The 71,356-nt window shown below is 43.5% G+C and overlaps 2 protein-coding genes and 2 pseudogenes across 2 annotated transcripts; 3 read left to right on the top strand and 1 right to left on the bottom strand.

Moving 5' to 3' along the window:
- Positions 1-20,409: 20,409 nt before the first annotated feature.
- NANOGNB (NANOG neighbor homeobox) lies at positions 20,410-25,522 on the top strand. The gene is made up of 3 exons (XM_015061506.1): positions 20,410-20,470; positions 25,012-25,328; positions 25,439-25,522. Exons 1-3 carry the CDS (start codon positions 20,410-20,412, stop codon positions 25,520-25,522), a joined length of 462 nt encoding a protein of 153 aa, XP_014916992.1.
- A 192-nt stretch (positions 25,523-25,714) lies between these two features.
- LOC106965430 (60S ribosomal protein L10-like) lies at positions 25,715-27,941 on the top strand (annotated as a pseudogene).
- An 8,049-nt stretch (positions 27,942-35,990) lies between these two features.
- On the bottom strand, positions 35,991-58,184 carry LOC113603551 (UMP-CMP kinase-like; annotated as a pseudogene).
- A 3,881-nt stretch (positions 58,185-62,065) lies between these two features.
- NANOG (Nanog homeobox) lies at positions 62,066-67,474 on the top strand. The gene is made up of 4 exons (XM_015061556.3): positions 62,066-62,385; positions 64,647-64,912; positions 66,151-66,237; positions 66,488-67,474. The coding sequence occupies exons 1-4, from the start codon at positions 62,235-62,237 to the stop codon at positions 66,917-66,919; spliced, it is 936 nt and encodes a 311-aa protein (XP_014917042.2). The 5' UTR covers positions 62,066-62,234; the 3' UTR covers positions 66,920-67,474.
- The last annotated feature ends 3,882 nt before the right edge of the window (positions 67,475-71,356 follow it).

Here is a 71,356-nt window from a genome sequence, read left to right as displayed (position 1 = left end):
GTTCGAGCCCGCGTCAGGCTCCCGGCTGTCGGCTCAGAGTCGGCTTCCAGATCCTCAGTCCCCGGCTCGCTCTGCCCTTCCCCCACCCCGCTCTCTCTCAAAAAATAAATTAAAAAAAAAAAAAAAAACATTAAAAAAAAAAAGAAAAATAATATTGTCCCTCTTAAAAAATATTTTAAGGGGCGCCTGGGTGGCTCAGTCGGTTAAGCGTCCGACTTCAGCTCAGGTCACGATCTCGCGGTCCGTGAGTTCGAGCCCCGCGTCAGGCTCTGGGCTGATGGCTCAGAGCCTGGAACCTGTTCCCGATTCTGTGTCTCCCTCTCTCTCTGCCCCTCCCCCGTTCATGCTCTGTCTCTCTCTGTCCCAAAAATAAATAAACGTTGAAAAAAAAAATATTTTAAAAGCCTTGGCTATAAAGACACTGTGAGTGCCTCTCCATCAATGGATCGCTGGGAATGTATAATTCATGTTTAAAACTTGTCAGCACCTTCCAATTTGCCACTTTTTCCAACTTTTTCCGACTTTCCACTTTTCCAGGTGAAAATAGGTTACCATTGTTATTTGAATTTTTTTTTTTTTACACAACAGTAATACTTTTGCCAGAGTTGGAGTTAATGACAGAACGTGCTCAAAGCAAATTTCCATCAGAAGCATCAGAGGCAGACCACTGCAGTGTTTTCTTCTGATTATCTTACTGTTTAAAGTGCTGAGATGTCCGTGCGCCTGGGGGGCTCAATCGGTTAACCGGCCGACTTCCGCTCAGGTCATGATCTCGCGGTCCGTGAGTTCGAGCCCTGTGTCGGGCTCTGTGCTGACAGCTCAGAGCCTAGAGCCTGTTTCAGATTCTGTGCCTCTCTCTCTCTCTGACCCTCCCTTGTTTATGCTCTGTCTCAAAAATAAATAAACATTAAAAAGTAAATAAATAAATAAAGCTCTGAGGTGTCCAGAAAATTATTTTGTAGAAAATACCTAAACAGCAGCTCTTTATGATTCTTAAGGACATCAGTGTTTAAAAAAAAAAAAAAAAAAATTTAACATTTATTCATTTTTAAGAGACAGAGAGAGACAGAGCACAAGTGGGGGAGGGCAGAGAGAGAGAGGGAGACACAGAATCGGAAGCAGGCTCCAGGCTCTGAGCCGTCAGCACGCAGCCCTACGCAGGACCTGAGTCGAAGTCCTATGCTTAACCAACTGAGCCACCCAGGCGCCCCAGGACATTAGTGTTATGATGCAAGAGAATACTGTCGTAAAAACCTGATGCTTTCAGTTAGTTAAAATTTAAATGAGCTCAGTTCTCAGCTATGCATGTAATCCCATTACGTTTCAGCTGCTAGGATTCCAGAGTTTATCATTTTTCGCCCTCTGTTCTCGGAAGCAAACTGTAGGCAGTCCCCTGTGGCCAGCAGAGTCAACTGTCACTCAGGCATTAGCGTGTGGACTGGGACTTCCAGTCTGACCCAAGAATCTACCCTTTGCAATATTTCAGCTAAGCATGTGATGTGAAACAAGCCAGAGTAGTGATTCTCCAAGTGTGTTCCCGGAGGAGCCGCTTGGCCTCACCAGTGAGTTTGTCAAACGGGCAAATTTTTGAGCCTCTCCTCTGAGCTACTGAATCAGAAGCTCTGGGGATGGCCCCCAGGGGCCTCGGTTTGAAGGACTCCTGGGGATTATTATGCATGCAAAAGTTTGAGAACCACCGGTGGGGTAGAGGTGGAGGGGTAGGCTGGGTGGGGAGGTGACGGAAGTAGGGGGTGGTAGGGAATTTTGCCAAAGGGGTTTTGCTAATTTCATTTCGTTTGTCTGTTCCTCTCCAATAGAGGAGCGTTTGCAAGAAGGAAAAAGTACTAGAACTTCTACACGAAACCTCTGCCTCCCCCCTTTAACCAGGTTGTTGCTAAGCGGACTTGTCCTTTCGATAAATGGGTCCTACAGAGATTTTCGAAGGTTTGCTTATCTGCATTTTGTCTGGAACTGTCCCGGCACATCTCCTTGTGTCACTTACCGGTCCTGTTCTTTTTCACTCTGGAAATGCAAGGCTTCTGTTAATGTATTAAGCACAGATGGTTATTATTCTCAAGCAGCGAGGTAGACCAGAGTAGAAACACCACACATCATGGTTCTCAGATCCCCCTCCCCCCCCCCCCCCCCCCCCTGGGATGATCCCTTTAGCTTTCCTGGATAACATTATCACTTCTGCAATTTGGAGTCAGATAGCCCTTCTTCCTCTCCAGGCTTTGCCACTTCCTGAACCGTGACCTAAGACAAGCGACTGATGTGCTCTAAGCTGAAGCTTCCTCATTCACAAAATGAGGATTTTCGTAGTTTCTATCTCACAGGGTTATTTGAAGTGTTAAATAAAACTATGTAATATTTTAATAGAATATTATTTAAATTTTTTTTAATGTTTCCTTATTCTTTTTTTTTTTAATATGAAATTGATCGTCAAGTTGGTTTCCATACAACACCCAGCGCTCATCCCAACAGGTGCCCTCCTCAACATCCATCACCCACCCTCCCCTCCCTCCCACCCCTCCATTGTTTCCTTATTCTTGAGAGAGAGAAAGAGAGAGAGAGAGAGAGAGAGAGCATGAGAGGGAGAGGGGCAGAGCCAGAGAGGGATACAGGATCCTAAGCAGGCTCCAGGCTCTGAGCTGTCAGCACAGAGCCCGACGTGGGGCTCCAACTCATGATCCGTGAGATCATGACCTGAACTGAAGTCAGCCGCTTAACCGACGGAGCCACCCAGGCGCCCCTAATAGCATATTATTAAATAGCCAACATTCAGGGGTTTCTGGGTGGTTCAGTTGGTTAAGCCTCCAACTTTGGCTCACGTCATGATCTCGCAGTTCATGAGTTCGAGTCCCACGTCAGGCTCTGTGCTGACAGCTCAGAGCCTGGAACCTGCTTCAGATTCTGTGTCTCCCTCTCTCTCTGCACCTCCCTGCTCACGCTCTCTGTCTCTGTCTCAAAAATAAACATTAAAAAATTAATAAATAGCAAACATTCAATAAACAGTTAATATTGTTATTCATTAATCCTCATGTCACCCATGGAACCCTGCCCCACTTTCTGTAAACAGATATCCTCTCTCCTTGCTCATTGACAAAAAATAAGGCCACTAAGGATGACTTTCCTCAACCCCCCCACCCCCAACAAAGTTACCTGTTATCTGTCACTTCTGGGGTCTAATATAAAGGCTGAAGGACTCCTCCTTTACTTCCTTCTGTTCAAGGCCAACCACTCACCTGAGCCCTTAACTTTTATTTTTCCTTGTCCAGAGATGATTTCTGCCTTTTTCTATTTCCTTTAAACTTGCTCTATCTTGCTCTAACAACAGCTTCATCTGTCTGTCTCCTTTTTCCGTCCAAACTTCCGACAAGGGTTACCCATATTTCCTTGTCCCTTTTCCCCCAATGCCACAGAAGATGTTTACGTTAAGATTGTCAGGTGGATACCGGCTGGCCCGGTTGGAAGAACGTGAGACTCTTTGTCTCAGGGCTGTGAGTTCAAGCCCCATGTTGGGTGCAGGTATTACTTAAATTTAAAAAAAGAAAAATGAAAGAAAAGACAGCGATTATCATCATCATACAGCTGATTGATTTCTTCCCCTTTAATTCTATTGTTCCCCCAAATATCCATCTTCTCAAAAATCAGGTTTTCATGGGGGGTTGGGGGGACAAGTTTTGACCTTGAAAATATAACTGGAAAAAAAAAACCCAAATTCATAGATGGGGGGGGAAAAAAAGAAAAGAAGGGAGACATTCGCTAGTTGAGATGTAGATGGTGATGGATGGTTACTTTTTTTCACCCTGAAGGAACTCCAGAAAATCCATTTGCTGTTTTAAGCAGTTCCTGGATGTGTCTCATCCAAACAAGTCATCTCAGTGCCGTGATGATCCAGGCTCCGGCGTTCTCTAGCTCCAACCTTTCCTAAGGTCTTTAAGGTCGAATCTTCAAGTGGCAGTGATAGGTCCTCATTTGTATCTGCAAACTAACTAATTCACACACCTACCTATTCCTCTCCAAAATTTTCTGTTTCCGCTGGCGGAACCATCCTTCATCAAGCTAGAAACCAAAGAACTCCAACGTTAGCTCCGCCGCTGCAGGATGATAGGCAAAGCATCAACAGACGTGTCCCTTCTGTGTGTCCCCTCAGTGCCAATTCATTTACTTAGACTGGCGTGGCAAAATCAGACTACAAAAATGTCCAAGCTCTTGGCTTCTAAGTCCACAATGTGCAGCCTGGTTTCAGCTACCAAGGATTATAGACAAAATGCAATTCAACGGAACTAGCTTTCTTCCCCTCTCCGTTACTGCATGTGGATCAAAGCTGCCTTCAAGTACAGGAAGGAGTTTGCAGTCTGATTTAGAGAGTGTCGGGGAGGAAAAAGTTTTCCTTAACTCCCTGGGGTCCCTGACTGGGTCTGAAGATCAACCTAACAGAGACGGATTAATAGGGAACAAACGCATCCGCATTTAAGTTTTACATGACACCGGCGAGTCCATAAGAAAATGAAGACCCTAAAGAAATAGTTAAACCTGAGTATTTTTATGCCTGGTGTGATGAAAAGTAGACGGTTGAGAAGAAATATGACCTGTCAAAGATTATGAGGTAATTGTAGTAAACTGGGAGAAACTCAGCCAGGCCTGTTTGTTAGGATTCTTTTTGGTGCCTCTTTGTCTCCAGAGATAAGGATGGTTTTTTTTTCTTCCCCCTTTGGGTATAGGGAGGGCACCTTTCCCATGAAGGTTGGTTTTTTGTTTTTGTTTTTTTTTTTTTTGGCCTATTTCAGGAGAGAAGGAAAGTGGGGGAGGTCAGAGTGACCTTACTGCTTCTGTAGTTTTCTCAAACCAGTTCAGCTTAGAATATTCAATATACCAACATGCCATATTTTGGAGTATAATGTAAGTGAAGGAAACCTTGCATCTATACTCTGCCTTCAGCAAAATCTAAGACCTGGGACTATGAGAGAATACCCCTTTTTAAGAGATATGGAGAAGAGAGACAACCCCATGTCCCACTGTCTAAGTAAGTTCTCCCAAATAACAAACCATTAAGTAGAACTGGGTTTATTCAGTGTCTATACCCGAGAGGGCTAAGATAGTCCCCACAGTTTCCCTAGAAGACAACAATAGATATTTTAACTTAAACGCATAAAAAATAATACTGCTCATGATACTGCTCCAGACTGCCTGATGCTCCCCCTCGACACAGGTCAGGAAAAAATAAGCATTAGTTCATTGCAAACCTCAGTTCTGTAATTTAACTATGGCTCTAGGACACCTAGGAGTTCCAAGGGTCTCTAGCCAACTTTCATACTTCAATCACAACAGTTTAGTTTTTATCAGGTTTTCGTGGGGGGTTGGAGGGACAAGTGTTTTGGTTTTTTGTTTTTGTTTTGTTTTGTTTTTAAGTTGGCTTCGTGCCCAGTGTGGGGCTTGAACTCACCACCCTGAGATTGAAAGTCACATGTTTTACCTATGGAGCCAGACACGTGCCCTGGAAGGACAAGTTTGGGCTTGAAAATACAATTTGAGGGGCACCTGGGTGGCTTAGTGGGTTGAGCGTCTCTCTCTCTTTGTTTTTGTTTTTTATGTTTATTTACTTATTTTTTTAACGTTTATTTATTTTTGAGACAGAGAGAGACAGAGCATGAATGGGGGAGGGTCAGAGAGAGAGGGAGACACAGAATCTGAAACAGGCTCCAAGCTCTGAGCAGTCAGCACAGAGCCCGACGCGGGGCTCGAACTCACGGACCGTGAGATCATGACCTGAGCCGAAGTCGGCCACTTAACCGACTGAGCCACCCAGGCGCCCCTATGTTTATTTATTTTTGAGAGAGAGAGAGAGACAGAGTGTGAGCAGGGGAGGGACGGAGAGAGAGGGAGATACAGAATCTAAAGTAGGTTCCAGGCTCTGAGCTGGACCATGGCTCAGAGCCCGACATGGGGCTTGAACCATCAAACTGTGAGATCATGACATGAGCTTAACCAACTGAGCTACCCAGGCACCCCGAGTGTCTAACTCTTGATTTCAGCTCAGGCCATATCTCACTGTTCGTGGCTTCGATCCCCGTGTCAACTTCGAACTGATAGCAAGGAGCCTGCTTGGGAGTCTCTCTCTCCCTTTCTCTCTGCCCCTCCCCTACTGTCTCTTTCTCTCTCTCAAAACAGATAAATAAACTTAAAAAAAAAAGAAAGAAAATATAATTTGAAAAAAGCAACTGCCTAGATAGGAAAAAAAAAAAAAAAGGAAGCCATTGGCTAGTTGAGGTAGAGATGATGATGATTCATTACTTTTTTCACCCAGAAGTAACTCCTGAAAGTCCAGAATTTCTATTGGCTTTTACAAGTTTGTCACTATACAAGTTTCAGCGTAACTAACAAAGCATCAAATTTGTGAAGTTAGTTGATTCCTTAATCTTACCAGCAGCATAGATGACTGTTGGAAGATCGCAAGCATAGGCACAGGACCAGAAAAGGAAACTATGTCCAAATATGTTATCTAGTTGTATCCTCAAAGATTTTGGACCTCAAAATTTGTACTTTCATGTAATTTTTTTTTAGTTTATTTATTTATTTATTTTTAGAGAGACTGAGACAGTGTGAGCAGGGGAGAGGCAGAGAGAGAGAATCCCAAGCGAGCTCTGCACTGTCGGCACAGAGCCCAACGCGGAACTAGAACCCACGAAACTATGAGACCGTGACCTGAGCTGAAACTAAGAGTCGGACACTTAACTGACTGAGACACCTAAGTGGTCCCAGGAACTGCCATTTAAATTAGTGACTTAAGGGGCGCCTGGGTGGCTTGGTCGGTTGAGCGTCCGACTTCGGCTCAGGTCATGATCTCGCGGTTCGTGAGTTCGAGCCCCACGTCGGGCTCTGTGCTGACGGCTCGGAGCCTGGAGCCTGTTTTGGATTCTGTGTCTCCCTCTCTCTCTGACCCTCCCGCATTCATGCTCTGTCTCTCTCTGTCTCAAAAATAAATAAATGTTAAAAAAAATTTTTTTTAATTAGTGACTTAAGATTGTCAGAAGAGTTATTTGTCTAGGATTTGACATGTTCTTCAAATAACAGATTGCTCAGCCATGGAGTGAAGCTCCTTCTCTAATCAAAAACAACTTCAGATATATCACTGAAATGGTTAAAAACCTCATGAGAGTGCTTGCACATCCCCAGCCTGACAGGGTCTGACTCAGCGAGATGACAGGCAGTTTAGAGAAAAAGGACAAAGTCCTCCATTACTGGTATGATTGCAACAATGCCAAATGTGCCTTCCAGGCAAGGCAGAGATCATACTTCTGGATTGTTTTCCCAAGACATTTTCTGTTGTTGTTTTTTTTTTTAATGTTTATTTGTTTTTGAGAGCGAGAGAGTACAAGCAATGGAGCAGCAGAGAGAGAGGGGGAAGCAGGCTCTGCACTGGCAGCAGAAAGCCCGATGCAGGGCTCGAATTCATGAACCATGAGATCATGAGCTGAGCCACCCAAGCGCCCCTCTGTTGGTTTTTACAATCTCTCTCCCTGAGTGCCTTTTCCATGATTTTTCTTAAGGAGGGCTACACTTCTTACACCTGTCCCGTGGGACTCCCTCCTCCGCGCCAGTCTTCTGGTAGTCAGTGTCCCTTTCAAGATTGCTAGGATAGGTGACCTGAGAAGCCACAAGAAGTAACCCTGCATGATAGACCAAATCCAGACTCTGTCAGATGTTATTTTTATGGCTTACATACTCCTGATCTGCTTGTTAGTGAAGGCTCTACCCGTGAAACCTTCTGACCACCATGGACAGCTCCCAATTGTGCCTCTCACATTTAGACATTCCCAAGCTGGAGTCAGGTGCCAGTCCCTGTGTATTGACAAAAGTCAAGCTCTGTGAATGACTCTGAGAAATTCTCTTCACTTGACTGAGACTGACAAAGTGGCAACCATTTCTTCCACCAGAATGTGAGGCTGGAGTGTGGGACAGAGAAGGCTAGCACGGCCAATCACCAACTCTCTTTAGAGAAATTTGATTATCTCTCTTGATCGTTTTCCTTGCCTCAGAAGCACTTCAGGTGGGTGATAAGCCACTAATAGCAAAATCTGTTTCATAATCTCTTAGCATGTTTTATACAGAGCACCCTGTTCATAACTTTGGGGACCTCTAATAAAACTCAAAAAGAGAGAGAGAGTGTGTGCAAATGAGTACACAGAATTAACATTAAACACTAAAAATGCATACATAGTACAATTCTGACACCAGTTCTGATGGGTGAGGTTTCTTCCCCCACACCAAGCAAGTCTCTGAACATCAGCTAGTTATCTTATAATTCAACTCAGTTCTTTTTTTTTTAATGTTTTTTTTTTATTTTTGAGAGAGAGAGAAACACAGTGGGAGTGGAAGGAGGGCAGAGAGAGAGCAAGACCCAGAACTCGAAGCAGTCTCCAAGCTCTGTACCGTCAACTCAGAGCCCAACGTGGGGCTCGAACTCACAAACTGTGAGATCATGACCTGAGCGAAAGTTGGATGCTTCACCGACTGAGCCACCCAGGCGCCCCTCAACTCAGTTCTGATACCAGCTACCCAGACATAGCATCTGATTCTACAGGTTCAGGACTCGGTCCCATAAGACTGCTCCTCTTTCGAGTACCAATCACAAATCCAGGTTACTTGTGCTTCTGACCAGCTGGCTACAAATAGGAGGCTCCGATGACCCCCTTTTTGGCTTCGATTAATTTGCTAGAGTTGCTTACAAAACTTAGGAAACCGGTTTATTTATTAGATTACCGACTTATTACAAAGGATATTAAAGGATACAAATGAGCAGCCGGATGAGGAGATACAGATGGCGAGACCCCAGACAAAGGGGGCCATTACTTGCATCATACTGCAAATAATATTCTTCATATATATATATATATATATATATATATATATATGTATGTATATGTCTCATTATTTAAGATTTTGTTTCTTTGCATCTTGATCAAATCGAACATTTTTCATATACCTATTGGCAATGCATCCTTTCTTTAACTTGTTTATATATTTTGCCCACTCTGTCCCAGTGGGTTTGGAGCCCAAGACGGTGGCACATGTTGGGCCCCTGGTTCTGGTTCACCAACCCCGAAGCTCTCCAAACCCCGTCCTCTAAGGTTTTGATGGAGGCTTCATCCCATAGGCATGATTTATCAAATCATTGGCTATTGATAACCGAACTGATTCGCCAGTCCCTCTCCCTTCCCTGGAGGTCAGTCAGGGGTTGGGACTGGAAGTTTCAACCCTCTAAATCACGTGGCTGGCTCCCCTGGCGACTGGCCCCATCCTCCGGTTACTTAGAGACATTCCAAGTCACCTCTTTACCACAACAGAAGACACCTTTGAGTCTCTCACCAGGAAATTACAAGGTTTTTTGGGGAGCTCTGGGCCTGGAACAGGATGAAGACCAAATACACATTTTTTATTATAAATCACAACATCACAAGTAGTTTTCTGTGAGTCCAGAGCATCAGGTCGCAAAAGTGTCTGGCTCTTTCCAGCAAACACCAGCGAAAGCCCGCATTCACCACATTGTCCAGTAGAGCGTGAGGCAGTCATGCCAGAAGGGCGTTCTGGGAAGACTGCCTACAGACAGACTCAGATGTTTTGCTTTAGCTCATAGTCCGTGCCTCTTCAATGCCTGTAGGAGTAACAGAAAGAAATGCATTTGGGAAATCTCCCAGCCTGTTCCCCCAGCCTCCTCTTTCAGCAATTGCCCATGGAACTGGGTAGCATTTTCTAAATTATTTTTCTACAGAAATGTGCCGCTTCCCTTCTGTCTTCCAAACGGTGGCACAGGTGAAACAGGACGCAAAGAAATGTTTCGTAGCTTCCGTGGTGCACGTGGCCTTGTTATGAGCAAGCAGTTTTTGCTTACTGGAACATCCCTTCAAAGACCCACCCGAACTGGCTGTACTCTTGTCTGACTTGAAAACTCATGGTTATTACCAATTCAAAGTTTAAGCCAGAAATTTTCAGACTCGCTTTGGAAAGATTGGCACCGGGTGACATATTGCCACCGTTGTAGGTAAAATTGATCAATGTGCGGTATTTTGGTTTTTTTTAATTTATTTTTAATTTTTTTTAATGTTTTATTTATTTCTGAGACAGAGAGAGACAGAACATGAACAGGGGGAGGAGGGTCAGAGAGAGAGGGAGACACAGAATCCGAAGCGGGCTCCAGGCTCTGAGCTGTCGGCACAGAGCCTGACGCGGGGCTCGAACTCACGGACCTTGAGATCGTGACCTGAGCCGAAGTCGGCCGCTTAACCGACCGAGCCACCCAGGTGCCCCAATGTGCAGTATTTTGGTTGACATTGCCTTATTATAGTTTCCAAATTTTCTCTTTTTTTTTCTTTTTAATGTTTATTTATTTTGAGAGAGGGAGTGTGTGAGTGCTTGCACGGGAGCTGGGGAGGGGCACAGAGGGAGAGAGAGAGAGAGTCCCAAGCAGTCTCTGCCCTGTGAGCGCAGAGCCCAACATGGGGGTCCATGAGATCATGACCTGAGCTGAAATCAAGAGTCGGTCGCTTTACCGACTAAGCCAGAGATCGAATCAGAGACCATTTCCATACCACTCAAAACAACTTAATTATACCCTTTGTTTGCTGGGAAACTAACTACGTAGCTAAAAGGAAAAAAATCTAATTCGTTCCTTCCCTTGAAATTCTCCAAGATTGGACAAGCGGGTACACTGAATGCATAGTCAACTTTTTTCTATTTATTTTTATTATACCAGTGGTCTTGCACATTGCAGAAATTTTATTTATTTTTAAGTTTATCTATTTATTTTGAGAGAGAGAGAGAGAGCAGGGGAGGGGCAGAGGGAAAGAGACGGAGAGAATCCCAAGTAGGCACCACACTGTCAGTGCAGAGCCTGATATAGGACTCCAACTCACGAACTGTGAGATCATGACCTAAAACCAAATCAAGAGTCACAACCCTAACTGAGTGAGCCACCCAGGCGCCCCACAGAAATTTTAATAAATAGAAACAAGCAAAACAATAAAAATATTAAAAGAATCATTTCCATTCTCATCTTCCAGAAAAAAACAAAACAAAACTGCTTTAATATTTTGGCACATATTCTAGATTGCTCATACACATATTTGCCATCTACGGGGCTAGTGCTGAATAAATATTTATATTCACAAAATTTCAACAAAACTTGCATCATACTGCAAATAATGTTTTTCACATCTATATGCATAAATCTCATGGTTTAAGATTTAGTTTCTTTGCATCTTGATTAAATCGAACATTTTTCATATACCTATTGGAAATGCATGCTTTCTTCTCTTTTTTTAAATGTTTATTTATTTCTGAGAGAGAAAGACAGAGACAGTGTGAGCAGGGGAGAGAGAAAGGGAGACACAGAATCGGAAGCAGGCTCTGTCAGCACAGAGACCAGCGCTGGGCTTGAACCCAAGAACTGTGAGATCGTGACTTGAACTGAAGTTGGATGCTTAACCGACTGAGCCACCCAGGTGCCCCTTCATTCTTTCTTTAACTTGTTTATATACTTTGCCTACTTTATCACTGGCTGTTCCTTCTAATGGCCTATTGACGTCCAAGATACAGATGACATCTACCTTAGTTCTGGTCACCATTATCACTGTAATCTCTACTACTAGGGAATAGTTAGTCTCTAATAGTCCTTATTCCAAACTTATTCTTTACTCTGTAGTTTCTTTCATCATTTACAACCCTTCAATGGCGTTCGGTAATCTTAAGTATTTAGCACAAAATCCTTAGCCTGATTTGGAAAAGCCTTCTGACAGGTCTCCAGTTTGGGACATCTGTAATCAATTTCCCAATTTAAATTTTACTTGATCACAACTCAGATTAAAACTCCCCAGGAGTTTCCATTTATCAAATACTGACTCAAATCTCATTTCTGGTCACCGCCTGCCCAGTAAATGCACTTGGAGGGTAAACTGAAGGGAGGAGAACAAGCTGTGCTTTTTTCTGGAGAAGTACCTTTCTAGGCAGAGGAAATAGCACATTCGGAGGCTAAAGTGGGACTGTGCTCGGCTTGTTTACTAAAAAGCATGGCAACCAAAGGGAATGGAGCAAAGAGCGTGAAGGGAAGGGTTACTAGAAATCTAAAAGGTAGCAAGAGATCAAATCTGATAGGATTTTATAAGCCGTTATAAAGTCTTCGGCTTTTACTCTGAAAGAAATAGAAAGGCATTGCCAAGTCTTGAGTAATGAAATGGTATTGTCTAATTTAGATTTTACTTTTTAAAAAATGTATGTGTTACTTGTATTTGGAGACTGAGAGAGAACACGAGCACAAGCATGCTCGAGGGAGGGGCTCCGGGAGGGAGAGAGAATCCCAGGCAGGATCTACACTGCCAGTACAGAGCCTGACCTGGGCCTCGAACTCACGAATTGTGAGATCATAATCTGAGCAGAAACCAAGAGTCGGACGCTTAACCGACTGAGCCACCCAGGCACCCCGAGTCTGGGAATTTTAAGTTTGACTTAAGTTACCTAGAAGACATCCGGGCAGAAATACTGAATTGAGAGTTGGATATATGAGCCTAGAGATAATCTGGCAGTGATTAGCATTTGGGTGGATAATCCTTGAGATTGGATTACCGAGGCTAGGACGCTCGGTATATATATAGGAGAGAAGAGATTGAGGGATTTAATCTTGAGTGATTCGACAGGACCAAGGCTGGGGAGAGGTGGGAGGAAAGAGAAGGAACAAAGAAAACTTTGAAGGAGCAGCCGTGGATATAGAAGGAAACTCAGGAAACGATGGTGTCCTGGAAACTATGAGAAGAAAGCTTTTTCAAAGTAGGGAAGACTCCTGATGCTTCAAAAGCTCCTGATACTTCAAGTAAGATGGGGATTGGGAGTGGATGATTAGATTTTGGCAATGTTAGCATTATTAACTCATGACTTTGACAAGAGGAATATCTGTGGAGGTTGGATGGGAAAGCCTGATTGGAGCAAATTCAAGAGAGAAAGAGGAGGAAAAAAATCACCGGCATGCAAACAGCAACCATAGAGAACTTTTTAAAAGAGTTTTGCTATAGGGGCGCCTGGGTGGCTCAGTCAGTTAAGCTCAGGTCATGATCTCACGGTTCATGGGTTTGAGCCCCGTGTCGGGCTCTATGCTGACAGCTCAGAGCCTGGAGCCTGCTTTGGATTCTGTGTCTCCCTCTCTCTTTCCCCTCCCCCGCTCACACTCTGCCTCTCTCCCTCTCTCTCTCTCAAAAATAAACATTTGGGGCGCCTGGGTGGCTCAGTCGGTTAAGCGGCCGACTTCGGCTCAGGTCATGATCTCGCGGTCCGTGAGTTCGAGCCCCGCGTCGGGCTCTGTGCTGACTGCTCGGAGCCTGGAGCCTGCTTCAGATTCTGTGTCTCCCTCTCTCTGACCCTCCCCCGTTCGTGCTCTGTCTCTGTCTGTCTCAAAAATAAATAAACGTTAAAAAAAATTAAAAAAATATATTTAAAAAAATTAAAGAGAAAATACAGAAATGGGGCAGCAGCAATAGAGGGATGTGTGATTCAAGAGAGATGTGGTTTTTTTTTTGTTTGTTTTGTTTTGTTTTCAACGTTTATTTATTTTTGGGACAGAGAGAGACAGAGCATGAACGGGGGAGGGGCAGAGAGAGAGGGAGACAGAATCGGAAACAGGCTCCAGACTCTGAGCCATCAGCCCAGAGCCTGACGCAGGGCTCGAACTCATGGACCGCGAGATCGTGACCTGGCTGAAGTCGGACGCTTAACCGACTGCGCCACCCAGGCGCCCCAAGAGAGATGTGTTTTTGTTTTTCTAACCTGATAATAATTACAGCATGTTTATACTGTGGGTGGAAGTGATGGGGAAAATGATGTAACTACTGATGTGAATCCCACAAATTTGAAGTTGCAAGTTTTAAAAGAGTTAGTACATTGAATTTCAATTTCAGTTATTTTTTTAATGCATCTAAGCCATTTAACTATAGTATGGTCTAAAATCCTATGTGAGTGCTCTTAAAAATTGAGATATGACTTACAAACCATAGAATTCATTCTTTTAAAGTGTAAAATTCAGTGGTTTCTTAGTACATTCACGATGTTTTACAACCATCACCACTATTTAATCCCAGAACATTTTTATCACCTTAAAAAGAAGCCTGTTAGAGGCACCCGGGTGGCTCAGTCGGTTAAGCATCCGACTCTTGGTTTTGGCTCAGGTCATGATCTCACAGATCGGGAGTTTGAGCCCCATGTCGGGCTTTGCACTGACAGTGTGGAACCTGCTTGGGATTTTCTGCCTCCCTCTCTCTGCCCTTCCCCCACTCACGCTGTCTCTCTCAAAGTAAATAAACTAAATTTTTAGAAAAAGAAGGAGGGGAGGGTAGGTGATGGGCATTGAAGAGGGCATCTTTTGGGATGAGCACTGGGTGTTGTATGGAAACCAATTTGACAATAAATTTCGTATATTAAAAAAGATAAAAAATTTAAATTTAAATTAAAAAAAAATTTTTTTTTAAAGCCTATTATCGGGGCGCCTGGGTGGCTCAGTCGGTTAAGCGTCCGACTTTGGCTCAGGTCATGATCTCGCGGTCCATGAGTTTGAGCCCCGCGTCGGGCTCTGTGCTGACAGCTCAGAGCCTGGAGCCTGTTTCTGATTCTGTGTCTCCCTCTCTCTCTGACCCTCCCCCGTTCATGCTCTGTCTCTATCTCAAAAATAAATAAAACGTTAAAAAAAAATTATAAAAAAAATAAAAAATAAAAAAGCCTATTATCAGACATTCCCCCATTCTGCCCTACTTTAGTTCCTGACAACCACTAATCTATTTTCTGCCTCTGTAGATTTGCCTGTACTTGATATTTCATATACATAGAATCCTATAGTATATGACCTTTTTTGTCTGCCTTCTTTCAGCATATTTTCAAGATTCATTCACACTGAGCATGAATTAATAGTTTATCCTTCAATTGTGGCTAGATAATATTCCATTGTATGGATACACTATATTTCACTTATTCACCAGTTGGTGGACATTTCAATTGTTTCTACTTGTTGGCTATTATAAGCATTGTTGCTATGAACATTCACATAACAAATTTTTGTGTGGGCATATGTTTTCATATCTCTTGCATATAGTACCTAAGAGAAAAATTTTGGGGTCATCTGGTGACTGTACGTTTAACTTTTAGAGAAAGTTTTTCCTGCCTCTATTGAGATGTTCATATGGTTTTTTCCCTCTATTCTACTGAGGCATTACATTGATGGATTTTCGCAATATGGGACCAACCTCACATTTCTGCCATAAATCCCACTTGGTCACAGTGTATAATCCTTTTTATACATTGCTGGCTTTGAATCGCCAGCATTTTGTTGAAGATTTTTGCTTCTGCTATTCATAAAGTTTGTTAATCAATCGTTTTCTTTTCTTGATATCCCTGTCTGGTTTTGGCATAAGGGTGTGATGGTCAGTTTTATGTGCAACATGCCTAGGCTACAGACCCTGGTTACTCAATCAAACACTAATGTAGGGATTGCTGGTATTTTTAAGGTATCTGTTAGATGCGATTAAAATCTCTCATCAGTTGACAAAGTAGGGAAGATTATCCTACCATAACCTTAGGCCTGAGTACACCTAATTCAGCCTAATCCAATCAATTAAGGTGTGTGGTTTTTGTTTTTTTGGGGTTTTTTTGTTTTTGTTTTTGTTTTTTTAGTGTTTACCTAGAGAGGAAGGGGAGCAGAAAGAGAAGGAGAGAGAGAATCCTGACACAGGGCTCAATCTCACGAACTGAGAGATCACTACCCGAGCCCAAATCAAGAGTTGGTTGCTCAACCGACTGAACCACCCAGGGGCCCCCATCAGTTAAGGCTTTAAGAGTACAGCTGAAGCTTCCCTGAAGAGAACAAATTCTGCCTGTGGACAGCAGCTTCTGACGGCTGTTCTGACAACTGCCCAAAGGATTTCAGACTTACCTGGACAGTTCCCACCATCGTGTGAGTCAACTCCTTCTAATAAGTTTCTTGATATAGATCCCCTACTGGTTCTGTTTCTCTGATTAAACCCTGACTGATAACATAGGGTAATTAATACTGGCCTCATAGAATGAGTTGGGAAGTGTTCCTTTCTCTTTGGTTTTTTGGGGACGAGTTTGCAAGTATTCAATTATTATTTAAATGTTGGTATTTCCCTGGTGAAGCCTTTTGGTTATGTGCACATGTATAAGATCTGTTTTTCTCTCCAAGAAATCTGTTCTACTTTATGTGTTCATTTGAAGTGGTTCTTTTATTTCAAATATACCTGGAACATCTTTCCATGTTAGTCTTTATTGATCTACTTAATACTTTTTCATTGGTGCATGATATTCCATAGTATAATACATGAAGTGTTTTGGTTGTGTGGGTTTTTTTTGTTTTTGTTTTTTGGCAGATCAGTTTAAATCCTAACTACAACGTTTTTTGTTTTTTGTTTTTTTGTTTATTTTTGGGACAGAGAGAGACAGAGCATGAACGGGGGAGGGGCAGAGAGAGAGGGAGACACAGAACCGGAAACAGGCTCCAGGCTCCGAGCCATCAGCCCAGAGCCTGACGCGGGGCTCGAACTCACGGACCGCGAGATCGTGACCTGGCTGAAGTCGGACACTTAACCGACTGCGCCACCCAGGCGCCCCTAAATCCTAACTACAAATCTTACCAGTAGTGCAAGTTTGGACTGCTCCTATCTATCTATCATCGCTCTATCGCTCTATCGCTCTATCATCTATCGATCTATCAATTTATCGATCTATCTATAGATCTATTGATCTATCATCTATCTATCGATCTATCATCCATCTATCTATCATCTGTCGGGGACTAGGATAGAACTGTGGATAAAAGCTAGGATCTATGTGCTTGCATTCTTTCAGTGGCGCTCTCTGTTCTCCAACATCTGATCCGCGCCTCCTTGCATGTTCTCAAGTCCTCTGTTTTTGTTTTCTTTGTTCCATCCCCCCTTAGATAAATCTTGATTTTGGAATTTTGTGGAGGAAAATCAAGTGAAAACAAAACCAAACATAAATCTCCAAGATTCTACTAGCCTGACAGTGGTATTCCCTATTGCAGCCATTTGTAGCCAGAGATCCTCAGTGAAAAGTAAACATTTTCGAATAGTTGTGGATTTTAGGTGCTCTTGGCTGGCTCAGTCAGTAAAGCATGTGACTCTTGATCTCAGGATCATGAGTTCAAGCGCCACCTTAAGCATGGAGCCTACTTTAAACAATCAAAATAGTTATGGGTTTTAGTAATAACAGAGTGTAAGTTTGACCACAGCGGAGCTGAACAGTTAAATGGGAAGAGAGGTTTTATTATATAAAAATATATGATCTTCTGAGTCAGAAATGGAGAATGAGTGTGTGTGTGTGTGTGTGTGTGTGTGTTATTTTTTCTTTTTTTCTGCCTGCCAGTGGTTGGCAGGTGAAATTAAGCAGGTGGTATGGACTCCAGTTAATTAGAGAAAGCAGAATCCATCTAAAGAGGACAAGATACAGCCAATTGTTGATGACATGAGAATTTAGGACCACTGATTTCAGATTTTTTTTAATCTAAAAATTTAAATTTTGATGTTGAATCTCTTGTTGTTGTTGTTTAAAGATTTTATTTTTAAGTAATCACTATACCCAGCATGGGGCTCAATCTCACAACCTCAAGATCAAGAGTCACATACTCTACCCACTGAGCCAGCCGGGCACTCCAAATCTCTTGATTTTTTTAAATGGTGGCCATACAATCAAAATTTTGTTTAAAACGGACTTCACAGGGTATCTGGCTGGCTGAGTCAGTATAGCATACGACACTTGATCTTAGGGTCGTGAGTATGGGCCCCACTCTGGGGACAGAGTTTACTTAAAAAAAATAGGGGCGCCTGGGTGGCGCAGTCGGTTAAGCGTCCGACTTCAGCCAGGTCACGATCTCGCGGACCGTGAGTTCCAGCCCCGCGTCAGGCTCTGGGCTGATGGCTCGGAGCCTGGAGCCTGTTTCCGATTCTGTGTCTCCCTCTCTCTCTGCCCCTCCCCCGTTCATGCTCTGTCTCTCTCTGTCCCCCCCCCCCCCAAAAAAAAAGAGGGCATTAAAAAAAATGAGTGTTCATCTAGAGTGTTCATCTAGATAAGAGTTTATAAGATCACATGATCCAGTAGATCTGGGGTAGAGCCTAGGGAATCTGGATTCATTGCTTCCTTATATGTAAGAGTTATCTACAAATACTCAGTTGAAAAAAGTATGTGGACCAGTAAGACCATTGCATAAACGAGGGGCGCCTGGGTGGCTCAGTCGGTTAAGCATCTGACTGTGGCTCTGGTCATGATCTCACAGTCTATGAGTTTGAGCCCCACATTGGGCTCTGTGCTGAGGGCTCGGAGCCTGGAGCCTGCTTCAGATTCTGTGTCTCCCTCTCTCTCTGCCCTCCCCCCCGGCTCATGCTCTGTCTCTCTCAAAAATAAATAAACGTCAAAAAAATTGTTTTAAAAGGACTTGCATAAATGAAAAAATCTCACAATAAGAGAAATTTTTTTAAGTTTATTTTTTTTTAGTAATCTCTATATCCAATGTGAGGCTTAAACTCACAACCCAGAGATCAAGAGTCACATGCTCTTTGGGCTGAGCCAACCAGGCACCCTAAGAGAAATTTCAACATGTAAAATTTAATAAGAAGGAGAATTATTAAATGCGTCCCCAGAAAAATCTATTTTTTTGCAGCTTGGTAAGTAACATACGTCTTATCCCTAAACTTGAACCTTTTCTCTAGATGTAGTTTTTCTCATTAATGATTCTATTTTGCTAGCGTTATAACCCTATTCCTAAATTTTCTTTGCACATTTTTTTTAGAGATAGTGCCCTTTATTTTTTTATTTTTAAGTTTATTTACTTATTTTGAGAGACAGAGAGAGAGAGACCAAGGGGCAAAGATGGAGAGACAGAAAGAATCCCAGGCAGGCTCTGCACTGTGAGCACGGAGCCCAATGCAGGGCTCAAACCCACGATCCATGAAATCATGACCTGAGCCGAAACCAAGAGTCACACAGTCAACTGACTGAGCCACCCAGGCGCCCCTGCACATTTCTTTTTCTAACTAAAGTGGTTAAGTTTCTATATATGAAAGCCGGTGTTTGGGAAGCAAAAGGGCAAAACGTAGCCTACGGTACCAGAAACGGAAGAGGCCGAGAGCAGGAATGATCCAGGGCACTTGGCAATGGCAGGTACCACCAAGTTACACACACCGCATCAGTATCACCCAAGCACCAGAGACCTGTAAAGATCTATCGCTTTCAACAATAAAAGCAAGAGTTTATTGAATTCTGAGCATTGGTCCTGTTTTTAGCACTCTTGGACCTCACAACAATCGTATGGGGCCGATTTTCAGCCAAGGAGACTAAACACAGAGAGGGATAGTAAATTGCCCACAGTCACAAGATCATTAATTGCAAAAACTAAAGCAAAATAAGGTCTGGGTTTGAACAGTGCCCTCCAGGATGGATACAAGGTTGTCTGGAAACTGGGAGGCCTGGAGGAATGGGAAACGCAAATGTTGAAATAGGTGTCAGAGGCTGCTGGGAGAAAAATAATAAAAGTTTAGTTTGCCAAATTATAATGGCCCCCAAAGTCTTCAAGGAGATATTTACTGTCTCTTGTGAATTATCAGAAAATAACATTTTACATTTGCTTGAGAGATCACAACGTGGGAAAACAACGCTTTCAGATATATGGAAATTAGGAGTCATTGCAACCAATCCCATACTAGTGGTCACTCAAATTTTAGTCATTAAAAAAAATTCCCTGTATTTTATTTATTGGTTTCTTTTCTTTTCTTTTCTTTTTTTTTTTTTTTTGGTTTATTTTCGTAGCAAGCATGCTACTTGGACATATTTTTATTCTCTAATAATTCTTTTTTATTTTCTGTATTTTGAACAAAAACAGAGCAATGAGGTTCCAGTTGTGAACTCCGTAAGTTTAATGATTTTTTTTTTTCAAATTAAAAACATGCTGGGGGCACCTGGGTGGCTCAGCTGGCTAAGCATCCAACTTTGGCTCAGGTCAAGATCTTGCCGTTCGTGAGTTGGAGCCCCGCGTTGGGCTTGGTGCTGATGGCTCAGAGCCTGGAGTCTGCTTCCAATTCTGTGTCTCTCTCCCTCTCTGCCCCTCCCCACCTCATGCTCTATGTCTCTCTCTCAAGAATAAATAAACGTTAAAAAAAAATTTTTTTTAGAAACATTCTGAAAAATAGCAAATGCAGTCATTTATTTATAAGAGCTTTTGAGTGTGTTCCTACAACAATACACTTTTTTATCTCTTTCAGGACTTCTCTTAGATAAAATTGTCTGGGGCTGAGAATTGTTTTATCTCTAAACATCAAGCAGAGCATCTAGGAGACACATAAAACAATCATGAGCCTACATCAGCGAGGGCTGGAAGCTGGTGACAACTTCACAAAATCGACAAGTTGGAGTAAGTACAAATTAAGTAGAAATCAAATAATAAGCAAATCATTCCTTATCATTTATTCCATTCTTAATCATTCTTGTGCCTATAAGCAAATCATAGAAAGTCATTACTGGGGCGCCAGGATGGCTCAGTCGGTTAAGCATCAGACTCTTGATTTCAGTTCAGGTCGTGATCTCGCGGTTCGTGGGTTTGAGCCCTGTAGCGGGCTGTGCACTGACAGTGTGGAGCCTGCTTGGGATTCTCTCTTTCTCCCTCTCTCTCTGTCCCTCCTCTGTTTGTGCTCCCTCTCTCTTTCTTTCTCTCAAAATAAATAAATAAACAAACAAAAAAACCTTCAGCATTCTTCCACTGATGAACATTAGTTTAAAAAAAATTACATGGGGTGCCTGGGTGGCTCAGTCGGTTGAGCGTCCGACTTCGGCTCAGGTCACGATCTCGCGGTCCGTGAGTTCAAGCCCCGCGTCGGGCTCTGGGCTGATGGCTCGGAGCCTGGAGCCTGCTTCCGATTCTGTGTCTCCCTCTCTCTCTCTGCCCCTCCCCCATTCATGCTCTGTCTCTCTCTGTCTCAAAAATAAATAAATGTTAAAAAAGAAAAAATTAAAAAAAATAAAATAAAATAAATTACATTACTGGGGCACCCAGCTGGTTCAGTCAGTGGAGAATGCAACTCTCGATCTTGGGATTGTGAATGTGAGCCCTACTTTGGATGGAAAGATTACTCAAAAATTTTAAAATCATTAAAAAAAATAACATTACCTATAACAAACAATCCTTTTACCATAAGGATGTTACAATAAACATCTTTTTTACATACAATTTTATGCTAAGGAGCAAGTATTTCTTGAATTTGCTGGATCAAAGTCTGTACATTTTACGCCTTGTCAGGTACTTCCAAATTCCTTTCAAAAAGATTTTTACTGGTTTGGACTCTCACCAACAGGGTATAAGAGATGTCATTTGAATATATGTTTTTCTCACGTAGTTTTAGGAAGAACTTAAATCCAACCAAAGTAAAAGGGATGAGCCTATGACTAATGATTGATTTAGGTTTTTAACTATTACCGTATAAAAAAGGAGGCTAGGGGCACCTGTGGCTCAGTTAGTTGAGCGTCCAACTTTGGTTTAGGTCGTGATCTTGTGGTTTGTGAGTTCGAGCTCCACATCAGGCTCACTGCCGGGAGCCTGCTTTGGATCCTCTGTCTCCCTCTTTCCCTGTCCCTCCCCTACTTGTGCTCTCTCTTTCTCTCTCTCTCTCTCAAAAATAAATAAAACATTAAAAAACATGTAATGCTTGAAATATGCAAAAACATATTTGATATATACTTAATTTATAAGGAAATTAATGACATGAACACGAAAGGACCAACCAACAAAAAACAATATATTTTATAAAACTGTATATTAATATATACTATGTATTAAATAATATAGTAATATAACATTTACCGATATAAGTATAGCATTACCCCTACATTTCATCTACTCATATGTATGTCTCCTCTATCCTATGCTGTTTTTCCAACCATCTTCCTGAATTATATTATTGCCTTAGTTTTATAGTTTTTATCACATATTTATGCACCCTTCAATAATATTACGTGTTTTTTGAGCTTTAAAAAAATATTAATTACTATGTACTTTTGAGACTTGTTGTTTTACTCAAATTATGTTTCTAAAATTAACTGGTTGAATGTAGCTTTAATTCATTAACTTCATTCTGACAATGGACACTGGATTATTTCCACTTCTGTTTTTTAAGTCAATGCTATTACATTATTTTTTTTAATTTTTTTTTTTACATTTATTCATTTTTGAGAGACAGAGACAGAGCACAAGTGGGGGAGGGGCAGAGAGAGAGGGAGACACAGAATCTGAAGCAGACTCCAGGCTCTGAGCTGTCAGCACAGAGCCCTATGTGGGGCTTGAACGCCCCAACTGTGAGATCATGACCTGAACCGAAGTGAGACAATCAACTGACTGAGCCACTCAGGTGCCCTGAGAATGTATACTTTTCTAAAAATGTGTTAAATTGTTTCCTAAGCAACTCGGATTTATACACTTTCACCCAAAATATACAAATGTTCCTTTAAAAAAAAGTTTTCGGGAGCACCCGGTGGCTCAGTTGGTTAAGCACCGACTTTGGTTCAGGTCATGATCTTGCGGTTCGTGAGTTCAAGCCCTCCCTCGGGCTCCGTGCTGACAGCTCAGAGCCTGGAACCTGCTTCCGATTCTGTGTCTCCCTTTCTCTCTGCCCCTCCCCTGCTTGCTCTGTTTCTCTCTCTCTCAAAAATGAATAAACATTAAAAAATTTTTTTTTAAGTTTTGTCAATCCACCACTAACACTTGGTGTTATTAGATTTCTTCATTTCTGCCTCCCATGTGGGTACAAAATGACATTTCATTCTTATCTTCATCCTGATTATTATTGAGGTTAAAATTCTTTCTAAAATAGTGGCCATTTAGAGCTATTCTGGCTATTCTGACTCTTGCCCCCACTCTTTTTTTTTTTTCTGTTGGATTGCTTTTCTTTTACTTATTAATTAATGGGAATTCTTAGTATATTGTAGATACCAATAATTTGTCAGTTATCTGTTACAAAAAATTTCCCTAGATTTATGGCTTTTCATGTTATTTCTGAGATCTTTGGTGAATAGCAGTTTCTTATAAATTTTTTCTAATGTTTATTTATTTTGAGGGAGGGAAAGATAGAGGGCGAGCAGGGGAGGGGCAGAGAGAGGGCGATACAGAATCCGAAGAAAGCTGGAGGCTCTGAGCCGTCAGCACAGAGCCCCATATGGGGCTCGAACTCACGAACCGCGAGATCATGACCTGAGCCGAAGTTGGATGCTGAACTGACTGAGCCACCCAGGTGCCCCAGCAGTTACAATTTTTAATATAAATTTTATCAATCTTTTCTAGCAGTATTTATTAAATAGCTTATTACTGACCTATAGTTCTCCTCTATCGTATATCAACTTTTGATTATATCCATGGGTCTGTTTCTAGACTCCCTTTCAGTTCCAGGAGTTAATTGGTCCATCTGTACAATAATACTTTACTGTCTTAATTACTATTGCTTTCTATTATGTTTCTAATTATGTTCTTTTTCTTATGTGTCTTTGTTATTTTTTTTAAGTTTACCTATTTATCTGAGAGAGAGAGTGAGAAAGAGAATGCGTAAGGGAGGGAGGGGCAGAGAGAGAGTAGAGAGAGAGAACCCCAAGCAAGCTCCATCCTACCAGTGCAGAGCCCAATCCAGGGCTCGAACTCACGAACCATGAGATCATGACCTGAGTCAAAATCAATAGTCGAACACTTAACCTACTATGCCACCCAGGCACCCCCAGAAAATGCAATTCTTGATCACAGGGTTGGGAGTTCAAGCCCCACATTGAGTGTAGAGCTTACTTAAAATAATCATAATCATTATCATTATCAATAATAACAATCTTAGGGGGGCACCTGCGTGGCTCAGTCGGTTAAGCGTCCAGCTTCAGCTCAGGTCATGACCTCATGGTTCGTGAGTTTGAGCCCCGCACCTGGCTCTCTGCTGACAGCTCAGAGCCTGGAGCCTGCTTCAAATTCTGTGTCTCCTCCCCCTCTCTCTGCCCCTCCCCTGCTTGTGCTCTGTCTCACTCTCTCTGTCAAGAATAAATAAACATTAACATTTTTTTTAAATAATTATAACAATCTTAGGAAAACCAAAACATAATGAACAAATTTCTAAAGACTGTATATTTTACCAAAACTCTCATAAGAGGAAATAAAAAACCTGAATAGTCCTTTAAATAAGGTCATTCATAACTTATTTATATCAAGATAACTTATTTTTAACATAACAAAGGGATGGTTAATTTCAATACATAGCCGCTTTCCGTACTCAGTCTATATTTAAATCCAAAAGGAAATTATTAAAAAAATTTTTAATGTTTATTCATTTTTTGTTTGACGTTATTTATTTTTGAGACAGAGAGAGACAGAGCATGAACAGGGGAGGAGCAGAGAGAGAGGGAGACACAGAATCTGAAACAGGCTCTAGGCTCCAAGCTGTCAGCACAGAGCCCGATGCGGGGCTCGAACTCACGGACCGTGAGATCGTGACCTGAGCCGAAGTCGGACGCTCAACCGACCAAGCCACCCAGGCGCCCCCAATGTTTATTCATTTTTGAAAGAGAGAGCATGAGTGGGGGAGGGACAGAGAGAGAGACACACACAGAATCTGAAGCAGGCTCCAGGCTCTGAGCTGCCAGCACAGAGCCCGATACAGGGCTCAAACTCATGGACCCTGAGATCATGATATGAGCCAAAGTCGGACACTTAACCAACTGAGCCACCCAGGCACCGCCGAAAGTAAATCATTTTTAAAATGATATTTTTATGAAAATCTTCACTGATTTTCATAACTTGACTTTTGCTTTTCTCTCTTTTTTCCAACAATGTACAACACTCATATTTTATGAAAATCAAATATATAGTCTCACACTGAAGAATGTTGACTATGATCTAAAAGTCAAATTTAGCTGCAGTTTGATTTTATTTCACAGATTTTGCTATACAGAAAGAACCAGATGTGCTTTGTGATCAAAACCCGGAACAATCAAATAGGAAACATAGTGATGATGAACGAAAGGGAAAGAAAAAATGGAAAGAAAGAGAAGGGGAAGAAAAAAAGGAGGAACTAGAAGAGAAACTGGAAGAAGAACAAGAAATGGAAGAAGAAAATGAAGAACAACATCCCCAGGAAAGATTAGTCAGTAAGCCCCTCATGGATACTCTCTGGGCAACATTTAAGTTAAACAAATGCCCCACAATGGGAGATAGCCGATCACTTGCATTTGAATTTAATATGACAGTAAAACAGGTATGACAACATATTTCTTCGTTGACAGAGTCACCTGTGGAGTATTTTTACCCAGACAGGCCAATACCTTATTCCTTGATTCATCACCTCCCCACCTTATTTTTTTGCAGATAAAGCAGTGGTTTCATAAAAGGAGGAAGAAATACAATAAAGTGATGTACAAGAGGAAACATAAGAAGAGACCTAAGAGGTAAGAATGTGTTATATGTAGACTACTTGGTTGTAAGGAAGTAAAAAAAGGAATTTATTGACTTTTAGAGACAGATTGTGTTTCCATAGTTACTGGATTTCCCATAAACTTTTCATGTTCCACCGTTTCCACTTGGTTCCGACTACAGGGTTGAATCAATCATTGAATGTCGTGAGAGGTCAGATTGCCGTCAGATATGGCCCAAGGACATGATCATAGTAAACTGGAACTTCCAGATTATAAATAATGGAAGATAAAAGGGACACCATTAGAAACGGTCCAGAACAAGGGCTAAGGGATCCATTGGGCCTCAATGAAACTTGGAGATACATGGGTGGCTTTGCAAACAATGTTTCCTTTGCTGGCGCATTATTACGAGGATTCAAATAGGGATTTGCTGCATTTGTGGTAGCTGTAGGGGCTGAATATGACCTGGAGTTCCAGAATAAAGATAAGAAGCATTACTGAAGATAATACCTGGAAGCATCTTAAAGGCTTCTTATCCTTGTTATAAAAATAAGATTTCTTCAATGTAGCCTACTCATTTGTGTGTTTTCCATTAAAGAATACTAATAAGATTTAATAAAGTAAGAATACATGTAAAAAAAAAAGAAAAAGGCGGAGGAGGGGAGAGTGCCTGGGTGGCTTAGTTGGTTAAGCATCTAATTCTTGGTTTCAGCTCAGGTCATGATCTCAGGTTTCCTGAGATCCTGCCCTGAGTTGGGCTCCATGCTAACAACACGGAGCCTGCTTGGGATTTCTCTCCCCTCCTCTTCCCTCCTCCCCCCATCTCTGCCCCTCCCCTGCTCTTGCTCTCTAGTTCTCTCTCTCAACATAAATAAACTTAAAAAAAAAAACAAAAAACTTTTCACGTTCCAGCCAGTGACACAGAGAATCGTTGATTGTCCTTGTCCTATTTGTTATTCTGCTCAACACACAAAAATGCATATGCATACGCTGCATTTGCAATGGAGTCATGTTATCAAATATACAACTATGGCCATTAAACGTTTATTGATCGCACTATAGAATTAATAATTTTGTCTTTTTTTGTTCCTTAGATGCTGAATATTTAGGACGCTTGTCTTTTCTGTGTTACCTATTGGCAGAACGTCATGAGTGGAAAAACTTAAGAACAACATCAACATTTTTCAAAGTATTAGACTAGATTGTATATAGAATTTTTATGTATTATTTATGTAGATGTATGTAGACAATTTTTAATGTATTACCTCACTTGATCATCACCCTACACCATAAATGAGCAATCTGAATTGCTGGGAAATAATGTGATTTTATCGAGGCGCCTGGGTGGCTCAGTCGGTTGAATGTCTGACTTCCGGCTCAGGTCATCATGTCGCAGTTTGTGAGTTCAAGCCCTGCGTCGGGCTCTGTGCTGACAGCTCAGAGCCTGGATCCTGCTTCAGATTCTGTGCCTCCCTCTCTCTTCCTCTCCCCCACTCGCAGTCTGTCTCTCTCTCTCTCTCAAAAATAAACATTAAAAAAAAAATTAATGTGATTTTACCAACAAGTACCAGTTTCTCTCTTTTTCTTCAGCCCACCTCTGAAGTTGCTATGGGCCACTGCTCCGCCCAGTGTTACTGATATTGTAAGAACAAGTCGTGTTTAGGGGCACCTGGGTGGCTCAGTCGGTTAAGCGTCTGACTTCGGCTCAGGTCATGATCTCACAGTTCGTGAGTTCCAGCCCCGCGTCCGGCTCTGTGCTGACAGCTCGGAGCCTGGAGACTGTTTCAGATTCTGTGTCTCCCTCTCTCTCTCTGCCCCTCCCCTGCTCATGCTCTGTCTCTCTCTGTCTCAAAAATAAATAAACACTAAAAAAAAAAAAAAAAGAACAAGTCGTGTTTAAAGTCCCCTTTCTGCAGAGGCACCCGATGCTAAAATCCAAATCTTTGACCGGAAGTGGAAGAAGACAAAAGTGGATGAGTTCCCACTGTAAGGCCGCATGGGGTCAGATGAATACGAGAAGCTCTCCTCTGCAGCCCTGGAGGCTGCCCTTATTTGTGCCAACAGGTACATGGTGAAAAGCCAACACATCCACGTTTGGCTCCACTCTTCTCCATCATCCCCGTCAACACGATGTTTCCTGCGTTGCGGCTGACAAACTCCAGATGGGTATGTTGGGTGCTTTTGGGCAGCCCCAGGGCACAGTGGCCAGGGTCCACACTGGCCAAGTCATCGTGTCCATCTGTACCAAGTTGCAGAACAAGAAGCATGTGATTGAGGTCCTAGGAAGGGCCAAGTTCAAGTCTCCAGGCCGCCAGAAGATCCACATTTCCAAGAAGTGGGGCTTTCCTAAGTTTAATGTGGATGAATTTGAAGACATGGGGTCTGAAAAGTGGCTCATCCCAGATGGCTGCGGGGTCACACGCATCCCTAATCGTGGCTCCCTGAACAAATGGTGAGCTCGGCACTCGTGAGAACCCCAACAGCATTACCCCCTCCTTATTCATGCCCATCAATAAATCCTACTTCCCATAAGAAAAAAAAAGAGGGGGGGGCCTGGGTGGCTCAGTCAGTTAAGTGTCGGACTCTTGATTTTGGCTCAGGTCCTGATCTCACAGGTTCATGAGTTCAAGCCCTGCATCGGGCTCTGTGCTTGACAGTGTAGAGCCTGCCTGGGATTCTCTCTCCCTCTCTCTCTGCCCTTCCCCCACACTCTCTCTCTCTCTCCCTCTCAAAATAAATAAACTTAAAAAAAACACATTTTTTTAAAGAAAAAAGTACCAGTCCCTAAACATCTAACCCTCAATTTGTGCCTGCCTCTCTCAGCTACACATGCTGCATTTTTGGTTATAACCTGGGAAATATTCGAGGCTGTATCAACTTGTGTTTTATATGTGGTGTTTATATACTCCTAATGCTCTCTATTGAAATACCAATGTGAGAGTATTTCGAATTTCTTATACCTTCTTCTCCACCTCCATAACTTTACCTGTTTACTTCTTTGAAAAACAATTTTTAAAGAGTTTTATTACTTTTTTTTATGTTTATTTATTTTTGAGAGAGAGGGTGCGAGCAGGGTTGGCACAGAGAGAGACACAGAATCCGAAGGAGGCTCCAGGCTCTGAGCTGTCAGCACAGAGCCTGATGCGGGGCTTGAACTCACAAACCCGTGAGATCATAACCTGAGCCGAAGTTGAACGCTTAACCAACTGAGCCACCTAGGCGACCCTTTAAGGATTTGATTTTTATTTTTAAGTAATGTCTACATCCACCGTGGGACTCGGACCTACAACCCTAAGATCAAGAGTCACATGCTCCACTGACGGACTCAGCCAGGTGCCCCCACCTCTTTGAAATTTTTAAATGTGTCTTAAGGGGGGATGCCTTGGTATGTCAGTTGGTTAAAAGCATCCAGTTCTTGGTTTGGGCCTGGGTCATGATCTCCAAGGTCATGATTTCGAGACCTCCGTCAGGCTCTGCACTGACAGCTCAAAGCCTACTTGGAATTCTCTCTCTCCCTCTGTCTTTCTCTCTCAAAATAAATAAATAAACTAAAAAAAATGTATTTCGCAAGATACCTTTGTTCTTCAGTGGAAATTGTTTTCCAAAATTGTCATATTTTGATACACGTTAAATACATGGACTATCTTATAGAACATTTTGTATGACACCATTCTCACGTATAAATGGAGTCTGGAAGGATAGGTAAGAAAATGTGAACAATTGTTAATTCGGCAGAGTAGAACTGATGAGGGGAGTCTATAGGAGTTTCTAAATATTCTATTTTTACCCTACTATGGATTTCAAGTTTTTACATATAATATACGTTCATAGATTTTATTTAACAAAACACAATGAAGAAATTACTAACCTCTGTGGAAATGTTCAGTGAAGAAAAGGAAAACCCACTGTAGAATCTAATGGGTTTGGTGTAACCTGCAGTCTGTCAGTATATCTCTAGCCAGCCCCTGTTGGCTTTCTCTACAAACCGGATCATCCTCCTGGAAGGGCGATCTTTGTCTGGTACGCATGACTGAATGAGAAGAGTAAGGTTATTTAGGTTTTTTTGCCAGAGAAAACAGACACATGAGCCATCGATAAGGAAGGATGTGAAGGCTAGAAGATCACACCGGTGGACAAGAGACAGTAAGCTGAAGGTTGAGTGGTGGTGTGGAAAATGATCAATAAAGAAACTGTAGATCTTTATTACCATTGCTCTGGTCTCTCCCCAGATCTCACCAAAGATTTTGACATTGGTGTGATTTTCACAGTTCATAACACCCAAGTCTTAGAGTTTTTGAATTTCTTTCCTTTTTTTTTTTTTTTTACGTTTATTTATTTTAAGAGAGAGAAAGAGAGAGAACAGGGGAGGGGCAGAGAGAGAGGAAGAGAGAGAGAAAACCCCAAGCAGGTTCCCCACTCTCTGTGCAGAGGCCAGATGCGGGGCTCGAACTCGTGAACTGCGAGATGATGACCTGAGCCAAAGCCAAGAGTCAAACGTTTAACTGAGCCACCCAAGTGCCCCATAGTTTTTGAACTTTCTGAAACTCACTGACCTTCACCCACTTATGGCCAAGATCTGACCTTGTTAGATGTATTTCACACCGGAAAACTCAAACTGCAAACCCCTTTCTCTAGCCTTTTGTTGTTGTTCCTCCAGCCGTTTCGTAGTGCCCTGCCACAGCTTCCAGGCGACCTCACAGGGAACTTGTGATTTGATGCCTCAATTTTCTGCTTTAGTAGCACTTGGCTGGTCTCAGTTCTTTCAAGTCTGGATTATATGGTTAATTACCTGGGTCGCCATCTTACCTCGGTTGTCTTGCCCTGTTGTCCTTCCCCGTGCTTGGCAAAATCTCAAAACGAGGGGCGCCTGGGTGGCTCAGTCGGTTAAGTATCCAATTTCAGCTCAGGTCACGATCTCGTGGTTTGTGAGTTCGCACTCCACATTGGACTCTGCGCTGACAGTGGGACATGGGATCCCTGCTAGGGATTCTCTCTCTCCCTCTCTCTGCCCTTCCCCCATTCGTGCTCTTTTTTCTCTCTCTCTCAAAATAAATAAACTTTAAAGAAAAAAAAATCTCAAAACGAGTCTCAAAATGCCTCGTACTGGGGTGGTTGAATACAGCTGGCAGAAATTAGTTTTAAAAAATTCACAGAAGATGGGAATGAAAACTGGTGCAGCCCCTCTGGGAAACAGTATGGAGGTTCCTCAAAAAACTAAAAATAGAACTGCCCTATGACCCAGCAATTGCGTTACTAGGCATTTATCCAAGGGATACAGGTGTGCCGTTTAGAAGGGACACATGCACCCCCATGTTTACAGCAGCACTATCAACAATAGCCAAAGTATGGAAAGAGCACAAATGGCCATCGATGGATGAATGGATAAAGAAGATGTGATATATATATGTATAATGGAGTATTACTCGACAATCAGAAAGAATGAAATCTTGCCATTTGCAACTACGTGGATGGAACTGGAGGGTATTATGCTAAGTGAAATTAGTCAGACAAAAATCCTATGAGTTCACTCATAGGAGGACTTGAAGAGACAAAACAGATGAACATAAGGGAAGGGAAACAAAAATAATATAAAAACAGGGAGGGGGACAAAACAGAAGAGACCCATAAATGTGGAGAACAAACTGAGGGTTACTGGAGGGGTTGTGGGAGGGGGGGATGGGCTCAATGGGTAAGGGGCACTAAGGAATCTACTCCTGAAATCATGGTTGCACTATATGCTAACTAACTTAGATGTAAATTTAAAAAAATAATTTTTTTTCAATATATGAAGTTTGTTGTCAAATTGGTTTCCATACAACACCCAGTGCTCATCCCAAAAGGTGCCCTCCTCGATATCCATCACCCACCCTCCCCTCCCTCCCACCCCCCCCAAAAATAAATTAAAAAAGATTTTTTTCCCATTAGAGTAAGACAAAACATGACTTTTTGGTTATCACCATTGATGGCTCAGGGGTGTGATAGAGTTATAGGTGAGGTCAGGGTTTCTTTTGAACATATTATAACTCAGAATAGTAGCTTAGTAGTTTATGTTAAAAGCTGTACCAAGGTTATGTCTACTAGATGGAGATCATCCCAGGAGCCCCGCTCTGGGCACCGGCCCTAACTGGGAACAGTGCTCAGAAAACAGCTTCCGTTTCTACTACTGCGGCCTTGATCAGCAACCTCTTTATTTCCACAGAGACACCGAAGGCCATGGGCCCTGCCGTTCAGCGGTGGCTCTGGGTGCTCCCCTTCAAGCTGGGGAGGGCTATGCCCTGGCCCCCACCCCTCTTGCAGGGTGGGCTACAGCCCCGCCCCTCGTCCTGCCCCCCCACCCTGACCTCCCCAGGCCCTGATCTCGTGGCGCCAGAGTTGCTGTTGGCTGGACCCCGGAATCCTGAGTGCCTGAGTGAGAACTCCTCCCAGGCTAGGAAAACTGTCATCGCGGAGCCACGCTCCCATGTCCCAGGCCAGGGTGTCTGCCCTGTCCTTGTCCTCTTTGCCCATTGTGCCTGAGGCTGTGCTGCCACGCCTCCCGCTTTGCGGTCAGTGCTGGGACCCTGGGCTAGCGATGCCCTCAGAAGCCTAGCTTCACCTGTCCGCTGAATATAACACCCCTCCCAGCCCTTCCCCTGCCTCTGGCTCCTTTAAGAGGGCTGAGCGCTCCTTCCGTTCCCTGGCCTGTCTTCTACCCAGGGACGGGGCCTGGGCCTGCTGCCTACCCTTCCGTGCTAAGGAACTCTGCCTAAGGGCTCTGCTTGGCAGCTGTCTGCACCCTCCGACCTGGTCCAGGCCTGCCCTGGGTTGCCAACCCAGGCTGGCCTCAGACTTAGGCAGGTAAGTGTGTGTGTGTGTGTGTGTGTGAGAGAGAGAGAGAGAGAGAGACACAGACAGAGAGAGAGACAGAAGCACAGGGTGTGGGAGGTGTGCTCAGCACAAAGAAGGTGGTGGGGTGGCAGTGGGGTGGGGAGGGGACAGTGAGTGGGCTAGCTCAGGGACTGAAGACTGGGAAACACACAAACAGGTCCCCTGCAGGTAGGCCCTCAGTGTAAGGGGTTGGGTGGGAGCAGGAACCTTTTCTGCTCCCTGCCCTGGGGCCTTTTCTGGGGGTAGATAATTGGGGCCTGCTCGTTAGTCCCCCCATAGAAATAATTTATTGAGGTGAGATGTACCTAAAATAAGCCGTTTAAAAGTAAATAGGGGTGTCTGGCTAGCTCAGTTGGTAGAGAACGTGGCTCTTGATATCGAGCCCCTTATTGAGTGTAGAGATTACTTACAAATAAAGTTAAAAAGGGGCGCCTGGGTGGCTCAGTCGGTTGAGTGTCTGACTTCAGCCCAGGTCATGATTTCGCAGTTCGTGAGTTCTTGAGACCCGCATCGGGCTCTGTGCTGACAGCTCAGAGCCTGGAGCCTGTTTCAGATTCTGTCTCTGTCTCTCTGCCCCTCCCCTACTCGCTCTCTGTCTCTGTCTCTTTCGGAAATAAACATTTTAAAAAATTAAGAATAAATAAATAAGTAAAATTTTAAGCATAAATAAAAGTTTGGCGCCTGGGTGTCTCAGTCGGTTGAGCGTCTCACTCTTGATTTCACCTCAGATCATGATCCCGGGGTCACAGGATTGAGCCCCTCAACAGGCTCCACGTTGAACGTGGAGCCTGCTTGGGACTCTCAATCTCTCTCTAAGATAAAAATGAATGATTAAATGAATGAATGAATGAATGAATGAAAATAAAAGTGAATAGTTCACCTCTACTTAGTTCCGGAATATTTCCACTACCCCTAAATGATACCAGGTTCCCATCAGGCAACATTCTCCCATCCTAGCCCCTGCAACCCAGTCTTTCTGTCTGCTTGGATTTACCGATTCTGGACATTTTACATAAATGTGTGACTCTTCGTGTCTGGCTTCTTTTACTCAGCATAAAAGAAAAAGCTAGATGAAGGTTATAAATATATGATGGCTCTATCCGTTGTTGTTGTTGTTGTTTTTTAATCTGATCTTCCCTCCTTTTATTAACTCACCCCCTTCAACTCAGATTGCACCAGTCAAAACACTCATTCTTTCCTCTCAGGCTAAGAACATGTTCAAGTCTCTCTGATCCTGAAAGCAATGGTTACCACATCCTAGGTTAAAGTTGAGTGCGGGGCGCCTGGGTAGCTCAGTCGGTTAAGCCTCAGACTCTTGAATTGAGCTCAGATCATTCATGATCTTGAGGTTTGTGAGATTGAGCCCCGCACTGGGCTTCTCCCTGACAGTGCGGAGCCTGCCTGGAATTCTCTCCCGCTCTCTTTCTCTTAAAATAAATAAAAAAAGTTAAAAAAATTAAAAATAAAGTTGATTGCAAAAATCAAATGGGATACTGTTCACGAAAGTACCTTGCACCCTGCCGTGCACTCTATTGAAGAAGTCATTATAATTTAGCCACACTAAATGAGAGCTCCAAATATATTCCAGGTATGAATTAGGGCCTTCTAAAGAAATACTTGAAGGTCATGGGGACAAAAAAAAAAAAGCAAAATCTCCCTTGCCTTCCACCCTGTTGGTTGTGATCTCATGAATTTGCCCAGTGAAATCTGAAATTGGCCCCCACTCACACATTGAGGGCAATGAAAGACGGAAGAAAGAGGTCCACCACTCCAGATTACTAGGTGTCAGACTTAATAAGCAAGGGAACTTATTTATGAGCCTTGCTTCGGGCACCCACAAGATGAACAGATCTCTGAAACTGCCTGTCAGAGTCTTAAAAGTTTCTATAGAGCCCTTAAGTGGGTTCAGTCACGTATACCTCCAGATGGTCTCAATAAAACTTCGTTCCCTTAAGGCTCTGTCCCTGCAAATGGCTCCCACTGTGGGAACAGTAAACAGAACATACATTCCAAGGACGTGGGTGGGGATCAGGAGCCTCCAATTGCCCAGGGCCGGGTCACAGGTCAACCAGAGATCACATCCTCCTGCACGATTTCCTGCAACACTCCACCCCTTCTGGGACAGTCTCTTATAATCTTACAAGCCTCCCTCTAGTGAAGTGTGCCCGGAGCAGTCGGCCAAGGCTTTCATTAGCATACGGATGGCTCATTTGGTGGCTATCTGGCTGCATTGGAGGCAGACACCGTAGCAGCAATACAGGCACCGGCAAGAAAAAAACACAGATTAAGATAATAATTCCCAAAATGAGTAACAATGTCTTTCTTCTACCAAAAGCCCGTGATTTATTAATCCCCTAGGCTGGGGGTTAAATCGTCCAGGGTGTTCACTTGTATTCTCACGTGATTTAATACAGATGATACAGTAGCAGATTCATCAGGTAAGAGCACAAAACATCGTCTTTGGATGATGGCACAGGTGCTCCCTTGCAAGCCAGTAATGATGTCCAAGGCCATCCTAGTTGGGGGGACGGCTTTTCTCTCCAGAGACATTTCAGTATTCAGTAAATACAAGCTTCGCCAGCTATCACTTAAGGCTTGTTGGGTAAATAGAGCAAAGGCTTCTATGGGCGCTACGTTTTTCTCCAGGCCAACACAGAGGGACAAAGATACTTGTGCCAGAAAACAGAACATGCCCACCTGGCCTTGGGGAGAATTGGTAGCGTTAGGAACTTGACCTCCTTGTTCATGCTGTACATGTTGCCCGGGGGGAGTGGGGGGCGGAGGAGGGGGACAGCACCATTAAGTGTGAGAGATGGATTAAGGGTGAACTATGCCAGACAAGAACCACTACCTTCTCCCCTCTCAACGGTGCATGTTACATTCCAGGTAGAGTGCATTTCAACTGGTGCAACTTGAAGCAGGACAACAGGATGCCAGTGAGACTGAGTAGTTCCCCCTTACTTGGGGGTGAAAAGTAACTCACCCACCCTGATGGGACATCCCATTGCAAATTCTAGTAGAGAACTCCTTTTTCAGGCACGGTGGGGGCGTGGTGTTCTCAGAAACATAGTGTACTGATCCAGAGTAAGAACTGGGGTCATGGCTGTTTTCCACAATTTTAAGTTTATTTATTTTGAGAGAGCCAGAGAGTGCAAGTTGCAGGGGGTGGGGGAGGGTGCAAGAGAGAGGGAGAGACAGAATCCCAAGCAGACCCTGCGCTGTCATTGCAGAGCCCGACACGGGGCTCGATCCCACAAACCAGGAGATCGTGACCTGAGCCGAAATCAAGAGTCAGATGCTTAAACGGCTGAGTCATCCAGCGCCCCTCCCATGATTTTTATACATTTACAACACTGAGTGTCTCAGCAGGCGTCCCCAGTCTGGCATATGGAACAATAGTCCCTACTGGTTGATCATTCAAAAGTATTAGAGCCCGGGGCAGTACCTTCGTTCACCCAGCCAAAGTGGTTTTACTTGTCAATAATTTCATCTGCTGCTTTAATATTCCATTTTTCCTCTCTACCAGTCCTGCTGTTTGCAGATTATAGGGGAGATGAAACCTCCATTCAATGCCACGTTCTTTTACCCAGTCTTGGATACCACGACCTTTGAAATGCCACCTCCCAAACACTGTCGATTCAGTGGGAGTACTGGGTACTCAGCTTCTCTAATTTCCTCATGGTGGCACCCTGGTTTGCACAGGGACAGGGAAAAGCTTGGGTTCAACCAGCTGCCATGTCCACACAAAGGCATATTTAGAGCCCTCATTCGGAAGGAGGTGGCCAATATAATCTACTCGCCACTCACTCACTGGTTGGGAACCGTGGTAGGTGGACCCAAACTCCTTTGGCAATTGCCTTGGGCGTTGTTTGGAATACACAGAGCATGCTGTTACTGGATTAACCAAATCACTGTAGTTCCAGAGCAATCCAGCATCTCTGGCTCCGTGCCATCCTACTCCAGCACTGCAGTACCCACTCTTTCTCTGCACCCAATTTCGTATCTACTGAAGGGTCAGTTCCTGGGGCTTAGACCAGAGCTAGGACATGAGCTTCCTGATTGTCAGTCCCTTACAGCTGGGAAGACAGTGAAGACTGCTTCAGGCTCTTGTAGGGGAACCCAAATGTCTTTCCACTTACTATTTTTTTTAATGTTTATTTTTGAGAGAGGGAGAAAGAGAGACAGAGAGAGACAGAGAGAGACAGTGCAAGTGGGGGAGGGGCAGAGAAAGAGGGAGACACAGAATCCGAAGCAGGCTCTAGGCCCCAAACTGTCAGCCCAGAGCCCAATGCGGGGCTCGATCTCACCAACCGCGAGATCATGACCTGAGCTGAAGTTGGATGCTCAAGCAACTGGGCCCCCCAGGAACCCCCACACGTACTTTTTTTTCATTAAAAAAAAAATTTTTTTTTTAAGTAATCTCTACATCCAACGTGGGGCTCCAACTCACAACCCCAAGGTTAAGAGTCTCGTGCTCCACCAGCTGAATCAGCCGGGTGCTTCTCTATCCATATATTCTGACTTTACAAGGGCTTATTCCTGAATATCCACCTCTCGGCTTCTCATTGTCCAAGCCATAGGGTAAATCCCTTTAGAACAGTCCAACTGTCAGCACAAAGCGTTAACGGCCAGGGGTTTTGAGTGATCATCAGCCCAACTGTTCCAAGTTCAACTCATTGGACGCTTCAGTTCATTCCTGTTCTATCCAGATGGTGTCGCTGTTGGGCTGAATAGCAACTTCAGTCCCCAAGGGCAGATTGCCCCACTAGATCCCTCTGTAAACAAACGCAGGGCAGGAATTCTTCCCCTCCCGGCCTCTCTGTCTACAGGCCACAGGGCCACCCCAAGAATAGGGGTGGGGGCATCTGGAGGATTTACATATTTTATGAGGCCTACCTACTTGCACTGTAATTTCTAGACAGAGTTGGCTGGGGACAAGGTGTTCTGCTGCAAACAGGCATGCTTCTTAATCAAAGTGTGCGTTGAAGCCACGGCAAATATCAGGGGCACCTGGGTGGCCCAGTTGGTTAAGCCAACTACAGGTCAGGTCATGATCTCGCAGTCCATGAGTTTGAGCCCCGCATTGGGCTCTGTGCTGACGGCTCAGAGCCTGGAGCCTGCTTCAGATTCCGTGTCTCCCTCTCTCTCTGCCCCTCCCCTGCTCACGCTCTGTCTCTCTCAAAAATAAATAAACATCCCCCAAAAAATTTTTTTTAAAAAGCCATGGCAAATATCATACTTAATGGTAAAACACTAAAAGCTTTCGCTTTGACATTGAGAATAATTCATAGCTGCTCAGTATTCCCACTTCTGTTTAATATTGTATTGGAAATCCTAGCAAGTAGAAGAATGACTACACGCAAAATTACAAGATATAAGAATTTGAAAAAGTAAGAAATATATGATTACTTGCATGATAATTAGGTACATAAAAATTTTTAATCTACAGATGAATTATTAGAATTTAAAAATGAGCAAGGTTGCTAGATCTATCATGGTTTTTATTTTATTTTGGGGGCGGGGGAAGATCATGCATGCAAGTGGGGGAAGGGCAGAGAGAGGGAAAGACAGAATCCGAAGCAGGCTCCACACTGTCAGCTCACAGCCCGATGCGGGCCTGGAACTCATGAACCATGAGATCACGACCTGAGCCAAAATCAAGAGTTGGACCATCACCAACTGAGCCACCCAGGTACCCCCAAATTCTATCATATTTCAACTTACAAGAGAAGAAAATAAAATTTAATAAAAGCATGTGATGTACAATAGCATCAAAAAGTATCAAAGACCTAGTAATAGATGTAACAAAAGTTACATAATGTGTCTACAGAGAAAACTATATTTTAATTAAAAAATTTAAGGGCGGGGCACCTGGGTGGCTCAGTTGGTTAATGTACAACTTCAGCTCAGGTCATGATCTCACAGGCTGTGATCTCACAGCCCGCATCGGGCTCTGTGCTGACAGCTCAGAACCTGGAGTTTGCTTTGGATTCTGTCTCCCCCTTCTCTGCCCCTCCCCCACTCATGCTCTGTCTCTGTCTCTGTCTCTCTCTCTCTCAATAATAAATTAAAAACGTTAAAAATTTTAAAAATAAAAAATAAAAAAATAAAATAAAATAAAATAAAAAATTTAAGGGCTCCTGGGTGGCTCAGTCGGTTAAGCAATCCGACTCTCAGTTTCAGCTCGGGTCATGATCTCACGGCTTTGTGGGTTCGAGCCCTGCATAGGGCTCTGTGTTGGCAATGTGGAGCCTGCTTGGAATTCTCTCTCTCTCCCTCTCTCTCTGCCCCTTCCCTACTCATGCTGTCTGAGTCTCTCTCTCAAAATAAATAAATAAATAAATAAATAAATAAATACTTTAAAAAAAATTTTAAGAAGATGAGAGATAAATCCTTGTCGTATTACAAATTCAATATTTTAAATGTGTAAATATCCTCCAGTTATTTTCTTTTAAGTTTATTTATTTATTTTGAGAGAGACAGAGTGAGAGCAGGGGCAGGGCAGAGAGAGAATCCCAAGCAGTCTCCCCCCTGTCAGTGCAGAGCCTGATGCGGGGCTCAAACTCACGAACCACGAGATCATAACCTGAGCCAAGATCAAGAGTCAGATGCTTAACCCACTGAGCCACCCAGGCGCTGCTATATCCTCCAAATTTCTATGCCTTCACTGTGATTCCAAACAAATTCTTAAAATATGTTTTTAAAAATTTGACTGACTCCCTATTTATGTGATGGACTTTGACTCAATAATATGAGCCAAAAATAGTATGAGCCTAGACACTTGTTTAAAACACAAATAAAATATGTGAACTTATTCTATTAGATATCAGTATTTATTATAGTTATACCTGTTAAGATGGTATAGCCCTGCCCACATGTAGGCAAGTAGACAAGTGAAAGTGAGTAAACTACATATGTACGGAGACTCAATAAAGGCAGCACTGAAGAAAAATGGGAAGCTAATCTCATTAGCTGGTACTAGGACTTTTGTCTCTCCCTCTAATCATCCATATGAAAAATAATAAAATTAGACTTCTACCTCACACCATACACAAATATCAATTGCAGGTAATTCATAGATCTAAATGGGAAAAGCACAACTATAAAACTTTTCAAAGGCAATAGAGTTGAATGAAGTTGGATCCTTACCTAACACCATATATAGACCTAAAACCATAATCTCCTAGGAGAAAACATATGGCAAAGGTTTCACGACACTGGAATTGGCCATGATTTCTTGGCTATGACACCAAGTCACAGACAACAACAATAAAATTTAAATAAATTGTGGGCTTTAATTTAAAATTCTAAAATTGTAAAAAATGTATGTGCACCAGAAGACAATATGAACAGAGTAGAAAGGCTGCCCACAGATTGGGAGAAAATATCCGTAAATCACAACTGATGATACAGGATTAATATCCAGAATATACAGGGAACCCTTAAAACTCAATAACAAAAAAACAAACAACTCAGGGCACGTGGGTGACTCGGTGGGTTGAGCACTTGACTTCAAGTTTAAGCCCTGCATCTGGCTGGCGGCTGTCAGTGCAGAGCCTGATTCAGATCCTCTGTCCCCCATTCTGTCCCTCCCCCACGAGGGCACACACACACACGCACACGCACACACACGCACACACACGCACACACACACACACACTCTCTCTCTCTCACAAATAATAAATAAATACAAAAAAACAAAAACAAAAACAAAATCCGAACAATTCAAAAACAGACAAAGTAGGGGTGCCTGGGTGGCTCAATCAGAAAAGCGTGAGACTCTTGATCTCAGGGTCGTGAGTTGGAGCCCCCTGTTAGGTGTAGGGATTACTTAAAAATAAAATCTTAAAAAAAAAAAATTGACATGGGAATGCAAGCTGGTGCAGCCCCTCTGGAAAACAGTATGGACGTTCCTTAAAAAACTAAAAATAGAACTACCCTATGACCCAGCAATTGCACTACTAGGCATTTATCCAAGGGATACAGGGGTGCTGTTTTGAAGGGACACATGTACCCCAATGTTTATAGCAGCACTATCAACAATAGCCAAAGTATGGAAAGAGCCCAAATGTCCATTGAAGGATGAATGGATAAAGAAGATGTGGTAAATATATACAATGGAGTATTACTTGGCAATCAAAAAGAATGAAATCTTGCCATTTGCAACTACGTGGATGAAACTGGAGGGTATTATGCTAAGCAAAATTAGAGAAAGACAAAAATCCTATGAGTTCACTCATATGAGGACTTGAAGAGACAAAACAGATGAACATAAGGGAAGGGAAACAAAAATAATATAAAAACAGGGAGGGGGACAAAACAGAAGAGACTCAAATATGGAGAACAAACTGAGGGTTACTGGAGGGGTGGTGGGAGGGGGGATGGGCTAAATGGGTAAGGGGCATCAAGGAATCTACTCCTGAAATCATTGATATGCTAACTTGAATATAAATTTTAAACAATAATAAAATTAATTTAAAAAATAAATAAATTCATACACACACACACACACACACACGGCAAAGGATTAACACCGTGTTTCACTTATACTTCAACTGAAAACATTTATTTAAATAAAAAAATGGGGTTGTTGGGGCACCTGGGTGGCACAGACAGCTAGGTGTCCAACTCCGGCTCAGGTCATGACCTCACAGTTCATGGGTTCGAGGCCCGTGTCGGGCTCTGTGTTGACAGCTTGGACTCTGGAGCCTGTTTCTGATTCTGTGTCTCCCTCTCTCTCTGCCCCTCCCCCGCTCATGCTGGTTCTCTCTCGCTCTCTCGCTCTCTCAAAAATAAATAAACATTTTAAAAAATGGGATTGTAAGGGGGGGATGCTGGGGAGAAAAGAGGCAAAAGACTTGAATAGACATTTCTCCAAAGAAATGATATACAAATGGCCAATAAGCAAAGATGCTCAATATCACTAACCATTAGGGAAATGTATCAAAATGACTGAGATATCACCTCATACCTATTAGAATAGCTATCTATCAAAAACAAAAAACAAAAAACAAGCGTTGGCAAGCATGTAGAGAAATTGGAACCCTTGTGCATTGTTGGTAGGAATGTAAAATGGCACTGCCTCTACGGAAAACAGTTCAACAGCTCCTCGAAATATTAAAAATAGAATTCCTGGGGCGCCTGGGTGGCTCCGTCGGTTAAGCGTCCGACTTCAGCTCAGGTCACGATCTCGCCGTCCGTGAGTTCGAACCCCGCGTCGGGCTCTGTGCTGACGGCTCAGAGCCTGGAGCTTGCTTCCGATTCTGTGTCTCCCTCTCTCTCTGCCCCTCCCCCGTTCATGCTCTGTCTCTCTCAGTCTCAAAAATAAATAAAACGTTAAAAAAAATTTTTTTTAATAAAAAAATTAAAATTAAAAAAAAAAAAATAGAATTCCTGGGGCGCCTGGGTGGTTCAGTCGATTAAGTGTCCGACTTCGGCTAAGGTCATGATCTCACGGTTCGTGGGTTCGAGCCCCGCGTCGGGCTCTGCGCTGACAGCTCATGCTCTGTCTCTGTCTCAAAAAATAAACATAATCATTAAAAAAAAATTTTTTTTAATAGAATTCTTATCTGATCTAGCAATTCTACTTCTGCACATATACTCCAAAAAACTGAAAGCAGGATGTCAAAGAGATATTTGTACTCATGGTCATAGCAACATTATTTAAAAGAGCTAAAACATGCAACCAACCCAAATGTCCATAGACACACAAATGGATACGCAAAATGTGATATATACGTACAATGGAACATCAGTCATCCTTAAAAAGTAAGGAAATTCTGACTTATGCTATAACATATGGATGAACCCTGAGGACATGACATTAAGTGGAATACCTAATGACAAGGGGTCCTTGGGGGGCTCAGTAGGTTAAGCCTCAGACTCTTTTTCTTTTTTGATTTCTTTTTAATGTTTATTTATTTTTGAGACAGAGAGAGACAGAGCATGAACGGGGGAGGGTCAGAGAGAGGGAGTCACAGAATCTGAAGCAGGCTGCTCCAGGCTCTGAGCCGGCAGCCCAGAGCCCGACGCAGGGCTCAAACCCACGAACCGTGAGATCATGACCTCAGCCGAAGTTGGACGCTTAACCGACTGAGCCACCCAGACGCCCCAAGCCTCAGACTCTTGATCTCAGCCCAGGTCACAATCTCAAGGTTCATGGGCTCCACACTGACAGCTCAGAGCCTGCTTGGGATTATTCATTCTCTCTCTCTGCCCCTTCCCGGCTCATTCTCTCTCTTCTTCTCTCCCCTTTCTCTCTCAAGATAAATATATAAACTTAAAAGAAGAAAGAAAGAAAGAAAGAAAGAAAGAAAGAAAGAAAGAGGAAAGGAAGAAAGGAAGAAAGGAAGAAAGGAAGGAAGGAAGGAAAGAAGGAAGGAAGAACGGAAGGAAGACAGAAAGACCCAATCACAAAAAGACAAATATTGTATGAGTACACTTATCAATCACAAAAAGACAAATATTGTATGAGTACACTTATATGAGATACTTAGAGTAGTCAAATCATAGCCAGAAAGAAGAACGGTGGTTTCCTGGGGTTGGACAGAGGGAGGGAAGCAGAGTTACTATCTAATAGGTATAATGTTTCAATTTTACAAATTAAGAGTTATGGAGTAGAACGATGGCTACACATTATAAGTATATTACCACTGAACTGTATGCTGAAAAATCATTAAATGGTAAGGTTTATGTTATGTGCATTTTACCACAATAAAAAAAACTGGGGGGAGAAAAGCAATATAGAAAAATAAAACGACCTCAGGACAGAGAAAGATTTCTCAAAAACGACATAAAAAGCATTACGAAAAAGATGGACAAATTAGACTGCATTAAGATCTTCTGTTCATTAAAAGATATAAGGAACTAATACTAAAATCAATAAGAATCAAATGGGCAAAAGAGCTAAGCAGACATCTCACAAGAGAAATGCAAATGCCCAGCTTTATTGACACCGACAGGAAATGCCAGTTATAAACACTACAAAATATAATTATATATTCACTCTTAAGAACAGCTAAAATTTTAGGGGCACCTGGGTGGCTCAGTCAGTGGACCATCTGATTTCACCTCAGGTCGTGAACTCACAGTTCATGAGTTCAAGCCCCGTGAGGGGCTCTGTGCTGTCTGGACAGAGCCTGCTTCAGATCCTCTGTCCCCCGCTCTGTCTCTGCCCTTCCCCTGATGGTGCTCTCTAACGCTCTCTCTCTCTCAAAAATAAGGAAACATTTAAAAATAAAATAGATAATAAAAATACCCATACTCTCTAAATCAGCAATTCCACTACTCAGTGTATGTCCTTAGAAATACTCACATACACCAGGAAAAATATACAAGAATAATACAACATTGTGAGCGATAGCCCTAAACTGGAAACAATCCTTATCAACTTAGCACCCGTATACATCTCTTTAAACCGTATTTAATCTCCAGCTAAGGCAAAGAGCAAAGTCTTACTCCTGCCTACATAAGACAACTATCCAGGGTATAACCAAAAACATGTTCTCTCCCAATAAGATAATGCAAAGCCTTTGGGTGATGTTCACTCTTCTCCCTGATATCCTGTAACTTAAATACTATAATGTAAAGTTAACTATGAATACATCTTGTGTTAGATGTCATGGGGGTAAGAGAACAAAGTAAATAAAAATATTTGCTACACACACACACACACACACACATTTGTAACTGTTAAGGACTCAACTACGTCTTCTAATGTTTATTTATTTTTGACAGAGAGAGAGACAGCAGGAGTGGAGGGGGGGCAGAGAGAGGGAGACACAGAATCCGAAGCAGGTTCCAGGCTCTGAGCCATCAGCACAGAGCCCGACGCAGGGCTCGAACTCACAGACCGCGAGATCGTGACCTGAGCCGAAGTCGGTCGCTCAACCGACTGAGCCACCCGGGCGCCCCTCAACTATGTCTTCTTCACATTAATATGTTGAAGCCCTAACTCCAAATGTGACTCTATTTGCAGAAAAGGACTTTTCAGGAAGTAATTAAGATTAAATGAGGTCATAAGGGTAGGGCCTTAATCCAACAGGACTGATGTCCTTGTGAGAAGAGGAAGAAACACCAGGAGTACAAACACACAGGGAAGGCTGTGTGAGGCCTCACCAGGAAGGCTGCCACGGGCAATCCGAGAAGAGAGTTCTCATCAGGCCCAGCTGCAGGGGCCAAAAGCAGCCTGCCCCAAAATGTACCACTTTGGCATATTGATTATTTTGAACAAAATTTACTTGTAAGAGACAGTCTAATCAATAAAGACACTCAGATCCTCCTCTGTCCTCCTGAAAGCAGAAAAATCTCCCACGTGAAAGATAGCGTCCCTGTACCAGGAAGGAAGGAGACATCCTCCCCTAGAGATAGGAAATTCAGAGCCCAGAAGACTGTAAACAAGCCTTATTGCTTTGAGCTAATTTACTACCCCAGCCCCAATTCTTCTTTATTTCTTTATTTTTCATATTTATTTATTTTTGAGAGAGAGAGAGAGCAGGGGAGGAGCAGAGAGAGGGACACAGAATTCAAAGCAGGCTCCTTGAGGTCATGGAGTGGGGCTCGAACCCACGAACTGTGAGATCATGACCTGAGCTGAAGTCCGAAGCTCAAACAACTGAGCCCCCCAGGCGCCCATACCCCAGCCCAAATTCTGTTTAGAATGTCTTCCTTAATGGATGCTCCCAAAGTTTTCTTTCTCCTCTCAATTCCTCACAGATTGTCTCTGTCTGAACAGTATGAAAACTGCCTGGCCTGGTTATTTCTTTATGTCTCAATGCTATTATTGGGCCTCTATGCGCACGTAATAAAACTCTGGGTGTTTCCCCTATTAATCTGTCCTTTGTAAATTTAATTCTTAGTCCAGCCAGATGAAATGTGGACTAAACATAATGTCTTCCTCCCCTTCACAACCACACAAGCACCTTAACCTGGGACTTCCAGCCTCCAGGAGTGCCAGAAAATGAATTTCTGTTGTTTAAGCCACCAAGTCTGTGATATTCTGTTATAGGAGCCGGGAGTAGATTTATACAATAACAAAAAAAGGGAAGAAACACTTACAACAATCACAGGCTTTGTTTCTGAAATTGATCACATGGTCACAGGTGACGTTTCTATCTACTTTCTTTCATTTTCCATTCCATATTCCCTTTGAACCCAACGAGTAGTAAATAAGCAATAGAGATCTAATGTAAGTATAGTGACTATAGACAACAACATTGCATTATACTCGTCAAACTTATCAAGAGACTACAACGTATTCTTTGTGTCCTCAACCAGCACTTCAGCTGGTAATTTTTTTCCTGGTAGTGACTTAAACCTTCATTCCTCAGGGGTCTAAGCCACTAGTGTCCTGCCTAGATTGGGTTATTATAATTTTCTATTAACCTTAACGGTAGGGCATGATCTCTAGACCAGCAGGGCATAGCTCCAGGGGGACTAGAAGCAAAAATTTTGCTAGTGGGTCACTAGAGACAGCAGTAGGGGATATCAGTCCTATTTCTACGCCTTGGATTCCTGGACATGTAAATTCTGGCTGTGAGAAAACAACACCATGTGCTGGATGATTTGGAGCACACACAGCCTAATGGAGGACACTGCCCCAGCCCCGAAAGGTATCACTACCTGGTTGGCACTGTAACTGAGTCTTCCAAAGTCTGTTCCACTATTTTATCAACCCAGCCCCTTTAGGATGATGGGAAACATTGCGAGACCAGTAAATTCCATAAACAGGAGCTCACTTTGCAACCAAGTGAGCTCCTCAGTCAGAAGCAATGCTGTGTGGATAATGCGTTCTGGAGGTCCACAGATGGTAGTTTGGGCAGAAGCACTGCACTCAGGGAAGGCAAATTCATACACAGAGTAAGCGTCCGTTTCAAGAAGAACAAAGTGTTCCCTCTTCCAAGGTGGAAGCCATCCAGTGTAATCAACCGGCCGCTAGGTAGATGGCTGATCGCCCACCCCAGGGAATGGCGCCATGTTGGGGATGCAGTATTGGTCTTTGCTACAAGCAGACGGGGCACTCAGCAGTGGAGGTAGCCAGGTCAGTCTCAGGGAGTGAAAGCCCACACGGCTCCGTCTGTACACAACCTCCGTCCCTGTCATCATTTGAGTCCCCACCACACCCTACCTACGGTCTCCTGGACTCCCTGCTGTACTCCAATGGGAGTGAGATCTGCCAAAGATCTTTCCTATTGAAATGTTTATTTTACCTTTATATGAATATTAAGTGGGTGGGGGGGCAGGGGGGGAGCTCTTGGGTGGCTCAGTAGGTTAAGCTTCAGACTCTAGATTTCAGCTCAGGTCATGATCTCACAGTTCCTGAGATTCCTGAGATCAAGCCACGTCAGGCTCTGAGCTGACGGTGTGGAGCTTGCTTGGGATTTTCCCTCCTTCCTTTCTGCTCTCCCTCCCTCTCTCTCTTTTGAAATAAATAAATAAACTTTAAAAGCAAAAAAAAAAAAAAAAAGAAAACAAACAAACAAAAGAAATTCCAATGAAGTGTTACTAAAACACTAACCAGGAGCTCCTGGGTAGCTCAGTCGGTTCAGCGTCCGACTTTGGCTCAGGTCACGATCCCGTGATCCCATGATTGGTGAGTTCGAGTCCCATCCGGCTCTGTGCTGACCCCTCAGGGCCTGGAGCCAGCTTCTGATTCTGTCTTCCTCTCTTTCGGCCCCTCCCCCACTCATGCTCTGTCTCCCTCTCTCTCAAAAATAAGCGTAAGTAAAAATCAAAATAACAAAACACTAACCAAATCATTTTACCATAAGCCTAGTACATGCATTTCAAGGTTCCACTGCTAGGAATTTTGTTAAAAATCAGTTTAATCATGAATAACGCTTTATATATATATAAATATATATATAAAAGGGCACAGGAACACATGTCATTAGATGTGATCCTTGCCCCTAACCCTCCGATTCATGTCACACTAAAGCTGATAATTCTGCCAGGCTCCGAACCCCCAGTGACCCCATCCCGATCCCTGGAAGCAAAAAAGATGCCTTGTCACACAACTTTCTGTAAATTGCAATAAAACAAAGCCTAAGGTTTCTTACCTTTCTATAGGAAATGCTCAGTTATTTGATAAACACTAAAACACTTCTAGGAATTCATTTTATGAGTTTGTTTATCAAACACATTTTGCGAGAACTGACCACACAAAGATTCCTGTGGACTTTGGTCCATAAAATTCACTTAAAATGTTGGAAATTTAAAACCTGCAAGAAAACAAGGAAGTAGAAAATCCTTAATCCTAACGTGTTGTAATTACTAAAGGGATATACACACAGACTAAAATTCTGCTCAGAGAAGGCACAAACTATAAAAGGGATATGCTTTTTTGAGGAAAAACAAAGAATTAGCTGATATCCTTCTTTGTTTTGTGGGTACCATAGCTAAGATGAAGTTAGACCCGAATTCATGATCTACTCCTGTGACCAAAAAAATCAAAAATAAAAAATGCAATTGGTCGGGGCAGTTGGGTGGCTCAGTTGGTTAAGCGTCTGACCTTGGCTCAGGTCATGATCTCGTGACTCCTGAGTTGGAGCCCTGCATCGGGCCATGTGCTGACAGCTCAGAGCCTGGAGCCTGCTTCGGATTCTGGGTCTCCCTGTCTCTGTCCTTCCCTAGATAGCACTCTGTCTCTGTCTCTCTCTCAAAAATAAACAAACATTTAAAATTTTTTTTTAATTTAATTTGTCTTACTACATACTTTCTAGCCATTAAGAGGTAATTATGAAAGATTAAAACTGCCTTCAAAGGGGGTTGTAATAGCAGCTATCAAAGCAATATTCAAGCATGATTTCAAGGATGCTTTCAGGTTTAGAGTCAGCCTTCTTTGTCAAAAATCTTCACAATTTCCGGGGCGCCTGGGTGGCTCAGTCAGTTGAGCATCTACTTCCGCTCAGGTCATGATCTCATGGTTCATGGGTTTGAGCCCACATTGGGTTCTGTGCTGACAGCTCAGAGCCTGGAGCCTGCTTCAGATTCTGTGTCTCCCTCTCTCTCTGCCCATCCCCCCCCCTCATGCTCTGTCTCTCTCTCTTTCTCTTTCTCTAGAAAATAAACGTGAAAAAAAATTATAAAAAAAATCTTCACAACTCCATCGAAAACTTCATCAACAGACTTAGGGCATCTATTTTCTTTTTTTGTTGTTGTTTTTAAATTTTTATTGATTTGTCTTGGGAGACAGAGAGCACGTGTGAGTGGGGGAGGGACAGAGAGAGAGGTAAGAGGGAGGATCCCAAGCAGGCTTTGCACTGTCAGCGCAGAGCCCCAACGTGGGGCTTGAACTCATGAATGGAGGAATCATGACGTAAGTCAAAATCAAGAGTCAGATGCTCAACCGACTGAGTCATCCAGGCCAGAGGCATCTATTTTTTTCAACTTTCCCCATCTCTTCGTATCAATGATTGGCTTTGTTGACTGAAGATAGGTCTGAATTCTCTGTCCCAAGCTCTCTTTGTTGTCATCGCTTCTACCACGACCCTTTCCCCTCTCAAGACATTGTTCAATACAGATCTCACTATTACAGTCAAAAGACAGAACGAAAGTTCCATCTGCCTGCCTATCCATGGTCTTATTCCAACCTTAAAGGTTGTCTTGATTCCTTGGAAACCCATCAATCAAGAATCCATTCTTTTGAGCATTGGCAGCCATTGTCTGATCCATTTTCTTCTTTGACAAACTGATGGTTATCTCAACTGGCACAATCTTTCCATCTTTTTTTTTTTTTTAAGGTTTATTTACCTTTGAGAGACAGAGCACAAGCGGGGGAGAGACAGAGAGGGAGGCACAGAATCTGAAGCTGGCTCCAGGCTCTGAGACATCAGCACAGAGCCCGAAGAGAAACATGAACCCACAAACCGCGAGATCATGACCTGAGCTGACGTCGGACCTTAACCGACTTCACCCAGGTGCCCCACGGTATTTTCATCTTCAATGCACTTTTCAGTGGGTCCACCATCCCGTGAATCTGGGCTCTTACTTTCATCACGAAGAAGTTCTCCTGCAAACAGGTATGTGTAGCTCATTTTCTCTACGATGCACACTGGGTCCCCTTGCCAGTGCTGGGACTGCCCAAGACAAACATGACGAGTGGTTTCCCCACGAAGTGAGGACAGAGGAAAGGCGGCTGGAGGGTCAGCAGTGGGAAGCTAAGGCCCAGGACTTGCCTCAGAGGCTCTCCACACCCCCACATCTTGGCCCGACCCTGAGCCAGCTGACGCCAGGTATGATGACATTCTTAACTCATTTCCCTCCAACACAGAAGTCCCTCCTTTGTACTCCTTCTGCCTACCCCATATTCATACCCCAGTTTTATAATATCTTCACGCACGCATTCGTTCACATGGCTTCTTTTCCATACTACGCTATAAAGTACTTTGGTACAGGAAGCACGCTAACTCATTTCTTTTTCCTAGCACTTAACATTTCAGAGATGCTAATAGGTATTTGTTGGGTGAATGAATTCATGGATTCCCTAAAATGTAGCTTGCATAGAGAAAATAATAAGAGCTAACACTTACGGAGCACTTCCAAAATACCGCGTCCAAATCTGATCAGTTTGTATTATCTCACTCTTTGTAATTCATAGGAAGGAAACTGAGGCACAGAAATGTGAACCTTGTCACATAGCTAGTGGGTAGAATGGGGATTCAAATTCAGGCTGGTGGGGGCGCCAGGCTGGCTCAGTCAGTTGAGTTGGGTGTGGAGCCTACTTCAGAAAAAAAATTCAGGGGCGCCTGAACCGAATTTCAGTCAGTTAAGCCTCCGACTTAGGCTCAGGTCATGTTCTCATGGTTTGTGGGTTTGACCCCGTTTTCAGGCTCTGGGCTCTGTGCTGACAGCTCAGAGCCTGGAATTTGCTTAGGATTCTGTGTCTCCCTCTCTCTCTCTGCCCCTCCCCTGCTCTCTCTCTCAAAAATAAACATTTTTAATTTTTTTTTTTAAATTCAGGCTGTCTTACCTTATATCTAAAACACAAAAGAAGTTGACAAAGGTCTGAGAGACATTGGATTTTGAGATTCTGAGCCTTTAACAAAAATGCAAGCCGGCCTCCTGGGGTGCTAGAAGGCTTCTGTCTTCATTTGGGTGGTTGTAACTTGATCTGCATACATAAGTAAAAAAAACTCACCAAGCTGTACAACTTGCGATTTGTTCATTCTATGCAAGTAATTTCTCAGTATTAATTTAAAAAAAAGAAAAGAAAAAGCTTTGTTTCATCTTGCCCTAACCCTTTCTAGTGCATTCAGCAAATGCTTCCTTAAATGCTTCCTTAAAATTTGAATTCCTTTTTCAACATCAAACTAGTTGCCTTATCCTTGAACTCGTTTTTCACAATTAAACTTACTCCTGGAAGGCAGGATGCTCTCGTTACCTCTTCCTCTAGTCCTTTTATAATATTAGAATACTCTGGTATCCAGAGATATTCTATGTAAAATATTTAGATGTGGTATTTTGAGAGTCAACAGCTTTATCTAATCCCACTACCAGCAAATTGGAGCAACTAGTAAGGTGTTAGATTTTTCCCTTTATTCTCCCCCCAGCCCCTCCCACCACCTACTTTTTCCAAGTTCTTCTTCTTCCTCATTCTCTCACACCTACTGAGAAATCCAGAAGCCCACTTCTCTTCCGGGCTTGTTCCAGAGCAATTTTATACTTGGAAAATTTTTGCTGGACATCCTTAGGTATGTCTCCTCTCCCTGGGGGCTAGCCCCGCTAGGGACGAGAAAGGATTCCCTTTTTACATTGAGTCAAGATCCCCTGAGGGTAGGGTGGGAAACAGGGAGTAGCCTCGATATCCGTAGTGTGGCTCAGGGTCAAGGCTCTTTGCCAATTCAGTTTACCCTTGAGAGGGCTCCACAGGGACACCTTAGAATTCGCTACACCTAGGAATTCAGTTCTTAAATATTAAAAGCCTTTAGTTAGAGTAAACTCTGACAAATGCAAAACAGAGCCACAGGGAAGAAGATGGTTGGGTTGGGGGGGGGGGGATTTTTTTTTTTTTTTTTTGAGAGTTCTTGTAATTCTCCAGTTTTCTGAATATCAGTGTTTTAACCACATGAGCTGATTCATTAATTCAATACAGATGTATTGAAGGGATCCTGGGTGGCTCAGTTGGCTGAGCCTCCGACTTCGACTCAGGTCATGATCTCAGTTCGTGAGGTCGAGCCCTGCATTGCCCGGCGTTGGGCTTGCCTCTGTGAAGTAGACCCGGCGTCAGATCTGTCCCCCTCTTTCTCGGTCCCTCCCCAGCTTTCTCTCCCTCTCTCTTTCTCTCTCTCAAAACTAAACATTAAAAAAAAAGATTTAAAACCATATGTATTGAGATTTTTTTCCTACTGCTACGCACTGTATTCTAGAGCACTGGTTCTCAAACTACTGGATGCACAAGAACTACAGATTCCTGAAAAACAGATTCTTGGGGGACCTGGGTGGCTCAGTAAGTTAAGCATCTGACTCTTGATTTGGGCTCAAGTCTTGACCCCACAGTTCCGTGAGATGGAGCCCATGTCCGGCTCAGTGCCGACAGCGCCCAGAGCCTGCTTGGGATTCTCTCTCTCTCTCTCTCTCTCTCTCTCTCTCTCTCTTTCTGTCCCTCCTCCGACTAGTGTGCACACACACTCTCTCAAAATAAACACACACTAAAAATAAAATAAAAGCCAGATTCTTGGGTCCCACTCCCCGAGATGCTGACTCAGTAGGTCTGGGATAACACCGAGCCCATGATTTTGACTTTTTCTTTTAATTCTTTTTTAATGTTTATTTATTTTTGACAGAGGGAGAGACAGAGCATGAGCGGGGGAGGGGCAGAGGGAGAGGGAGACACAGAATCCGAGTCCGAAGCAGGTTCCAGGCTCTGAGCAGTCAGCACAGAGCCTGACGTGCGGCTTGAACTCACGAACCGTGAGATCATGACCTGAGCCGAAGTCGGACGCTCAACCCACTGAGCCACCCAGGCGCCCCAATGATTTTGACTTCTTCTTTTTTTTTTTTTTAATTTTTTTAAGTTTATTTATTTTTGAGACCGAGAGAGACAGAGCATGAACGGGGGAGGGGCAGAGAGAGAGGGAGGCTCCAGGCTCGGCGCCATCAGCACAGTCGGGCTTGAACCCACGGACCGCGAGATCGTGACCTGAGCCGAAGTCGGACGCTCAACCTACTGAGCCACCCAGGCGCCCCTGATTTTGACTTCTAACAAGTGCTTAGGTGATGCTGATGTTGCCAGAAAGGACTATACTTGGAGTAGCATTGCATTAGGTTCTAGAAATAAACCAGGCCCTTAAGGAGTTATTATTCCCTCCAGTTATTATTATTCCAAACATAAAAACTAACAACTAAAATGCAGTGACCACTGCTGTGGGAAGATTGAGGTACAGAAGAGGGACATCTAATTCACCCAGAGAAGGCGACTGTGGAAGGTGATGCCCAATCTGTGTCTTAAAAGATAACCAAGGAAGAGGTGCCTGGGTGGCTCCGTCAGTTAAGCCTCTGACTTTGGTTCAGGCCGTCATCTCATGGTTCATGAGTTCGAGCCCCATGTCTGTCTCTGTGCTGACAGCCCCGAGCCTGGAGCCTGCTTTGGCTTCTGTGTCTGCCCCTCTCCTGCTCACTCTCTTTCTCTCAAAAATAAAACTTTTTTTTAATTAAAAAAAAAAAAGATAAGGCAGGGGAAAAAAAGCTTAAGAAAAAAACCCTAAAAACACGAACCAAACAAAGAGCTGGAGGGAAGCATTCAGGGTGGAGGGGATTGCTTGGGTAGAACAATTTGCCAAGGCTTGGAACTGGCTGAAAGGCAGGCAGAGTGATGACTGCGTGCTTCCTTAGCCAACACTTAAAAGCAGAGGGACAGTAAGGCTGAATGGAAAGTAAATCACCCTGGCACAGAGTTGGTTCAGCGTGTGGAAGGTTCACTGGAGATGGGGGCAAGAGACGGTGCTTGGACAAGGGTCAAGTGAGGCCATTAAGATGGCAGCCTGAATAAGTGACCTGACATAGTTATTGACTGACTGAATAGAAGTTTGGGTGGTGGAAAAAGGAGTCAGTGATATCTCACCTATTTTGTAGGGTGAAATTTTTTTTAAGATTGGGGGTGGGGGGCAGCCCTGCGTGCCTATGTCGGTTGAAGGGCCGATTCTTTTTTTTTTTTTTTTTTTCAACGTTTATTTATTTTGGGGACAGAGAGACAGAGCATGAACGGGGGAGGGGCAGAGAGAGAGGGAGACACAGAATCGGAAACAGGCTCCAGGCTCTGAGCCGTCAGCCCAGAGCCTGACGCGGGGCTCGAACTCACGGACCGCGAGATCGTGACCTGGCTGAAGTCGGACGCTTAACCGACTGCTCCACCCAGGCGCCCCCCGAAGGGCCGGTTCTTGATCCTGCGGTTTGGTGTGTGAGATCCTGCATTGCGCTCTGTGCTGACAGTGTGGAGCCTGCTTGGGGTTCTCTCTGCCCCTCCCCTGGTCAAGCTCATGCTCTCTCTCAAAAATAAATAAACTTTTTTTTTTTAAAGGATGTTAATTTTTAAGTAATCTCTCCACCCTACATGGGGCTCAAACTTACAACCCTGAGATCAAGAGTCACGTGCTCTAGCGGCTGAGCCAGCTAGGTGCCCCTACTGGGTGAATTTTTACGGAACTTTGAAACTTGTGCTCACGGTAAAGTCACTGGATGAAATAAAGTGGCCATGAATTACTTGACGTGGATGACAGATACATTATCAAGGTTTATCATATTATCCACCATGTAAGTGTGAAGTTTTTCGGGGCGCCTGGGTGGCTCAGTCACTTAAGTGTCTGACTTCGGCTCAGGTCATGATTTCGCGGTCTGTGAGTTCCAGCCCCACAGCGGGCTCTGTACTGACAGCTCAGAGCCTGGAGCCTGCATCAGATTCTATGTCTCCCTCTCTCTCTGCCCCTCCCCTGCTCTCTCTCTCTCTCTTAAAAATAAATAAAAAACATTTTTTAAAAAAGTGTGAAGTTTTTCATAGTAAGTTTCTTTTAGGGGAAAAAAGTGTGGTTTTGCTCTCCTAGCTATGTCTAAACCAGCAGCTTTGGTGGTGTGGTTCATCCTGATAACACAGGTAAATTGAGGGTCATCTATCTCCCAGAGGAGCCAGAAAGACAGATTGTTTGTTGCAAATCAAGGTTGACTCTTTTAGAAGAGCTTCAGGCTCACTGAATACAGTTTAGGAGACTTGAGGCAAAGAGCATTGTTGCTTTTTAAAGATTATTAATTGAAATGCAGCTTAATATTTAAATATAAGGAAATGCCTCCTGCCCTCCATTTGCTTACAAAGCCCTAGGTCTCCTTTAAACCCATTCCTTCATCAACAAATAATGACTGAATATCTATTATTTTCCTGGTACTTTTCTAGATAGTACTTCTCAAAACAATGACATACTAAAGGATCACCTGGAGAACTTTTTAAACAGATTCCCAGTCCCCTCCACCACAGATTCCTATTCTGGAGTTCTAAGCCCACCCATTTGTGTCCCTAACAAGCTCACAAGTGATGCTGATGAGGACAGCCGCACTCTTCTAGGGCTGGAATACTACACGGAACAAAACTGGCAAAAATTCAAATAACTGCCCTTACATAGCTTATATTTTATTTTTTAAGATTAAAAAAAAAACTTTTTGTTTTTTACATTTTTTTAAAGTTTATTTATTTTGAGACAGAGAGAGAACCAGCAGGGGAGGGGCAGAGAGAGAGGGGGACAGAGAGAGGAGGAGAGGATCTGAAGCAGCTCCAATGCTGACCGCACAGAGCCCGGTGTGGGGCTCGAACCCACAAACTGTGCGATCATGACCTGAGCCAAAGTCAGACGCTTAGCTGACTGAGCCACCCAGGCGCCGTATTTTTAAGATTTTTTAAAAAGTTTTTATTTATATTCAAGTGATCTCTACACCCAACATGGGGCTCAAACTCACAACGCCAAGATCAAGAGTCACATGCTCCTCCCGACTGAGCCAGCCAGCCAAGGGCCCCATCACGTAGTTATATTTTAACAATGTTTTAGAAGTTTATTATTTTTTTTATTTTACTCATCTCTACACACAACGTGGGGCTTGAACCCATGACCCTGAGATCAAGAGTCACACGCTCTTCTGACTGAGCCAGCCAAGTACCCCTTAGCTTATATTTTAGTTGTAGGGAAATAGAAGATGATAGACAGATGAGAGATGATATAGACAGATGAGGATAGAGCAAATGTATATTGTGTCAGATGGTGACAGGAGGTCTGAAGAAAAAGCAAGTGGAGGGGCGCCTGGTTGGCTCAGTCGGTTGAGCGGTTGAGCCTCTGACTTCAGCTCAGGTCATGATCTCCGAGGTCTGTGAGTTTGAGCCCGGCGTCAGGCTCTGTGCTAACAGCTCAGAGCCTGGAGCCTACTTCGAATTCTGTGTCTCCTTCTCTCTCTGCCCCTCCCCCACTCATGCTCTGTCTCCATCTCTGTCTCTCTCTCTCTCTCTCTCTGTCAAAAATAAATAAACATTAGGGGCGCCTGGGTGGCTCAGTCGGTTGGGCAGCCGACTTCAGCTCAGGTCACGATCTCGCGGTCCGTGAGTTCGAGCCCCGCGTAGGGCTCTGGGCTGATGGCTCAGAGCCTGGAGCCTGCTTCCGATTCTGTGTCTCCCTCTCTCTCTGACCCTCCCCCATTCATGCTCTGTCTCTCTCTGTCTCAAAAATAAATAAACGTTAAAAAAAATTTTTTTAAATAAATAAACATTAAAAAATAATAATAGTGAAAAAAAAAAAGAAACACCAAGTGGAAAATGATAGGGAGTGCGGGACATTTTTGAGAAGGTAATGTTAAGGATGTAAAGGAGTGGAGAGATCAAGCTGCTTAGATTTGTAGGGGAAGAACCGATCGGGAGAGATAAGAATGATAGCAAAAGCCCTGATTCTGGAGATTTCCTGGCTTGTTCCAGGATCAGTTAGGAGGCCAGCTAGGAGGGTGGAGAACACAAGGTGACAGGACAGAGTCTTACAAGGCCAGAAGAGGTTCACCTTAATCCAAGACTTCAATTTGTGACTGTAAATGTGATAACACCGAACGGGGATTTTAAGCAAAGGAATAGCTTGATATGACTTGTCTTAACAAAAATTCATTCTGGACAATATGTTGAAGACTAGACAATAGGAAGGCTAGGGTGCAAACATAGAGACCAGTTGGGAAGCTATTGGAATCATCCAAGGGACAGATGGTGGTTTGGATAGACTGGTAACCTGGGAGATACTTTAGAAAAGGTCAAATGCAGCTTGGACACACGTAATTTCAAGCCCCTGGCTCTCTTGTGACACAGGCAATAACCAATAAATACATGTTCTTTAAAAGAACATAACCATGGGGCACCTTGGGTAGCTGAGACTGTTAAGCATCAGACTCTTGATTCCGACTCGGGTCACGATCTCAGGGTTTGTGAGTTCAAGCCCCATCATGGGCTATAAAGTAAATAAAAATAACAAATACATAAAAATAAAATAAATAACCATTTCTTGCTGCTCTGCTGGCTCTCTAAGCCCTGGCCCATGTGATGATCAAAATTCACTCCCACAGGGGCGCCTGAGCGGCTCAGTTGGTTTAGCATCTGACTCGGGCTTAGGTCACGATCTCATGGTTGTGGTTTGTGACTTTGAGCCCCGACATGGGGCTCGCTGCTGTCAGCACAGAACCCCCCTTCGCCTGCGTCTGATCCTCTGCCTCCCTCTTTCTCTGCCCCTCCCCCACGCCCTCCTGCTCTCTCTCTCTCCCTCTGTCCCTCAAAAATAAACAAACATTAAAAAAAAAATACTCCAACCATTGAAGAAAAACATTGGAAGACACAAAAATTAAAAGAAAGAAGGCATTGGGTTCTACCTGTATTTTGAAGGCACCATCAACAAAGATGGCCTTAAGGTTTTGGCCTGAACAAGTGAAAAGATGGAATTGTTATACACTGAGATGGAGACCGTAGGAGGAGCCTGTCTAAAGAGGAATATTGGGAGTCTGGTTTTTGAAATATTAATTTTGTGACGCCTTATAGAAACCCCAGTGGGGATGTTAGGTAGGCAGTTGAATAGATGAGATTGAGTTTGGGGACTAGGTCTAGGATAAAGAGGTACATTTGAAGGTCAGAGGCATATAGATGGTATTGAAAGTAATAAGACAGGATAATATGACCACTATAGTGAGTCAAGATAGAAAAGAGGTTTGAGAACTAAGCTTTGGTACCCTCTAACCTTTAGATGAAAGGAGATGAGAAGAATCAGAAAGGAGACAGAGAGAGAACCATCAGGCCATTAGGTAGAACACCAACAGAGCATAAACTAAAGAAAGATTTAAGTCAAAACTTACAGTTTCTTGGGGCGGCTGGGTGGCTCAGTCAGTTAGGAGTCCCATTTCGGCTCAGGTCATGATCTCTCAGCGCATGAGTTTGAGCCCCCACCGGGCTCATTTCTGTCAGCCTGTCAGCACGAAGATCCTCGGTCCCCCTCTCTCTGCCCCTCCCCTGCTTGCATTCTCCCCAAAATAAATAAATATATTAAAAAAATTTTTTTTTACTACTTGTGGTCACTTCATTACCTGTTAGGTCTCTTGTCCCTATTTTCCAATGACCCATTATTTTCTCTAAAATAATAATAATAATTCTTCCTAATCATCCATTATTTTTCTAAAATAATAATGATTCTTTGCCAAAAGTGTTCATTTTCTAGAATTCCCTCCCCTATTCTCTCAACAATTTTCCATCTCGGTTCAACAGAAAATCCTCCAAGAAGGCTTTGCGGATTCCCCTCCCCAACCACACCTTCTCTTGTTTGGGCCCCCTTAGCAGTCAGTACATACATCGTTTTGGGATTTATTTTTCTTTTCAATACTCATCCCAGGACATTCTTTTTCTTTTTCTTTTTTCTTTTCTTTTTTTTGGTCTGTTTTGATCTACTCTACTAAACTATTACCTCCTCAAAATTAAGATGATGTTTAATTATTTCTTTTCTCTCTAGCACATGATAGGCACTCATGCATTATTAGTTGAATAAGAAGTAAGTAAATACATACACCCATATGTCTGTACGTATGTAGGCAAGAAACAGTTACTTATAGAATGGGTTTATTAGCCAGAGTGAAAGAACGTAAAGAGAAAATAGGAGCAGAAACACACGTGAGAATTAAGTGAAAAGAAAACAGGTGAATGCCTATCAGTTTGGATACACCCAAGTCAACTCAAATGGACAATGGGTGCAGGGTAAAAACAATGATCCATCAATAATAAATCCGACGATCCCGTCCGTGAGAAATTAATTCCATGCTTGATGTATACATTACATTGAGGAGCAGTGAAGTCAATATTCATCCTCCTGATGATTGTCACTTCCTCTTTTTCGTGACAGATCAGCAAAAATCTGATGCAAAGTTGGGACACCTGTGCTCTGAAAGGATTACGTCACCCAACGTGCGCTTCCTACCTTTAAAGTGAGGAATAAATCTTGTCTGAAAAATACTTTTCATTTTTAGCTCTTTTTTTTTCAGCTCTTTCCCAGAGGGCGGTCCTAGGAAAACAAAACCTAAAATCACGTTTGCATTTGCAGCCCTGGACTCTAGAGCATTGTAACACACCCCTCCTCCACCCACGCAGCCCACCCCTACAATTCCTAGGTCTCCAACACCTACCAGAGCAAGCTCAACCTTATTCAAATTGCTTCCCTGGGCAAAGAATGTAGTTAAGTTTGCCTTCTAGCTACCAGCCCCCTTCCCTTTGGTCTTTCTCTCCGGAGGCTCCGACCCTAGATACAATAAGACGCAGATGGGGGAGGGGTGACTTCAGCCAGGCTTTCATGCAAAGATCCCAGTCAGCAAAGAACAAAGCTTCTGGTACCTGCAGTTCAGAGAGCTGTGGGCAAAGTAAGGCGTCTGGCGGCCTTGTCTGTACTCATTTACCAACTGTGCGAATTGAGAGGCAGGAAGTCAAGTTTTCCGCGTCTTTTTTTTTTTTTTTTTAAACCTTCATTTATTTTTGAGACAAAGAGAGAGCATGAACGGGGGAGGGTCAAAGAGAGAGAGACACAGAATCTGAAACAGGCTCCAGGCTCTGAGCTGTCAGCACAGAGCCCGACGCGGGGCTCGAACTCGTGGACCACAAGATCACGACCTGAGCTGAAGTCGGAGGCTCAACCGACTGAGCCACCCAGGCGCCCCTTCCGCGTCTTAATTTACTTTTCTCCCGGTTTTATTGAGATGTAATTGACTTATGACATTGTATTAGTTTAAGGCGCACAGCATAATGAACTGATGTACGATATGTTGCAAAATGATTACCACAATAAGTTTAGTACACATCCAACATTACATTCCCTTGATTAAAAGAAATCATATTCTATGGGGCCACCTGGGTGGCTTAATCGGTTAAGCATCGGACTTCGGCTCAGGTCATGATCTCACAGTTCGTGAGTTTGAGCCACATTGGACTCTGTGCTGACAGCTCAGAGCCTGGAGCCTGCTTCGGATTCTGTGTCTCCCTCTCTCTCTGCCCGTCCCCACTCATGCTGTGTCTTGCAAAGATAAATAAAAAAACATTTAAAAAAGTATAAAAAAATCATATTCTATTTGTAATGAGACAGAGACTGTCTGCCTGAGCACACTGTGTTTCCACCCATCTTTTCCTTGATGTTCCTGTTTGTATTCTTTTCCCCTCCAGCAGGACGGTCTGAGAAGACAAAGAAAAGATTACATAGAATTTATCTCCATGCTTTGGTCCCAGCAGTACTCTTATGCTCACGAATTGGCATCCTCAAGTTATGAACAAAACTCTCTTTGCGTGGAAGCAAAGCCAGCAGCTCTAGGTGGAGACCCAAGTAGCAGAGAATGTGACAGGTGTAATCAGCTTGCAGCTCAGAAAAATATGTAATTGGAATTTGCTAAGGGTTTACTTTTAGGGGTGGGAGATTGGAAAAGAGGAAGAAATGTTAGGCTTCGCCAATATTAATGTTTTTAATGTCTATTTTTATTTTTGAGAGAGAGAGAGACCGTGCAAGTGGGGGAAGGGCGCAGAGAGAGGGAGACCCAGAATCCGAAGCAGGTTCCAGGCTCCAAACTGTCAGCACAGAGCCTGACGCGGGGCTTGAATTCATGAACCTTGAAATCTTGACCTGAGCCAGTTGGAAGCTTAGCCAACTGAGCCACCCAGGTGCCTCAGGTTTCTTTAATATTGAATTTGGGAGTGGGGAGGAGAATTGAAAGCTGCAGACTGTTATCTTTGTCTATAAATATGTACTGCTAAAACCGAACCCTAAAAACTGCTCCTTTGGAAAATTGAAAACAAAAAAAAAATTGAAACCGGGGATGGAGTAGGATTGCAGGACATGACAGAATTGCCGGGCCAGGGAAGGAAAAGCTAATGTAAAAAAGAGCCAGAGAAGGAAAAAGAGGCCGACTTCGGCTCAGGGCATGATCTCCCGGTTCAGGAGTTCGAGCCCCGCGTCGGGCTCTGTGCTGACAGCTCAGAGCCTGGAGCCTGCTTTGGCTTCTGTGTCTCCCTCTGTCTCTGCCCCTTCCCTGCTCACGCTCTGTCTCTCTCTATATCGCAAAGATAAATAAACATTAAAAAAAAAAAAAAGAAGAAGAAGAGACGGGAGGTCCAACACAGATTCTAAAAGAAACTTGTCGCAAATGTGTTGGCAAATCCATTCACAGGAAAATCATTTGCTTGGAGGATGTTCTTCTCTACCTTCCTCTTTTCAGTTGGGTTGGTTTACAGGTCAATAAATTTCATTATTTTAGATCTAGGAACGTCCCAGATGAAATAAGAAAGGACTGCTCTCAATCTATCATGTTGTTCGCTGCATGAAAATAATAAACACAACAAAAAGGTAATTTCAAACTTGGAGCTCATGAGCATAGGATAAAGACAGAATTCCTATTAATAGCCCCCATTTGTAGATCACTGAGTGTCAAATATTATGAGGATTTAGCACTTTATTTCCTCTAATTTTTATAACAACACAGACAAGGTACAGATGAGGAAACCGAGTCAAGATTCTATCCAGCCACGCATGTCTAAAAACTACTGAAAATTTTTCCATACTGGTGGCGAATGCATAATTACCTACGAGGCACCAAAGTCAGCTACAGATCAGCAGGCCACAGGTCCCCTCCTCTGGCTTTTGTTAAAGGAGACAACAGTCTTGGGGCAAAGACAAGCCTGTCTCTCGACAGCTAAAAAACAAGAAGAGGGAGTTGAAAACAAGTACTATTTTTAACATCCACTGACGCCTTAGCAACATACAATGTGCGTCTTATTGTGACCTTAGGGGGACTCAGGAGGAAAATAGAGCTACGTGGTTGGAGCTTCTGCCATAACCAACTCGATGTTGAGACCCTACGGGGCCTTAGATCAAGATATTAACTGCCCGAGTGGAAGATTCAATCGTCTGAGGTGCCTCAAGTGCATCTTTGATTTTAAAAGACGGAAACGTGGTGAACCCAGAAATATTTAATTGCCGGGTTTACTTTTGCTCCTAGGTCCTGTGGCCCCAGTTTTCCCGTTCCCCACCCAGTCTGGACTACCCGGCAGCTACCTTTTGCATGACAATGGCCTTGGTGAGACTGGCAGACAGGATTAACTGAGAATCCTCGAGGGTGTGTGTGGGCGTGGGGCTGCCGGGAGGGGCGGGTCTAAGGATGGGCGAGCTTTCCTTATAAATCCAGAGCCTCCAGAATCTTCACATTTTGCTAAATTGGGTTGGTTGGTGCTTGGCCCTTTGGGTGGTGACGCCACTGCATCCTGTCTTTCTGATACTCTTACATCTGGAGATCTTCAGATTTCTCTTTTAAGTTCTTCCACCTAGACACGTAAACCTGCATCTCCCTCTTTTTTTTCTCTCTTCCCTCCACTCGGCAACATGAATACGGATCCAGCTCAGCCCCAATGCCCGCCTTGCCCCGAAGCGCCCGATTCTAGGGACTCTTCTCCAGTGCCTGAGATTGATGGGCCTGAAGAAAATTATGCACCCTTGCAAATGTCATCTGCTGAGACCCCCCACACGGAGACCGGTAAGAGAAAATTAATCCTTGAAAGGCTGATTACCTTGAGGGAGAGTGAAATCTGAGGAGGGGAAGGGTCATTCGTTTTGCTCTTGAGCAATTACAGCCCATTCATGAAAGCAGGTGTCCTCTATTAAGCCTCTCGACACCTGTCCCAGTTGTAACTTGGTGGGTGCGTGCCCTTTCACCCAGGTCCCAGGTGTCAGGTAAGCGACAAGGGCCGCAGGACGCTGGCATTTCAATGGCTCACTGGATAATTGAGGCATTAGGTGCATAGGCCCTGTGGAAACACAAATGTGTTGTGAAAAGTGAGTTGATATATACATCTTAACAGACTGGGTGCTGAGCACATAGTAACAGTAAATGTTACTATTAAGTCAGAAGTGCTAACATCACAGCTAGGGGTAGGGGATGCCGTGAGCATCACCTTTTTGATTTGTCGGGTTTTCAAGGAGTTCCAAAAATGGCGTGGCTAGCACCTTGTTGAAAAGTTCTACCTTCGTACAACAGCGGCAGTGGCTCTCCTGCCTCTTTGGCTCCGTGTGTGTTAACTGGGGCAGCTCCGAATTTCTGAGAGCCTGCTATGCTCAGGTCCCCTATATCCTGAGGAAATGTCCACCCCATTTTATGGTAGAAGATCCCAGAAGGTTTAACCTGCTGACATGCAGGGGCGAGAGCCCAAATTTGAAACCCAGGTTGGCTTCTACATGGTAATCGCAGGGGTGGGGGATGATCAGTTTGCTGTGAAGTCCGCACCACTTTTTTGTGAATCAATTCGGCAGTAATTGTCAAAAATGAAAAAACGTAAACGAATGTTTACCCGAGAAAAACCACTTTTAAGATTCATGGTAAAAATAATCGTTTAAACATTGTTTACATGATTACCCCTAAAACCAAGCTGTTGGAGAAGGACTAAGAAACTGCTTTATTGGATTGTTGGATTTTAATGTTCCCCGGTTTTCCTAAACTTCATGTCGATGCCCTTTTATAATTCCGAACATTGAAAATACAGCGCTGGATTGTGAGAAATGGCTCGGGAATGAGCAAGTGGGCGTGTCCTCAGCAAGCCAAGTGCAAGTTTATAGAGACCGGTTTTTTTAGGAGATGCCCCCAATGAAGTCCTTGGTCTCGCCCACTTAACAAGAAGCACAAGATTGTGAATTTTTGCCTCGTAAAGGCTGTCTCTTTATTCCATGACTAGGGTAGAAATTAAAGAGTTTAAACGGCTACTGAATCTAGGCAATATAATATTTTTTAGGTTTTTTTGGAGGGGAGGAAGCACGCACGTGAGCGGGGGTGGGGGTGGGGGGCAGACAGAGATGAAGACAAATGGTCCAAAGCGGACTCTGCTGACCGCAGAGAGCCCAATGCGGGCCTCTCGAACCCACCAACCCGGAGATCAGGACCGGAGCTGAAGTCAGACACTTAACCGACTTGAGCCACCCAGGCGCGCCTAAACTGTGGGTTTTAAAGGGTCCCCAGAAACTGATCCTACAGTATTAAATATGATGTAGGGGATGATTAACTTTACAAAACGAAGTTAGGAAGGGACATGATAGGGGCGGTGGGGGGAGGGGACTCCAGCGATCATTCCCACTTTTCTGAACAGTCATAACATGGACTCTTGAGCATCGATTTGCAGTAGAAAGCTTTTGTCAACGAGGTTTGAGGAGCACCTGGCTGGCTCGGTCAGTGGAGCATGTGACTCTTGACCTCAAGGTTGTGAGTTCGAGCCCCATGTTGGCCATAGGGATTACTTAAAAATAAAATCTTGGGCCACCTGGGTGGCTGAGTTGGTTAAGTGTCCCATTTTGGCTCAGTTCCTAAATTGCACCCCCACCCCCCACCCCCGTGTTGGGCTCCCGCAGAGCCCACTTGGGATCCTTGTCCTCTTTTTCTGCTCCTCCCCCGCTCTTTCTCTCCCAAATGCGCATGCTCTGCTCTGTTAAAAATAAACATTAAAAAGTAAAGTCTTTAAAAAAAAAAGTTGAGTCCCACTCTGCTTCCCAACTAGTAAGCCATTGGCCATGTCCCTTGGTTGTAAGATGGCAGCAACTAGTAAGTTATTGGATTGGCATCCTACAAAGATCAGCAAAGTGTTCGGGGGTCACTCATTTCTTGAGTTGAAATGACCACCATTATCACCTCTAAGTTTTTACCTACTACCTGAGGTTGAGGGCTCTCAAAAAATGCTTCGACAACCACAGGTTTGCGAATGTAATTTGCTATTTGAAAGATTTTAGAGAAAAGTGTTGTTTTATTCCCAACAGTCTCTCCTCTTCCTTCCTGCATGGATCTACTTGTTCAGGACAGCCCTGATTCTTCCACCAGCCCCAGAGTAAAAGTGCTGCCCACTTCTGCAGAGGAGATCACCGCGAAGAAGGACGATCCAGCTCAGGGCAAGAAACAGAAGATCAGAACCGTCTTCTCTCAGACCCAGCTATATGTACTCAATGATAGATTTCAGAGACAGAAATACCTCAGTCTCCAGCAGATGCAAGAACTTTCCAACATTCTGAACCTTAGCTATAAGCAGGTAGAGTTTGCCTACTTGTTCTTGCAGTGCGAAATAAAAAACCCAATTTGCAGATGAGCATTTCCTAACATCTGTGTGTGCATCTGTAGGCTTAGGTACCGCCTACAGATAATTTTCATATGAGAGTAGGATCTTTGCAATGTTTCGTGACCATTTTTTTTTTAATTTTTTTTTTTAACGTTTATTTATTTTTGAGACAGAGAGAGACAGAGCATGAACGGGGGAGGGTCAGAGAGAGGGAGACACAGAATCTGAAACAGGCTCCAGGCTCTGAGCTGTCAGCACAGAGCCTGACGCAGGGCTCAAACTCACGAATCGTGAGATCATGACCTGAGCCGAAGTCGGCCGTTCAACCGACTGAGCCACCCAGGCACCCCCCGTGACCATTTTTTTAACGTTGTAATGTGTTAATATGCCATGGTTTATTTAACCACTTTTCCCTGTTGCACAAGCCAAAATCGTGAAAATGTTGCCGATTTTTCCTTAATCAAAGGAGATGCATGTATTCCCATCTTCCAGGTTAGGAGAGTCCCTAACCAACACTGCTCCTCATTAAAATAAAACTGGAATCTCTTGTTTGTGTGCATTTCATTACTAGCGAGGTTAATCATTTTCCATATTCTTGCATATTTTGCAGTCTGATATTGTATGGTTTTCTGTTACTGGTGCCATACTTAGTCTAAGTATATAAATACTTCTGGTCCTCCTTAATGTCATTTTCTACCTTATACTTTACAAATCACCTGGAAATTTAAGCTTCTTGGATGCTTAAATAGATTTGATATTTTCCAAATAGTTGTCCTTGTGGTATATTTCATATTTCTTGAGTTGAAATGACCACCATTATCATGTTAAATGGAAGTGTGCTTATGGGGGAGCCTTCTTTATTGCAGACAAAGTACCTTTAGCTGACTACTGGCGTGGGTAAACTACGAAAAGGGAGATAGGTAGACATTTAATGTGAACGTTCTAGAATAGATAGGCAGTGGTTTTTCTCAAACTGGTTCGGTTTATTAAAAAGCAGCCAACTGACTTGAGGGGCTGTGACATTCATAGAGAATGGTGTCAAGATTTCAGAAAGAACTCTAGAAGTTTCAGTTTTCTGAGCTTTAAATAGTTGTTGCGGGCGGGGTGGGGGGTGGGGAGGGGAATTGTTAACAATATTCTTTGATCCCTACTACATCCACATTACTGGTGTTTTATGTTTTCCTGTTTTCCTGTCACCTTTTTCTTTGTAGGTTAAGACCTGGTTCCAGAACCAGAGAATGAAATGTAAGAGGTGGCAAAAAAACAACTGGCCAAAGAATAACAACACTGTGACTCAGGTAACAGGAAACGTATTTTTTCCTCCTCTTTTTTTTTTTTTTCAAGTAGGCTCCATGCCCAGCGTGGGGCTTGAACTCACGACCCTGAGATCAAGAGTAGCATGCTCTACTGACTGAGCCAGCCAGGCATGCCTCTGCTTTCTTTTCCATGGCTTTTTCGTTTTGGTCCTTGCTAACGCATTAGAACCCCGGCTGCAGACCATCCTGATTTTCTTTCTAGCCTTTCAGGTGATCTACTGTTCTCTTTCAGAACAGCTCTGCAAATCCAGAATACCCAGGCTTCTATTCCTATCACCAGGGATACCTGATGAACACTTCTGGAAACCTTCCAATATGGGGCAACCAGACCTGGAACAGCCAGTCGTGGAGCAACCAGACCTGGAACAGCCAGTCATGGAGCAACCAGACCTGGAACAGTCAGTCGTGGAGCAACCAGACCTGGAACAGTCAGACCTGGTGCCCCCAAGCCTGGAATGGCCAGGCCTGGAACAGCCAGCTGCACGACTGTGGAGAGGAATCCCCGCAGCCCCAGATACAGTTACAGCAAAATTCTGTCAGCGATTTGCAGTCCATCTTAGAAACGACTGGGGAAAGCCACAGTGTGATACAGCAAACGGCTAAGTATTTCAGTGCCCAGCAAATAATGGATTTATTCCCAAACTACCCTGAACATACAGCCTGAAGTCGCGTGACCATGAGCGTATTAATCTGTCTCCATTTGGGCGATGGCTGTATTACTTCTAGGATTTGTCTGTTAGGGTCCTGTATCTCTGCCTTGATATTCTGCTTTTCATTATGTTTATTCTGTCCATCAAGGGGGAACGGCAGGAGTCTCATCAAAGAGGATTCCGTAGCTTTGGCTGCTTTGAACAACATGCGGAAATCTGTTTCTGGCTCTAGATAACTAGATACAATACTAATTTGTATATCTTTAGGCTCCAGAATTTAACCACAAGAATAGGAAGTAAAAATACAAAGATGTGATGGAGGATTATTTGTATTTTCTGAGATAGTGAGGCTTAACAACCTCAATTGTTAACGGTGGAGGGTTAAGTTATAATGTGCGTCGTTGATTTCCTCTGCCCCCTGTGCTGGTTTAACTACAACTCCCGACGTGCTCGTTATTCCAGTATTTGTAGAAAGCTGTTTTTATATTTTAATGTGTCGTGATGATAGGACCAGTCTGGCTGGTGGTTTATGATAGATTTAAGTACAAATAAATACCCACTTTATCTTTTAGTTGTCTCTACCCTGATTTCACCAGTAGCTCAGTGACTAAAAAACTTGGCTAAACACGGGTCTTTCTTAGAGTCTTTTGATGTGGGAAGGACCAATTAACTGAAATCTCTTTAAGATTCTGCTAAGAGGCTGCTCTTAGAAAGGGACTAAAGTAAAGGGACAAAAGAGTAAGGAAAAGGTAGCTAAGTATACAAAGCTAGGTGACTGGTTAATTAAATCTCAACGAACTTTTTTCCTCCTTGTGTGTGTAATAGTATTGAAACAATAAAATTTGTGGTTATTGGGAGTTAAAGAAGAGTGCCCCATCTGGAAGATCAGAAGCAGAAAAGTGATAAACAGAGCTCTTAGGTTTGTAAAGAGGCTAAAATAAAGGGCAGCCTGGGAATAGGTAATAATGGAAGGTAGAGAAGACGAGAAGGAGGGGAAAAGGTCAACCAATTGGAATCTCACCCTGTAACTCACACCAGGGATGTGTCCACTCTTCTCTACAATTGTACTGTGCCAGAAGGCACTGTGTGGAAATAAGCTTCTTTTAAGACATTTTAATGCCAGCTTTTATTTAAAAAGGGACTTGTTAAGTTTATAGACCAACTACAAAGCACAATATCAATGTTTTAGAACGTCCAACTCTTGGTTTTGGCTCAGGTCCAGACCTCTCCGGTTTCTGACTTCGGGCCCCACGTTGGGCTTCCTGCTGGCGGTGCGGAGCCTGCTTGGGATGCTCCTCTCTTTCTGCCCCTCCCCTTTCTCTCTCTCTTAAGATAATCTTTTAAAAAATAAAGTATAGGAGCGCCCAGGTGTCTCAGTTGTTGAGCGTCCGACTTCAGTTCAGGTCATGATCTCGCGCTCGTGAGTTCGAGCCCCGCGTCGGGCTCTGTGCTGACAGCTCAGAGCCTGGAGCCTGCTTTGGATTCTGTGTCTCCCTCTCTGTCCCAACCCACTCGCATTCTGTCTCTGTCTCAAAAATAAACATTAAAAAAATTTTTTTAATAAAATAAAAAATAAAGTATAGGGGCACCTGGATGGTACAGTTGATTAGGTCTCTGACTTGATTTCAGCTCAGGTCATGATTTCATGGTTCATGAGTTCGAGCCTCGAACTGTGCTCTGCTTGGGATTCTGTCTCTCCTTTCTGCCCCTCCCCTGCTGGTGCGTGCGCTCTCTCGCTCTCTCTCAAAACAAAAACTTAAATCTACAAATATATTAGTGTTAACATAAACTGGATCAGAAACATGTTTAGGGGCGCCTGGGTGGCGCAGTCGGTTAAGCGTCCGACTTCAGCCGGGTCACGATCTCGCGGTCTGTGAGTTCGAGCCCCGCGTTGGGCTCTGGGCTGATGGCTCAGAGCCTGAAGCCTGTTTCCGATTCTGTGTCTCCCTCTCTCTCTGCCCCTCCCCTGTTCATGCTCTGTCTCTCTCTGTCCCAAAAATAAATAAAAACGTTGAAAAAATTTAAATTCTGAGGCTAGTTGGGAACACTTTTTTCCCCAGGTAAATTATGTTTTCCCCTTAGAAGAAGCAAAGCAGGCATCTATGAACTATACTAATATTTCTTTTTACTATCCTTTTCCATCCCAGTTCACCCCGAATTGATCTGAATCAGAGCACTTTTAATCACCACTGCCTTCTTGCTCCATGGCAACATCTACTTTCTGAAGCAGACACAGAGAATGGTCCACTAAGGCAGTTGTCCTGGTCATTTCCCTCATGGTTTCCCCAATTTTCCAACGTTGCTGTAGGACCATCCAAATTTTCTAGACATTTAACAAATGACATCAGGGGTAATTTCTGCCTATACCTAGGTACAACACAATATTCTTTTAAAAGTTGTCAGATAGTTGAATTTTGTGCCAAGCACTATGTTATGAACTGAGTAAATCATGAAAACAAAGCATTGATTGAACAATTAAAATAGCACATGAAATCTCTAAATCCCTATTATTTTCATTTTGTTATTGAAGCAGATTGGAGTATGACTTTTTTTTTTCTTAATGTTTACTTTTGAGAGAGCACAAGTTGGGGAAGTGGCAGAAAGAGGCAGATAGGATCTGAAGCAGGTTTTGTGCCCACAGTGGAGAGCCCAATGGGGTGCTTGAACTCAAACTGAGATCCTGACCTGAGCCAAACTGAGCCACCCAGATGCCCCCAGACCCCCCCCACCCAGTATGACTTTTTACAAATGTGATTTCACTGTTCTGCCACCTGGCCTTTTCATTTAAGTGTATTGAGTGAAGGAAAAATTCTTTTTTAAGAGATTAGAGCGTTTTAAGATATGTCACTAGGGAGCCTGGCTGGCTCAGTGGAGCGGATAACCCTTGACTCAGGTTCCCGAGTTCAAACCATGTTGGGTGTAGGGCTTACTTTAAAAAAAAAGGGAGGCACCTAGGTGGCTCCGTTAAGGATTGGACTTTGGCTCAGGTCATGATCTCCCAGTTGGTGAGTTTGAGCCCGGCATTGGGCTCTCTGCTGTCAGCGTGGAGCCTGCTTCGGATACTCCGTCCCCCTCTCTCTCTCTCTCTCTGCCCCTCCCCCCATTGTCTCTCTTTCTCAAAAATAGATAAATAAATAAACTCTTTAAAAAAGGTAATATGTCACTAACATTTTTATGAAATCCTTTGCTCTAAAACTAAATGCAGGGGCGCCTGGGTGGCTCGGTCGGTTAAGCGTCCGGCTTCGGCTGAGGTCATGATTTCACGGGCCGTGAGTTCGAGCCCGGCGGTGGGCTCTGTGCTGACGGCTCAGAGCCTGGAGCCTGCTTCGGAGTCTGTGTGTCCCTCTCTCTGACCCTCCCCTGTTCATGCTCTGTCTCTCTGTCTCAAAAATAAATAAACATTTAAAAAAAAAACAAACTAAATGCACATAACGAATTGTCAACACATATGAGGAAGGACCTTGGGTAAATAGCTGGTATAAAGTGATAGTCTTTTTTTCTTTTTTTTAAAATTTTTTAAAATTTTATTTTTGGGGAGAGACAGCACAAGTGGGGGAGGGGCGGAAACAGAAGGAGACAGAATCCAAAGCAGGCTCCAAACCCTGGAGCTGTCAGCACAGAGCTCAGGGCTCAGACTCCCAGACTGCAAGATCATGACCTGAGCCAAAGTCGGACACTCAACCAACTGAGCCACCCAGACCCCGCAAAGTCTTCAGAAACTCCAGTTAGCTCTCTAGTACTGAACCTTGTCATGTAACAGATGTTTTTACACTCTTGATCCTGCTTGTTTCTGCTTTGGACTAAGTTCAGCTATAAAACATTGGGAATAGGCAAGGGAATGGCTAAGAATTAAAGATTTAGAGTGGCAGAACACCTGTTACATTTAAAACATGGTTCTGGAAGGGAAAAGGATTGAAAGAAAAGAAGGAACAAGGAATTTCTGGTGTTTAGCGTTTTCTTTTGGAGATTAGCCATTTTGGAAATGCCAGTCACCTCCTGTGTCTTCAAACAAGCACCTGTCAGGGTAAAGACAAAACACCTCAGGGAACCCCACTATCATCAGGGAACCAGAGTCTGGGTTTACTTTTTTTTAAGAGATTGGGCCTCTCCCCACCCTCCCCACCCCAGTACAGAAAGGTGTTTTTATCAAAGCACAGGGCGCCTACAGGCAGAAAGAAGCTGCCTGGACCTTTTTGACTGCAAAACTAAAACGTGCTATGGAGAACAAATTTAAACAATAGAGAAATGAACAATAAATCAAATCTAGTAAGCACAGTTTAATTTCTACAGGTATTTTAGTATATGTCATATGGATGGTCTTTTTTTTTTTTTTTAATTTTTTTAACATTTATTTATTTTTGAGACAGAGAGAGAGCATGAACAGGGGAGGGTCAGAGAAAGAGGGAGACACAGAATCTGAAACAGGCTCCAGGCTCTGAGCCGTCAGCGCA

Source organism: Acinonyx jubatus, chromosome B4, assembly GCF_027475565.1.
Source record: "Acinonyx jubatus isolate Ajub_Pintada_27869175 chromosome B4, VMU_Ajub_asm_v1.0, whole genome shotgun sequence".
Lineage (NCBI taxonomy): Eukaryota > Metazoa > Chordata > Mammalia > Carnivora > Felidae > Acinonyx > Acinonyx jubatus.
The sequence above is the reverse complement of the archived record's forward strand: the minus strand, read 5'-3'. Positions and strand labels throughout refer to the sequence as shown.

Excerpts from the sequence above, each read along its gene's own strand:
- NANOG (XM_015061556.3), top strand. The coding sequence starts at position 62,235 with ATGAATACGGATCCAGCTCAGCCCCAATGCCCGCCTTGCCCCGAAGCG. Across the intron at positions 62,386-64,646 it reads GACCCCCCACACGGAGACCG|TCTCTCCTCTTCCTTCCTGC; the intron begins GTAAGAGAAAAT and ends TATTCCCAACAG. Across the intron at positions 64,913-66,150 it reads TGAACCTTAGCTATAAGCAG|GTTAAGACCTGGTTCCAGAA; the intron begins GTAGAGTTTGCC and ends TTTTCTTTGTAG.
- NANOGNB (XM_015061506.1), top strand. The coding sequence starts at position 20,410 with ATGAGCCTACATCAGCGAGGGCTGGAAGCTGGTGACAACTTCACAAAA. Across the intron at positions 20,471-25,011 it reads CACAAAATCGACAAGTTGGA|ATTTTGCTATACAGAAAGAA; the intron begins GTAAGTACAAAT and ends TTTATTTCACAG. Across the intron at positions 25,329-25,438 it reads TTAATATGACAGTAAAACAG|ATAAAGCAGTGGTTTCATAA; the intron begins GTATGACAACAT and ends ATTTTTTTGCAG.